Here is a 70,165-nt window from a genome sequence, read left to right as displayed (position 1 = left end):
GTCTGTGTTACTTGGTGTAGGTGTGTGTCTGTGTTGCTGGGTATCATTGTATGTCTTTGTTACATGGTGTCAGTGTATGTCTGTGTTACTTGGTGTAAGTGTATGTCTTTGTTACTTGGTGTAAGTGTGTGTCAGTGTTACTGGGTATCAGTGTATGTCTTTGTTACTTGGTGTCAGTGTATGTCTGTGTTACTTGGTGTAAGTGTGTGTCTGTGTTACTGGGTATCAGTGTATGTCTTTGTTACTTGGTGTCAGTGTATGTCTGTGTTACTTGGTGTAAGTGTGTGTCTGTGTTACTGGGTATCAGTGTATGTCTTTGTTACTGGGTGTAAGTGTGTGTCTGTGTTACTGGGTATCAGTGTATGTCTTTTTTACTTGGGTATCAGTGTATGTCTTTTTTACTTGGTGTAAGTGTATGTCTTTGTTACTTGTTGTCAGGGTATGTCTTTGTTACTTGGTGTAAGTGTGTGTCTGTGTTACTGGGGATCAGTGTCTGTCCTTGTTACTTGGTGTAAGTGTGTGTCTGTGTTACTGGGTATCAGTGTATGTCTTTGTTGCTTGGTGTCAGTGTATGTCTGTGTTACTTGGTGTAAGTGTGTGTCTGTGTTACTGGGTATCAGTGAATGACTTTGTTACTTGGTGTCAGTGTATGTCTTTGTTACTTGGTGTAAGTGTATGTCTTTGTTACTTGGTGTCAGTGTATGTCTTTGTGAATAGGTGTCAGTGTATGTCTTTGTTACTGGGTGTCATTGTATATCTTTGTGACTTCGTGTCAGTGTATGTCTGTGTTACTTGGTGTAAGTGTGTGTCTTTGTTACATGGTGTAATTGTATGTCTTTGTTACTTGGTGTCAGTGTATGTCTGTGTTACTTGGTGTAAGTGTATGTCTTTGTTACTTGGTGTAAGTGTTTGTCTGTGTTACTTGGTGTAAGTGTGTGTCTGTGTTCCTGGGTATCATTGTATGTCTTTGTTACTTGGTGTCAGTGTATGTCGGTGTTACTTGGTGTAAGTGTGTGTCTGTGTTACTGGGTATCAGTGTATGTCTTTGTTACTTGGTGTCCGTGTGAGTCTGTGTTACTGGGTGTCAGTGCATGTCTTTGTTACTTGGTGTCAGTGTATATCTGTGTTACTTGGTGTAAGTGTATGTCGGTGTTACTTGGTGTAAGTGTGTGTCTGTGTTACTGGGTATCAGTGTATGTCTTTGTTACTTGGTGTCCGTGTGAGTCTGTGTTACTTGGTGTCAGTGTATGTCTGTGTTACTTGGTGTAAGTGTAAGTCTTTGTTACTTTGTGTAAGTGTGTGTCTGTGTTACTTGGTGAAAGTGTGTTTCTGTTTTCCTGGGCATCAGTGTCTGTCTTTGTAACTTGATGTCAGTGTATGTCTGTGTTACTTGGTGTAAGTGTGTGTCTGTGTTACTGGGTATCAGTGTATGTCTTTGTTACATGGTGTCAGTGTATGTCTGTGTTACTTGGTGTAAGTGTGTGTCTGTGTTACTGGGTGTCAGTGTGTGTCTGTGTTACTTGGTGTAAGTGTGTGTCTTTGTTACTTGGTGTCCGTGTGTGTCTGTGTTACTGGGTGTCAGTGTATGTCTTTGTTACTGGGTGTCAGTGCATGTCTTTGTTACTTGGTGTAAGTGTGTGTCTGTGTTACTGGGTATCAGTGTCTGTCTTTGTTACTTGGTGTCAGTATGTGTCTGTGTTACTGGGTATCAGTGTATGTCTTTGTTACTTGGTGTCAGTGTATGTCTGTGTTACTTGGTGTAACTGTGTGTCTGTTTTACTGGGTATCAGTGTATGTCTTTGTGACTTGGTGTCAGTGTATGTCTTTGTTACTGGGTGTCAGTGTGTGTCTTTGTGACTTGGTAACAGTGTATGTCTTTGTTACTTGGTGTAAGTGTGTGTCTGTGTTACTGGGTATCAGTGTATGTCTTTGTTACTTGGTGTCAGTGTATGTCAAAATACTTGGTGAAAGTGTATGGTTTTGTTACTTGGTGTAATTGTCTGGCTTTGTTACTTGGTGTAAGTGTATGTCTTTGTTACTTGGTGTCAGTGCATGTCTTTCTTACTTGGTGTCAGTGTATGTCTGTGTTACTTGGTGTAAGTGTGTGTCTTTGTTACTTGGTGTAAGTGTATGTCTTTGTTACTTGGTGTCAGTGCATGTCTTTGTTACTTGGTGTCAGTGTATGTCTATGTTACTGGGTATAAGTGAATGCCTTTGTGATTGGTATCAGTGTATGTCTTTGTTACTGGGTGTCAGTGTGTGCCTGTGTTACTGGGTATCAGTGTATGTCTTTCTGACTTGGTATCAGTGTATGTCTTAGTTACTGGGTGTCAGTTTGTGTCTGTGTTACTGGGTATCAGTGTATGTCTTTGTGACTTGGTATCAGTGTATGTCTTTGTTACTGGGTCTCAGTGTGTGTCTGTGTTCCTGGGTATCAGTGTCTGTCTTTGTGATTTGATGTCAGTGTATGTCTTTGTTACTGGGTGTCAGTGTGTGTCTTTGTGACTTGGTGTCAGTGTATGTCTTTGTTTACCAGGTGTAAGTGTGTGTCTGTGATACTGGGTATCAGTGTATGTCTTTGTTACTTGGTGTCAGTGTATGTCTGTGTTACTTGGTGTAAGTGTGTGTCTGTGTATCAGTGTATGTCTTTGTGACTAGGTGTCAGTGTATGTCTTTGTTACTGGGTGTCACTGTGTGTCTTTGTGACTTGGTGTCAGTGTATGTCTGTGTTACTTGTTGTAAGTGTATGTCTTTGTTACTTGGTGTAAGTGTGTGTCTGTGTTACTTGGTGTAAGTGTGTGTCTGTGTTCCTGAGTATCAGTGTATGTCTTTGTTACTTGGTGTCAGTGTATGTCTGTGTTACTTGGTGTAAGTGTGTGTCTGTGTTACTTGGTATCAGTGTATGTCTTTGTTACTTGGTGTAAGTGTGTGTCTGTGTTACTGGGTGTTAGTGTATGTCTTTGTTACTGGGTATCAGTGTCTGTCTTTGTTACTTGGTGTCAGTGTATGTCTTTGTTACTGGGTGTCAGTGTCTGTGTTTATGACTTGGTGACAGTGTATGTCTCTGTTACTTGGTGTAAGTGTGTGTCTGTGTTACTGGGTGTCAGTGTATGTCTTTGTTACTTGGTGTAAGTGTGTGTCATTGTTACTTGGTGTAAGAGTATGTCTTTGTTACTTGGTGACAGTGTATGTCTTTGTTACTTGGTGTAAGTGTGTGTCTGTGTTACTTGGTGTAAGTATGTCTCTCTGTTCCTGTGTATCAGTGTATGTCTTTGTTACTTGGTGTCAGTGTATGTCTGTGTTACTTGGTGTAAGTGTGTGTCTGTGTTACTGGGTATCAGAGTATGTCTGTGTTACTTTCTGTAAGAGTGTGTCTTTGTTACTTGGTGTCCGTGTGTGTCTGTGTTACTGGGTGTCAGTGCATGTCTTTGTTACTTGGTGTCACTGTATATCTGTGTTATTTGGTGTAAGTGTGTGTCTTTGTTACTTTGTGTAATTGTATGTCTTTATTACTTGGTGTCATTGTATGTCTGTGTTATTTGGTGTAAGTCTATGTCTTTGTTACTTGGTGTAAGTGTGTGTCTGTGTTACCTGGTGTAAGTGTGTGTCTGTGTTCCTGGGTATCAGTGTATGTCTTTGTTACTTGGTGTCAGTGTGTGTCTGTGTTGCTTGCTGTAAGTGTGTGTCGGTGTTACTGGGTGACAGTGTGTGTCTGTGTTACTTGGTGTAAGGGTGTGTCTTTGTTACTTGGTGTAAGTGTGTGTCTGTGTTACCTGGTGTAAGTGTGTGTCTGTGTTCCTGGGTATCAGTGTATGTCTTTGTTACTTGGTGTCAGTGTATGTCTGTGTTGCTAGCTGTAAGTGTGTGTCTGTGTTACTGGGTGTCAGTGTATGTATTTGTTACTGGGTGTCAATGTATGTCTTTGTTTCTTGGTGTAAGTGTGTGAGTGTGTTACTGGGTATCAGTGTCTATCTTTGTTACTTGGTGTAAGTGTGTGTCTGTGTTACTGGGTATCAGTGTATCTCTTTGTTACTTGGTGTCAGTGTATGTCTGTGTTACTTGGTGTAAGTGTGTGTCTGTGTTACTGGGTATCAGTGTATGTCTTTGTGACTTGGTATCAGTGTATGTCTTTGTTACTTGGTGTCAGTGTATGTCTGTGTTACTTGGTGTAAGTGTGTGTCTGTGTTACTGGGTGTCAGTGTGTGTCTGTGTTACTTGGTGTAAGTGTGTGTCTTTGTTACGTGGTGTAAGTGTATGTCTTTGTTACTTGATGTCAGTGTATGTCTTTGTCACTTGGTGACAGTGTGTGTCTGTGTTACTGGGTATCAGTGTATGTCTTTGTGACTTGGTATCAGTGTATGTCTTTGTTACTGGGTGTCAGTGTGTGTCTGTTTTCCTGGGTATCAGTGTATGTCTTTGTTACTTGGTGTCAGTGTATGTCTGTGTTACTTGGTGTAGGTATATGTCTTTGTTACTTGGTGTAAGTGTGTGTCTGTGTTACTTGGTGTAAGTGTGTGTCTGTGTTCCTGAGTATCAGTGTATGTCTTTGTTACTTGGTGTCAGTGTATGTCTGCGTTACTTGGTGCATGTGTGTGTCTGTGTTACTGGGTATCAGTGTCTGTCTTTGTTACTTCGTGTAAGTGTGTGTCTGTGTTACTGGGTATCAGTGTATGTCTTTGTTACTTGGTGTCAGTGTATGTCTGTGTTACTTGGTGTAAGTGTGTGTCTGTGTTACTGGGTATCAGAGTATGTCTTTGTTACTTGGTGCCGGTGTATGTCTGTGTTACTTGGTGTAAGTGTGTGTCTGTGTTACTGGGTGTCAGTGTGTGTCTGTGTTACTTGGTGTAAGTGTGTGTCTTTGTTACTTGGTGTCCGTGTGTTTCTGTGTTACTGGGTGTCAGTGCATGTCTTTGTTACTTGGTGTCAGTGTATATCTGTGTTACTTGGTGTAAGTGTGTGTCTGTGTTACTTGGTGTAAGTGTATGTCTTTGTTACTTGGTGTAAGTGTGTGTCTGTGTTACTGGGTGTCAGTGTATGTCTTTGTTACTTGGTGTAAGTGTGTGTCATTGTTACTTGGTGTAAGTGTATGTCTTTGTTACTTGGTGTCAGTGTATGTCTTTGTTACTTGGTGTAAGTGTGTGTCTGTGTTACTTGGTGTAAGTATGTCTCTCTGTTCCTGTGTATCAGTGTATGTCTTTGTTACTTGGTGTCAGTGTATGTCTGTGTTACTTGGTGTAAGTGTGTGTCTGTGTTACTGGGTGTCAGTGTGTGTCTGTGTTACTTGGTTTAAGTGTGTGTCTTTGTTACTTGGTGTCCGTGTGTGTCTGTGTTACTGGGTGTCAGTGCATGTCTTTGTTACTTGGTGTCACTGTATATCTGTGTTACTTGGTGTAAGTGTGTGTCTTTGTTACTTGGTGTAATTGTATGTCTTTATTACTTGGTGTCAGTGTATGTCTGTGTTATTTGGTGTAAGTCTATGTCTTTGTTACTTGGTGTAAGTGTGTGTCTGTGTTACCTGGTGTAAGTGTGTGTCTGTGTTCCTGGGTATCAGTGTATGTCTTTGTTACTTGGTGTCAGTGTATTTCTGTGTTGCTTGCTGTAAGTGTGTGTTGGTGTTACTGGGTGTCAGTGTGTGTCTGTGTTACTTGGTGTAAGGGTGTGTCTTTGTTACTTGGTGTAAGTGTGTGTCTGTGTTACCTGGTGTAAGTGTGTGTCTGTGTTCCTGGGTATCAGTGTATGTCTTTGTTACTTGGTGTCAGTGTATGTCTGTGTTGCTTGCGAGAAGTGCGTGTCTGTGTTACTGGGTGTCAGTGTATGTATTTGTTACTGGGTGCCAATGTATGTCTTTGTTTCTTGGTGTAAGTGTGTGAGTGTGTTACTGGGTATCAGTGTCTATCTTTGTTACTTGGTGTAAGTGTGTGTCTGTGTTACTGGGTATCAGTGTATCTCTTTGTTACTTGGTGTCAGTGTATGTCTGTGTTACTTGGTGTAAGTGTGTGTCTGTGTTACTGGGTATCAGTGTATGTCTTTGTGACTTGGTATCAGTGTATGTCTTTGTTACTTGGTGTCAGTGTATGTCTGTGTTACTTGGTGTAAGTGTGTGTCTGTGTTACTGGGTGTCAGTGTGTGTCTGTGTTACTTGGTCTAAGTGTGTGTCTTTGTTACGTGGTGTAAGTGTATGTCTTTGTTACATGATGTCAGTGTATGTCTTTGTCACTTGGTGTCAGTGCGTGTCTGTGTTACTGGGTATCAGTGTATGCCTTTGTGACTTGGTGTTAATGTATGTCTTTGTTACTTGGTGTAAGTGTGTGTCTGTGTTCCTGGGTATCAGTGTATGTCTTTGTTACTTGTTGTCAGTGTATGTCTGTGTTTCTTGGTGTAAGTGTGTGGCTTTGTTACTGGGTGTGTGTGTGTGTCTGTGTTACTTGGTGTAAATGTGTGCCTTTGTTACTTGGTGTCCGTGTGTCTGTGTTACTGGGTGTCAGTGCATGTCTTTGTTACTTGGTGTCAGTGTATGTCTGTGTTTCTTGGTGTAAGTGTGTGTCTGTGTTACTGTGTGTGAGTGTGTGTCTGTGTTACTTGGTGTAAATGTGTGTCTTTGTTACTTGGTGTCCGTGTGTGTCTGTGTTACTGGGTGTCAGTGCATGTCTTTGTTACTTGGTGTCAGTGTATGTCTGTGTTAGTTGGTGTAAGTGTGTGTCTTTGTTACTTGGTGTAATTGTATGTCTTTGTTACTTGGTGTAAGTGTATGTCTTTGTTACTTTGTGTCAGTGTATATCTCTGTTACTTGGTGTAAGTGTGTGTCTTTGTTACTTTGTGTAATTGTATGTCTTTGTTACTGGGTGTCAATGTATGTCTGTGTTACTTGGTGTAAGTGTGTGTCTGTGTTACTTGGTGTAAGTGTGTGTCTGTGTTCCTGTGTATCAGTGTATGTCTTTGTTACTTGGTGTCAGTGTATGTCTGTGTTACTTGGTGTAAGTGTGTGTCTGTGTTACTGGGTATCAGAGTATGTCTTTGTTACTTGGTGTCAGTGTATGTCTGTGTTACTTGGTGTAAGTGTGTGTCTGTGTTACTGGGTGTCAGTGTGAGTCTGTGTTACTTGGTGTAAGTGTGTGTCTTTGTTACTTGGTGTCCGTGTGTGTCTGCGTTACTGGGTGTCAGTGTGTGTCTGTGTTACTTGGTGTAATTGTATGTCTTTGTTATTTGGTGTCAGTGTATGTCTTTGTTACTTTGTGTCAGTGTATATCTGTGTTACTTGGTGTAAGTGTGTGTCTTTGTTACTTTGTGTAATTGTATGTCATTGTTACTTGGTGTAAGTGTACGTCTTTGTTACTTGGTGTCAGTGTATGTCTTTGTTACTTGGTGTAAGTGTGTGTCTGTGTTCCTGTGTATCAGAGTATGTCTTTGTTACTTGGTGTCAGTGTATGTCTGTGTTACTTGGTGTAAGTGTGTGTCTGTGTTACTGGGTGTCAGTGTGTGTCTGTGTTACTTGGTTTAAGTGTGTGTATTTGTTACTTGGTGTCCGTGTGTGTCTGTGTTACTGGGTGTCTGTGCATGTCTTTGTTACTGGGTGTCACTGTGTATCTGTGTTACTTGGTGTAAGTGTGTGTCTTTTTAATTGGTGTAATTGAATGTCTTTGTTACTTGGTGTCAGTGTATTTCTGTGTTACTTGGTGTAAGTGTATGTCTTTGTTACTTGGTGCAAGTGTGTGTCTGTGTTACTTGGTGTAAGTGTGTGTCTGTTTTCCTGGGTATCAGTGTCTGTCTTTGTTACTTGGTGTAAGTATGTGTCTGTGTTACTGTGTATCAGTGTATGTCTTTGTTACTTGGTGTCAGTGTATGTCTGTGTTATTTGGTGTAAGTGTGTGTCTGTGTTACTGGGTATCAGTGAATGTCTTTGTGACTTGGTGTCAGTGTATGTCTATGTTACTGGGTGTCAGTGTGTGTCTTTGTGACTTGGTGTCAGTGTATGTCTTTGTAACTTGGTATAAGTGTGTGTCTGTGTTACTGGGTATCAGTGTATGTCTTTGTTACTTGGTGTCAGTGTAGTCAAAATTCTTGGTGAAAGTGTATGGTTTTGTTACTTGGTGTAATTGTCTGTCTTTGTTACTTGGTGTAAGTGTATGTCTTTGTTACTTGGTGTCAGTGTATGTCTTTCTTACTTGGTGTCAGTGTATGTCTGTGTTACTTGGTGTAAGTGTGTGTCTTTGTTACTTGGTGTAAGTGTATGTCTTTGTTACTTGGTGTCAGTGCATGTCTTTGTTACTTGTTGTCAGTGTATGTCTGTGTAACTGGGTATCAGTGAATGCCTTTGTGATTGGTATCAGTGTATGTCTTTGTTACTGGGTGTCAGTGTGTGTCTGTGTTACTGGGTATCAGTGTATGTCTTTCTGACTTGGTATCAGTGTATGTCTTTGTTACTGGGTGTCAATGTGTGTCTGTGTTACTGGGTATCAGTGTATGTCTTTGTGACTTGGTATCAGTGTATGTCTTTTTTACTGGGTGTCAGTGTGTGTCTGTGTTCCTGGGTATCAGTGTATGTCTTTGTGACTTGGTGTCAGTGTATGTCTGTGTTACTTGGTGTAAGTGTGTGTCTGTGTATCGGTGTATGTCTTTGTGACTAGGTGTCAGTGTATGTCTTTGTTACTGGGTGTCATTGTGTGTCTTTGTGACTTGGTGTCAGTGTATGTCTGTGTTACTTGGTGTAAGTGTATGTCTTTGTTACTTGGTGTAAGTGTGTGCCTGTGTTATTTGGTGTAAGTGTGTGTCTGTGTTCCTGAGTATCAGTGTATGTCTTTGTTACTTGGTGTCAGTCTGTGTATTTGTTACTTGGTGTCCGTGTGTGTCTGTGTTACTGGGTGTCAGTGTATGTCTTTGTTACTGGGTATCAGTGTATGTCTTTGTTACTTGGTGTCAGTGTATGTCTTTGTTACTGGGTGTCAGTGTGTGTGTTTGTGACTTGGTGACAGTGTATGTCTTTGTTACTTGGTGTAAGTGTGTGTATGTGTTACTGGGTGTCAGTGTATGTCTTTGTTACTTGGTGCAAGTATGTGTCATTGTTACTTGGTGTAAGTGTATGTCTTTGTTACTTGGTGTAAGTGTGTGACTGTGTTACTTGGTGTAAGTGTGTGTCTGTGTTCCTGTGTATCAGTGTATGTCTTTGTTACTTGGTGTCAGTGTATGTCTGTGTTACTTGGTGTAAGCGTGTGTCTGTGTTACTGGGTATCAGAGTATGTCTTTGTTACTTGGTGTCAGTTTATGTCTGTGTTACTTGGTGTAAGTGTGTGTCTGTGTTACTGGGTGTCAGTGTGTGTCTGTGTTACTTGGTGTAAGTGTGTGTCTTTGTTACTTGGTGTCCGTGTGTGTCTGTGTTACTGGGTGTAAGTGTATGTCTTTGTTACTTGGTGTCAGTGTATGTCTTTGTTACTTGGTGTAAGTGTGTGTCTGTGTTACTTGGTGTAAGTGTGTGTCTGTGTTCCTGTGTATCAGTGTATGTCTTTGTTACTTGGTGTCAGTGTATGTCTGTGTTATTTGGTGTCAGTGTATGTCTTTGTTACTTGGTGTAAGTGTGTGTCTGTGTTACTTGGTGTAAGTATTTGTCTTTGTTACTTGGTGTCCGTGTGTGTCTGTGTTACTGGGTGTCAGTGTATGTCTTTGTTACTTGGTGTCAGTGTATGACTTTGTTACTTGGTGTAAGTGTGTGTCTGTGTTACTGGGTATCAGTGTCTGTCTTTGTTACTTGGTGTAAGTGTGTGTCTGTGTTACTGGGTATCAGTGTATGTCTTTGTGACTTGGTGTCAGTGTCTGTCTTTGTTACTGGGTGTCAGTGTGTGTCTTTGTGACTTGGTGTCAGTGTATGTCTTTGTTACTTGGTGTAATTGTGTGTCTGTGTTACTGGGTATCGGTGTATGTCTTTGTTACTTGGTGTCAGTGTATGTCAACATACTTGGTGTAAGTGTATGTCTTTGTTACTTGTTGTAATTGTCTGTCTTTGTTACTTGGTGTAAGTGTATGTCTTTGTGACTTGGTGTCAGTGTATGTCTTTGTTACTTGGTGTAATTGTGTGTCTGTGTTACTGGGTATCGGTGTATGTCTTTGTTACTTGGTGTCAGTGTATGTCAACATACTTGGTGTAAGTGTTTGTCTTTGTTACTTGGTGTCAGTGTGTGTCTTTGTTACTTCGTGTAAGTGTATGTCTTTGTTACTTGATGTCAGTGCATGTCTTTGTTACTTGGTGTCAGCGTGTGTCTGTGTTACTGGGTATCAGTGTATGTCTCTGTGACTTGGTATCAGAATATGTCTTTGTTACTGGGTGTCAGTTTGTGTCTGTGTTACTGCGTATCAGTGTATGTCTTTGTGACTTGGTATCAGTGTATGTCTTTGTTACTGGGTGTCAGTGTGTTTCTGTGTTACTGGGTATCAGTGTATGTCTTTGTGACTTGGTATCAGTGTATGTCTTTGTTACTGGGTGTCAGTGTGTGTCTGTGTTCCTGTGTATCAGAGTTTGTCTTTGTTACTTGGTGTCAGTGTATGTCTGTGTTACTTGGTGTAGGTATATGTCTTTGTTACTTGGTGTAAGTGTGTGTCTGTGTTACTTGGTGTAAGTGTGTGTCTGTGTTACTTGGTGTAAGTGTGTGTCTGTGTTCCTGAGTATCAGTGTATGTCTTTGTTCCTTGGTGTCAGTGTATGTCTGCGTTACTTGGTGCATGTGTGTGTCTGTGTAACTGGGTATCAGTGTATGTCTTTGTTACTTGGTGTCAGTGTATGTCTGTGTTACTTGGTGTAAGTGTGTGTCTGTGTTACTGGGTATCAGAGTATGTCTTTGTTACTTGGTGTCAGTTGATGATCTGTGTTACTTGGTGTAAGTGTGTGTCTGTGTTACTGGGTGTCAGTGTGTGTCTGTGTTACTTGGTGTAAGTGTGTGTCTTTGTTACTTAGTGTCCGTGTGTGTCTGTGTTACTGGGTGTCAGTGCATGTCTTTGTTACTTGGTGTCAGTCTGTGTATTTGTTACTTGGTGTAAGTGTGTGTCTGTGTTACTTGGTGTAAGTGTGTGTCTGTGTTCCTGTGTATCAGTGTATGTCTTTGTTACTTGGTGTCAGTGTATGTCTGTGTTACTTGGTGTAAGCGTGTGTCTGTGTTACTGGGTATCAGAGTATGTCTTTGTTACTTGGTGTCAGTGTATGTCTGTGTTACTTGGTGTAAGTGTGTGTCTGTGTTACTGGGTGTCAGTGTGTGTCTGTGTTACTTGGTGTAAGTGTGTGTCTTTGTTACTTGGTGTCCGTGTGTGTCTGTGTTACTGGGTGTAAGTGTATGTCTTTGTTACTTGGTGTCAGTGTATGTCTTTGTTACTTGGTGTAAGTGTGTGTCTGTGTTACTTGGTGTAAGTGTGTGTCTGTGTTCCTGTGTATCAGTGTATGTCTTTGTTACTTGGTGTCAGTGTATGTCTGTGTTATTTGGTGTCAGTGTATGTCTTTGTTACTTGGTGTAAGTGTGTGTCTGTGTTACTTGGTGTAAGTATTTGTCTTTGTTACTTGGTGTCCGTGTGTGTGTTTGTGTTACTGGGTGTCAGTGTATGTCTTTGTTACTTGGTGTCAGTGTATGACTTTGTTACTTGGTGTCAGTGTGTGTCTGTGTTACTGGGTATCAGTGTCTGTCTTTGTTACTTGGTGTAAGTGTGTGTCTGTGTTACTGGGTATCAGTGTATGTCTTTGTGACTTGGTGTCAGTGTCTGTCTTTGTTACTGGGTGTCAGTGTGTGTCTTTGTTACTTGGTGTCAGTGTGTGTCTTTGTTACTTGGTGTAAGTGTGTGTCTGTGTTACTGGGTATCGGTGTATGTCTTTGTTACTTGGTGTCAGTGTATGTCAACATACTTGGTGTAAGTGTATGTCTTTGTTACTTGGTGTAATTGTCTGTCTTTGTTACTTGGTGTAAGTGTATGTCTTTGTGACTTGGTGTCAGTGTTTGTCTTTGTTACTTGGTGCCAGTGTGTGTCTTTGTTACTTCGTGTAAGTGTATGTCTTTGTTACTTGATGTCAGTGCATGTCATTGTTACTTGGTGTCAGCGTGTGTCTGTGTTACTGGGTATCAGTGTATGTCTCTGTGACTTGGTATCAGAATATGTCTTTGTTACTGGGTGTCAGTTTGTGTCTGTGTTACTGGGTATCAGTGTATGTCTTTGTGACTTGGTATCAGTGTATGTCTTTGTTACTGGGTGTCAGTGTGTTTCTGTGTTACTGGGTATCAGTGTATGTCTTTGTGACTTGGTATCAGTGTATGTCTTTGTTACTGGGTGTCAGTGTGTGTCTGTGTTCCTGGGTATCAGAGTATGTCTTTGTTACGTGGTGTCAGTGTATGTCTGTGTTACTTGGTGTAGGTATATGTCTTTGTTACTTGGTGTAAGTGTGTGTCTGTGTTACTTGGTGTAAGTGTGTGTCTGTGTTACTTGGTGTAAGTGTGTGTCTGTGTTCCTGAGTATCAGTGTATGTCTTTGTTACTTGGTGTCAGTGTATGTCTGCGTTACTTGGTGCATGTGTGTGTCTGTGTTACTGGGTATCAGAGTCTGTCTTTGTTACTTCGTGTAAGTGTGTGTCTGTGTAAATGGGTATCAGTGTATGTCTTTGTTACTTGGTGTCAGTGTATGTCTGTGTTACTTGGTGTAAGTGTGTGTCTGTGTTACTGGGTATCAGAGTATGTCTTTGTTACTTGGTGTCAGTGTATGTCTGTGTTACTTGGTGTAAGTGTGTGTCTGTGTTCCTGGGTGTCATTGTGTGTCTGTGTTACTTGGTGTAAGTGTGTGTCTTTGTTACTTGGTGTCCGTGTGTGTCTGTGTTACTGGGTGTCAGTGCATGTCTTTGTTACTTGGTGTCAGTGTATATCTGTGTTACTTGGTGTAAGTGTGTGTCTTTGTTAATGGTGTAATTGTATGTCTTTATTACTTGGTGTCAGTGTATGTCTGTGTTACTTGGTGTAAGTGTGTGTCATTGTTACTTGGTGTAAGTGTATGTCTTTGTTACTTGGTGTCAGTGTATGTCTTTGTTACTTGGTGTAAGTGTGTGTCTGTGTTACTTGGTGTAAGTGTGTGTCTGTGTTCCTGTGTATCAGTGTATGTCTTTGTTACTTGGTGTCAGTGTATGTCTGTGTTACTTGGTGTCAGTGTATGTCTTTGTTACTTGGTGTAAGTGTGTGTCTGTGTTACTTGGTGTAAGTATTTGTCTTTGTTACTTGGTGTCCGTGTGTGTCTGTGTTACTGGGTGTCAGTGTATGTCTTTGTTACTTGGTGTCAGTGTATGTCTTTGTTACTTGGTGTTAGTGTGTGTCTGTGTTACTGGGTATCAGTGTCTGTCTTTGTTACTTGGTGTAAGTGTGTGTCTGTGTTACTGGGTATCAGTGTATGTCTTTGTGACTTGGTGTCAGTGTATGTCTTTGTTACTTGGTGTCAGTGTGTGTCTTTGTGACTTGGTGTCAGTGTATGTCTTTGTGACTTGGTGTCAGTGTATGTCTTTGTTACTTGGTGTAAGTGTGTGTCTGTGTTACTGGGTATCAGTGTATGTCTTTGTTACTTGGTGTCAGTGTATGTCAACATACTTGGTGTAAGTGTATGTCTTTGTTACTTGGTGCAATTGTCTGTCTTTGTTACTTGGTGTAAGTGTATGTCTTTGTGACTTGGTGTCAGTGTATGTGTTTGTTACTTGGTGTCAGTGTATGTCTTTGTTACTTGGTGTCAGTGTGTGTCTTTGTTACTTCGTGTAAGTGTATGTCTTTGTTACTTGATGTCAGTGCATGTCTTTGTTACTTGGTGTCAGCGTGTGTCTGTGTTACTGGGTATCAGTGTATGTCTCTGTGACTTGGTATCAGAATATGTCTTTGTTACTGGGTGTCAGTTTGTGTCTGTGTTACTGGGTATCAGTGTATGTCTTTGTGACTTGGTATCAGTGTATGTCTTTGTTACTGGGTGTCAGTGTGTTTCTGTGTTACTGGGTATCAGTGTATGTCTTTGTTACTGGGTGTCAGTGTATGTCTGTGTTACTTGGTGTAGGTATATGTCTTTGTTACTTGGTGTAAGTGTGTGTCTGTGTTACTTGGTGTAAGTGTGTGTCTGTGTTACTTGGTGTAAGTGTGTGTCTGTGTTCCTGAGTATCAGTGTATGTCTTTGTTACTTGGTGTCAGTGTATGTCTGCGTTACTTGGTGCATGTGTGTGTCTGTGTTACTGGGTATCAGTGTCTGTCTTTGTTACTTCGTGTAAGTGTGTGTCTGTGTTACTGGGTATCAGTGTATGTCTTTGTTACTTGATGTCAATGTATGTCTGTGTTACTTGGTGTAAGTGTGTGTCTGTGTTACTGGGTATCAGTGCATGTGTTTGTGACTTGGTGTCAGTGTATGTCTTTGCTACTGGGTGTCAGTGTGTGTCTTTGTGACTTGGTGCCAGTGTATGTCTTTGTTAGTTGGTGTAAGTGTATGTCTGAGTTACTGGGTATCAGTGTATGTCTTTGTTACTTGGTGTCAGTGTATGTCAAAATACTTGGTGTAAGTGTATGTCTTTGTTACTTGGTGTAAGTGTGTGTCTGTGTTACTGGGTATCAGTGTATGTCTTTGTGACTTGGTATCAATGTATTTCTGTGTTACTTGTTGTAAGTGTGAGTCTGTGTTACTGGGTATCAGTGTATGTCTTTGTTACTTGGTGTGAGTGTTTGTCTGTGTTACTGGGTATCAGTGCATGTCTTTGTTACTTGGTGTCAGTGTATGTCAAAATACTTGGTGTAAGTGTATGTTTTTGTGACTTGGTGTAATTGTCTGTCTTTGTTACTTGGTGTCAGTGTATGTCTTTGTTACTTGCTGTAAGTGTATGTCTCTGTTACTTGGTGTAAGTGTGTGTCTGTGTTACTTGGTGTAAGTGTGTGTCTGTGTTCCTGGGTATCATTGTATGTCTTTGTTACAAGGTGTCAGTGTATGTCTGTGTTACTTGGTGTAAGTGTGTGTCTGTGGTACTGGATATCAGTGTATGTCTTTGTTACTTGGTGTCAGTGTATGTCTGTGTTACTTGGTGTAAGTGTGTGTCTGTGTTACTGTGTGTCAGTGTGTGTCTGTGTTACTTGGTGTAAGTGTGTGTCTTTGTTACTTGGTGTCCGTGTGTGTCTGTGTTACTGGGAGTCAGTGCATGTCTTTGTTACTTGGTGCCAGTGTATATCTGTGTTACTTGGTGTAATTGTGTGTGTTTGTTACTTGGTGTCAGTGCATGTCTGTGTTACTTGGTTTAAGTGTATGTCTTTGTTACTGGGTGTAAGTGTGTGTCTGTGTTACTTGGTGTAAGTGTGTCTCTGTGTTCCTGGGTATCAGTGTATGCCTTTGTTACTTGGTGTCAGTGTATGTCTGTGTTACTTGGTGTAAGTGTGTGTCTGTGTTACTGGGTATCAGTGTATGTCTTTGTTACTTTGTGTCAATGTATGTCTGTGTTACTTTGTGTAATTGTGTGTCTGTGTTACTGGGTGTCAGTGTGTGTCTGTTTTACTTGATGTAAGTGTGTGTCTTTGTTACTTGGTGTCCGTGTGTGTCTGTGTTACTGGGTGTCAGTGTATGTCTTTGTTACTTGGTGTCAGTGTATGTCTTTGTTACTTGGTGTAAGTGTGTGTCTGTGTTACTTGGTGTAAGTGTGTGTCTGTGTTCCTGAGTATCAGTGTATGTCTTTGTTACTTGGTGTCAGTGTATGTCTGTGTTACTTGGTGTAGGTATATGTCTTTGTTACTTGGTGTAAGTGTGTGTCTGTGTTACTTGGTGTAAGTGTGTTTCTGTGTTCCTGAGTATCAGTGTATGTCTTTGTTACTTGGTGTCAGTGTATGTCTGCGTTACTTGGTGCATGTGTGTGTCTGTGTTACAGGGTGTCCGTGTGTGTCTGTGTTACTGGGTGTCAGTGTATGTCTTTGTTTCTGGGTCTTTTTGTATGTCTTAGTTAATTGGTGTAAATGTGTGTCTGTGTTACTGGGTATCAGTGTCTGTTTTTGTTACTTCGTGCAAGTGTGTGTCTGTGTTACTGGGTATCAGTGCATGTGTTTGTGACTTGGTGTCAGTGTATGTCTTTGCTACTGGTTGTCAGTGTGTGTCTTTGTGACTTGGTGCCAGTGTATGTCTTTGTTAGTTGGTGTAAGTGTATGTCTGAGTTACTGGGTATCAGTGTATGTCTTTGTTACTTGGTGTCAGTGTATGTCAAAATACTTGGTGTAAGTGCATGTCTTTGTTACTTGGCGTAAGTGTGTGTCTGTGTTACTGGGTATCAGAGTATGTCTTTGTTACTTGGTGTGAGTGTTTGTCTGTGTTACTGGGTATCAGTGCATGTGTTTGTTACTTGGTGTCAGTGTATGTCAAAATACTTGGTGTAAGTTTATGTTTTTGTTACTTGGTGTAATTGTCTGTCTTTGTTACTTGGTGTCAGTGTATGTCTTTGTTACTTGGTGTAAGTGTATGTCTTTGTTACTTGGTGTCAGTGTATGTCTGTGTTACTTGGTGTAAGTGTGTGTCTGTGTTACTGTGTGTCAGTGTGTGTCTGTGTTACTTGGTGTAAGTGTGTGCCTTTGTTACTTGGTGTCCGTGTTTGTCTGTGTTACTGGGTGTCAGTGCATGTCTTTGTTACTTGGTGCCAGTGTATATCTGTGTTACTTGGTGTCATTGTGTGTCTTTGTTACTTGGTGTCAGTGCATGTCTGTGTTACTTGGTTTAAGTGTATGTCTTTGTTACTTGGTGTAAGTGTGTGTCTGTGTTACTTGGTGTAAGTGTGTCTCTGTGTTCCTGGGTATCAGTGTATGCCTTTGTTACTTGGTGTCAGTGTATGTCTGTGTTTCTTGGTGTAAGTGTGTGTCTGTGTTACTGGGTATCAGTGTTTGTCTTTGTTATTTGGTGTAAGTGTGCGTCTGTGTTTCTGGGTATCAGTGTATGTCTTTGTGACTTGTTGTCAGTGTATGTCTTTGTTACTGGGTGTCAGTGTATGTCTTTGTTACTTGGTGTCAGTGTATGTCTTTGTTACTTGGTGTAAGTGTGTGTCTTTGTTACTTGGTGTCCGTGTGTGTCTGTGTTACTGGGTGTCAGTGTATGTCTTTGTTACTTGGTGTCAGTGTATGTCAAAATACTTGGTGTAAGTGCATGTCTTTGTTACTTGGCGTAAGTGTGTGTCTGTGTACTGGGTATCAGAGTATGTCTCTGTGACTTGGTATCAATGTATGTCTGTGTTACTTGTTGTAAGTGTGTGTCTGTGTTAATGGGTATCAGTGTATGTCTTTGTTACTTGGTGTGAGTGTTTGTCTGTGTTACTGGGTATCAGTGCATGTGTTTGTTACTTGGTGTCAGTGTATGTCAAAATACTTGGTGTAAGTTTATGTTTTTGTTACTTGGTGTAATTGTCTGTCTTTGTTACTTGGTGTCAGTGTATGTCTTTGTTACTGGGTGTAAGTGTATGTCTTTGTTACTTGGTGTCAGTGTGTGTCTGTGTTACTTGGTGTAAGTGTGTGTCTGTGTTCCTGGGTATCATTGTATGTCTTTGTTACAAGGTGTCAGTGTATGTCTGTGTTACTTTGTGTAAGTGTGTGTCTGTGTTACTGGGTATCAGTGTATGTCTTTGTTACTTGGTGTCAGTGTATGTCTGTGTTACTTGGTGTAAGTGTGTGTCTGTGTTACTGTGTGTCAGTGTGTGTCTGTGTTACTTGGTGTAAGTGTGTGCCTTTGTTACTTGGTGTCCGTGTTTGTCTGTGTTACTGGGTGTCAGTGCATGTCTTTGTTACTTGGTGCCAGTGTATATCTGTGTTACTTGGTGTAATTGTGTGTCTTTGTTACTTGGTGTCAGTGCATGTCTGTGTTACTTGGTTTAAGTGTATGTCTTTGTTACTTGGTGTAAGTGTGTGTCTGTGTTACTTGGTGTAAGTGTGTCTCTGTGTTCCTGGGTATCAGTGTATGCCTTTGTTACTTGGTGTCAGTGTATGTCTGTGTTTCTTGGTGTAAGTGTGTGTCTGTGTTTCTGGGTATCAGTGTATGTCTTTGTGACTTGGTGTCAGTGTATGTCTTTGTTACTGGGTGTCAGTGTATGTCTTTGTTACTTGGTGTCAGTGTATGTCTGTGTTACTTTGTGTAAGTGTGTGACTGTGTTACTAGGTGTCAGTGTGTGTCTGTGTTACTTGGTGTAAGTGTGTGTCTTTGTTACTTGGTGTCCGTGTGTGTCTGTGTTACTGGGTGTCAGTGTATGTCTTTGTTACTTGGTGTCAGTGTATGTCAAAATACTTGGTGTAAGTGCATGTCTTTGTTACTTGGCGTAAGTGTGTGTCTGTGTTACTGGGTATCAGATTATGTCTTTGTGACTTGGTATCAATGTATGTCTGTGTTACTTGTTGTAAGTGTGTGTCTGTGTTAATGGGTATCAGTGTATGTCTTTGTTACTTGGTGTGAGTGTTTGTCTGTGTTACTGGGTATCAGTGCATGTGTTTGTAACTTGGTGTCAGTGTATGTCAAAATACTTGGTGTAAGTTTATGTTTTTGTTACTTGGTGTAATTGTCTGTCTTTGTTACTTGGTTTCAGTGTATGTCTTTGTTACTTGGTGTAAGTGTATGTCTCTGTTACTTGGTGTCAGTGTGTGTCTGTGTTACTTGGTGTAAGTGTGTGTCTGTGTTACTGGGTGTCAATGTGTGTATGTGTTACTTGGTGTAAGTCTGTGCCTTTGTTACTTGGTGTCCGTGTTTGTCTGTGTTACTGGGTGTCAGTGTATGTCTGTGTTACTTGGTGTAAGTGTGTGTCTGTGTTACTGGGTATCAATGTATGTCTTTGTGACTTGGTGTCAGTGTATGTCTTTGTTACTGGGTGTCAGTGTATGTCTTTGTTACTTGGTGTCAGTGTATGTCAAAATACTTGGTGTAAGTGTATGTCTTTGTTACTTGGTGTAATTGTCTGTCTTTGTTACTTGGTGTAAGTGTATGTCTTTGTTACTGGGTATCAGTGTATGTCTTTGTGAGTTGTTATCAGTGCATGTCTGTGTTACTTGGTGTAAGTGTGTGTCTGTGTTACTGGGTGTCAATGTGTGTCTGTGTTACTTGGTGTAAGTCTGTGTCTTTGTTACTTGGTGTCCGTGTTTGTCTTTGTTACTTGCTGTCCGTGTATGTCTTTGTTACTTGGTGTAAGTGTGTGTCTGTGTTACTGGGTATCAGTGTATGTCTTTGTGACTTGGTGTCAGTGTATGTCTTTGTTACTGGGTGTCAGTGTGTGTCTTTGTGACTTGGTGTCAGTGTATGTCTGTGTTACTTGGTGTATGTGTGTGTCTGTATTACTGGGTATCAGTGTATTTCTTTGTGACTTGGTGTCAGTGTATGTCTTTTTTACTTGGTGTAAGTGTGTGTCTGTGTTACTGGGTATCAGTGTCTGTCTTCGTTACTTGGTGTCTGTGTATGTCAAAATACTTGGTGTAAGTGTATGTCTTTGTTACTTGGTGTAATTGTCTGTCTTTTTTACTTGGTGTAAGTGTATGTCTTTGCTTCTTGGTGTAAGTGTCTGTCTTTGTTACTTGGTGTCAGTATGTGTCTGTGTTACTGGGCATCAGTGTATGTCTTTGTGACTTGCTATCAGTGTATGTCTTTGTTACTTGGTGTAAGTGTGTGTCTGTGTTACTGGGTATCAGTGTATGTCTTTGTTACTTGGTGTCAGTGTATGTCAAAATACTTGGTGTAAGTGTATGTCTTTGTTACTTGGTGTAATTGTCTGTCTTTGTTACTTGGTGTAAGTGTATGTCTTTGTTACTGGGTATCAGTGTATGTCTTTGTGACTTGTTATCAGTGTATGTCTGTGTTACTTGGTGTAAGTGTGTGTCTGTGTTACTGGGTGTCAATGTGTGTCTGTGTTACTTGGTGTAAGTCTGTGTCTTTGTTACATGGTGTCCGTGTTTGTCTGTGTTACTTGGTCTAAGTGTGTCTGTTTTACTGGGTATCAGTGTATGTCAAAATACTTGGTGTAAGTGTATGTCTTTGTTACTTGGTGTAATTGTCTGTCTTTGTTACTTGGTGTAAGTGTATTTCTTTGTTACTTGGCGTCAGTGTATGTCTGTGTTACTTGGTGTAAGTGTATGTCTTTGTGACTTGGTATCAGTGTATGTCTTTGTGACTTGGTGACAGTGTGTGTCTTTGTTACTGGGTGTCATTGTGTGTCTGTGATACTGGGTATCAGTGTATGTCTTTGTGACTTGGTATCAGTGTATGTCTTTGTTACTTGGTGTCAGTGTATGTCTGTGTTACTTGGTGTAAGTGTGTGTCTTTGTTACTGGGTATCAGTGTATGTCTTTGATACTTGGTGTCAGTGTATGTCTGTGTTAATTGGTGTAAGCGTGTGTCCATGTTACTGGGTATCAGTGTATGTCTTTGTTACTTGGTGTCAGTGTATGTCTATTTTACTTGGTGTAAGTGTATGTCTTTGTTACTTGGTGTCAGTGTATGTCAAAATACTTGGTGTAAATGTATGTCTTTGTTACTTGGTGTAATTGTCTGTCTTTGTTACTTGGTGTAAGTGTATGTCTTTGTTACTGGGTATCAGTGTAAGTCTTTGTGACTTGTTAACAGTGTATGTCTGTGTTACTTGGTGTAAGTGTATGTCTTTGTTACTGGGTATCAGTGTATGTCTTTGTTACTTGGTGTAAGTGTGTGTCTGTGTTACTTGGTATCAGTGTATGTCTATTTTACTTGGTGTAAGTGTATGTCTTTGTTACTTGGTGTCAGTGTATGTCTGTGTTATTAGGTGTAAGTGTGTGTCTATGTTCCTTGGTGTCAGTGTATGTCTTTGTTACTTGGTGTAAGTGTGTGTCTTTGTTACTGGGTATCAGTGTATGTCTTTGTTACTTGGTGTAAGTGTGTGTCTGTGTTACTGGGTATCAGTGTATGTCTTTGTTACTTGGTGTCAGTGTATGTCTATTTTACTTGGTGTAAGTGTATGTCTTTGTTACTTGGTGTCAGTGTATGTCTGTGTTATTAGGTGTAAGTGTGTGTCTATGTTCCTGGGTGTCAGTGTGTGTCTGTGTTCCTTGGTGTAAGTCTGTGTCTTTGTTACTTGGTGTCCGTGTGTGTCTGTGTTACTGGTTGTCAGTGTATGTCTTTTTTACTGGTTGTAAGCGTATGTCTTTGTTACTTGGTGTAAGTGTGTGTCTGTGTTACTGGGTGTCAGTGTGTGTCTGTGTTACTTGGTGTAAGTCAGTGTCTTTGTTACATTGTGTCCGTGTGTGTCTGTGTTACTGGGTGTCAGTGTATGTCTATGTTACTGGGTGTCAGTGTATGTCTTTGTTACTTGGTGTAAGTGTGTGTCTGTGTTACTGGGTGTCAGTGTATGTCTGTGATACTTGGTGTAAGTGTGTGTCTGTGTTACTGGGTATCAGTGTATGTCCTTGTGACTTGGCGTCAGTGTATGTCTTTGTTACTGGGTGTCAGTGTGTGTCTTTGTGACTTGGTGTCAGTGTATGTCTTTGTTACTTGGTGTAAGTGTGTCTGTGTTACTGGGTATCAGTGCATGTCTTTGTTACTTGGTGTCAGTGTATGTCAAAATACTTGGTGTCTGTGTTTGTCTGTGTTACTGGGTGTCAGTGTATGTCTGTGTTACTTGGTGTAAGTGTGTGTCTGTGTTACTGGGTATCAATGTATGTCTTTGTGACTTGGTGTCAGTGTATGTCTTTGTTACTGGGTGTCAGTGTGCGTCTTTGTGACTTGGTGTCAGTGTATGTCTTTGTTACTTGGTGTAAGTGTGTGTCTGCGTTACTGGGTATCAGTGTATGTCTTTGCTACTTGGTGTCAGTGTATGTCAAAATACTTGGTGTAAGTATATGTCTTTGTTACTTGGTGTAATTGTCTGTCTTTGTTACTTGGTGTAAGTGTATGTCTTTGTTACTGGGTATCAGTGTATGTCTTTGTGACTTGTTATCAGTGTATGTCTGTGTTACTTGGAGTAAGTGTGTGTCTGTGTTACTGGGTGTCAATGTGTGTCTGTGTTACTTGGTGTAAGTCTGTGTCTTTGTTACTTGGTGTCCGTGTTTGTCTTTGTTACTTGCTGTCCGAGTTTGTCTGTGTTACTGGGTGTAAGTGTATGTCTTTGTTACTTGGTGTAAGTGTGTGTCTGTGTTACTGGGTATCAGTGTATGTCTTTGTGACTTGGTGTCAGTGTATGTCTTTGTTACTGGGTGTCAGTGTGTGTCTTTGTGACTTGGTGTCAGTGTATGTCTGTGTTACTTGGTGTATGTGTGTGTCTGTGTTACTGGGTATCAGTGTATTTCTTTGTGACTTGGTGTCAGTGTATGTCTTTGTTACTTGGTGTAAGTGTGTGTCTGTGTTACTGGGTATCAGTGTCTGTCTTCGTTACTTGGTGTCTGTGTATGTCAAAATACTTGGTGTAAGTGTATGTCTTTGTTACTTGGTGTAATTGTCTGTCTCTTTTACTTGGTGTAAGTGTATGTCTTTGCTTCTTGGTGTAAGTGTCTGTCTTTGTTACTTGGTTTAAGTGTATGTCTTTGTTACTTGGAGTCAGTTTGTGTCTGTGTTACTGGGCATCAGTGTATGTCTTTGTGACTTGCTATCAGTGTATGTCTTTGTGACTTGGTGTCAGTGTCTGTCTTTTTTACTGCGTATCAGTGTATGTCTTTGTTACTTGGTGTAAGTGTGTGTCAGTGTTACTGGGTATCAGTGTATGTCTTTGTTACTTGGTGTCAGTGTATGTCAAAATACTTGGTGTAAGTGTATGTCTTTGTTACTTGGTGTAATTGTCTGTCTTTGTTACTTGGTGTAAGTGTATGTCTTTGTTACTGGGTATCAGTGTAAGTCTTTGTGACTTGTTATCAGTGTATGTCTGTGTTACTTGGTGTAAGTGTGTGTCTGTGTTACTGGGTATCAATGTATGTCTTTGTGACTTGGTGTCAGTGTATGTCTTTGTTACTGGGTGTCAGTGTGCGTCTTTGTGACTTGGTGTCAGTGTATGTCTTTGTTACTTGGTGTAAGTGTGTGTCTGCGTTACTGGGTATCAGTGTATGTCTTTGCTACTTGGTGTCAGTGTATGTCAAAATACTTGGTGTAAGTGTATGTCTTTGTTACTTGGTGTAATTGTCTGTCTTTGTTACTTGGTGTAAGTGTATGTCTTTGTTACTGGGTATCAGTGTATGTCTTTGTGACTTGTTATCAGTGTATGTCTGTGTTACTTGGAGTAAGTGTGTGTCTGTGTTACTGGGTGTCAATGTGTGTCTGTGTTACTTGGTGTAAGTCTGTGTCTTTGTTACTTGGTGTCCGTGTTTGTCTTTGTTACTTGCTGTCCGAGTTTGTCTGTGTTACTGGGTGTAAGTGTATGTCTTTGTTACTTGGTGTAAGTGTGTGTCTGTGTTACTGGGTATCAGTGTATGTCTTTGTGACTTGGTGTCAGTTTATGTCTTTGTTACTGGGTGTCAGTGTGTGTCTTTGTGACTTGGTGTCAGTGTATGTCTGTGTTACTTGGTGTATGTGTGTGTCTGTGTTACTGGGTATCAGTGTATTTCTTTGTGACTTGGTGTCAGTGTATGTCTTTGTTACTTGGTGTAAGTGTGTGTCTGTGTTACTGGGTATCAGTGTCTGTCTTCGTTACTTGGTGTCTGTGTATGTCAAAATACTTGGTGTAAGTGTATGTCTTTGTTACTTGGTGTAATTGTCTGTCTCTTTTACTTGGTGTAAGTGTATGTCTTTGCTTCTTGGTGTAAGTGTCTGTCTTTGTTACTTGGTGTAAGTGTATGTCTTTGTTACTTGGAGTCAGTATGTGTCTGTGTTACTGGGCATCAGTGTATGTCTTTGTGACTTGCTATCAGTGTATGTCTTTGTGACTTGGTGTCAGTGTCTGTCTTTTTTACTGCGTATCAGTGTATGTCTTTGTTACTTGGTGTAAGTGTGTGTCTGTGTTACTGGGTATCAGTGTATGTCTTTGTTACTTGGTGTCAGTGTATGTCAAAATACTTGGTGTAAGTGTATGTCTTTGTTACTTGGTGTAATTGTCTGTCTTTGTTACTTGGTGTAAGTGTATGTCTTTGTTACTGGGTATCAGTGTAAGTCTTTGTGACTTGTTATCAGTGTATGTCTGTGTTACTTGGTGTAAGTGTGTGTCTGTGTTACTGGGTGTCAATGTGTGTCTGTGTTACTTGGTGTAAGTCTGTGTCTTTGTTACATGGTGTCCGTGTTTGTCTGTGTTACTGGGTGTCAGTGTATGTCTTTGTTACTTGGTGTAAGGGTATGTCTGTGTTACAGGGTGTCAGTGTATGTCTGTGTTACTTGGTCTAAGTGTGTCTGTTTTACTGGGTATCAGTGTATGTCAAAATACTTGGTGTAAGTGTATGTCTTTGTTACTTGGTGTAATTGTCTGTCTTTGTTACTTGGTGTAAGTGTATGCCTTAGTTAATTGGCGTCAGTGTATGTCTGTGTTACTTGGTGTAAGTGTGTGTCTTTGTTACTTGGTGTAAGTGTATGTCTTTGTTACTTGGTGTAATTGTCTGTCTTTGTTACTTGGTGTAAGTGTATTTCTTTGTTACTTGGCGTCAGTGTATGTCTGTGTTACTTGGTGTAAGTGTCTGTCTTTGTGACTTGGTATCAGTGTATGTCTTTGTGACTTGGTGACAGTGTATGTCTTTGTTACTGGGTGTTATTGTGTGTCTGTGATACTGGGTATCAGTGTAAGTCTTTGTGACTTGGTATCAGTGTATGTCTTTGTTACTTGGTGTCAGTGTATGTCTGTGTTACTTGGTGTAAGTGTGTGTCTATGTTACTAGGTATCAGTGTATGTCTTTGTTACTTGGTGTCAGTGTATGTCTGTGTTAATTGGTGTAAGTGTGTGTCCATGTTACTGGGTATCAGTGTATGTCTTTGTTACTGGGTGTCAGTGTATGTCTGTGTTACTTGGTGTCAGTGTATGTCTTTGTTACTGGGTGTCAGTGTGTGTCTGTGTTACTGGGTATCAGTGTTTGTCTTTGTTACTTGGTGTCAGTGTATGTCAAAATACTTGGTGCAAGTGTATGACTTTGTTACTTGATATTAATTGTCTGTCTTTGTTATCTGGTGTCAGTGTATGTCTTTGTGACTTGGTGTCAGTGTATGTCTTTGTTACTGGGTGTCAGTGTGTGTCTTTGTGACTTGGTGTCAGTGTATGTATTTGTTACTTTCTGTAAGTGTGTCTGTGTTCCCGGGTATCAGTGCATGTCTTTGTTACTTGGTGTCAGTGTATGTCAAAATACTTGGTGTAAGTGTATGTCTTTGTTACTTGGTGTAATTGTCTGTCTTTGTTACTTGGTGTAAGTGTATGTCTTTGTTACTGGGTATCAGTGTATGTCTTTGTGACTTGTTATCAGTGTATGTATTTGTTACTTTCTGTAAGTGTGTCTGTGTTCCCGGGTATCAGTGCATGTCTTTGTTACTTGGTGTCAGTGTATGTCAAAATACTTGGTGTAAGTGTATGTCTTTGTTACTTGGTGTAATTGTCTGTCTTTGTTACTTGGTATCAGTGTATGTCTTTGTTACTTGGTGTCAGTATATGTCTGTGTTACTTGGTGTAAGTGTGTGTCTGTGTTACTGGGTGTCAATGTGTGTCTGTGTTACTTGGTGTAAGTCTGTGCCTTTGTTACTTGGTGTCCGTGTTTGTCTGTGTTACTGGGTGTCAGTGTATGTCTGTGTTACTTGGTGTAAATGTGTGTCTGTGTTACTGGGTATCAATGTATGTCTTTGTGACTTGGTGTCAGTGTATGTCTTTGTTACTGGGTGTCAGTGTGTGTCTTTGTGACTTGGTATCAGTGTATGTCTTTGTTACTTGGTGTAAGCGTGTGTCTGCGTTACTGGGTATCAGTGTATGTCTTTGTTACTTGGTGTCAGTGTATGTCAAAATACTTGGTGTAAGTGTATGTCTTTGTTACTTGGTGTAATTGTCTGTCATTGTTACTTGGTGTAAGTGTATGTCTTTGTTACTGGGTATCAGTGTATGTCTTTGTGACTTGTTATCAGTGTATGTCTGTGTTACTTGGTGTAAGTGTGTGTCTGTGTTACTGGGTGTCAATGTGTGTCTGTGTTACTTGGTGTACGTCTGTGTCGTTGTTACTTGGTGTCCGTGTTTGTCTTTGTTACTTGCTGTCCGTGTTTGTCTGTGTTACTGGGTGGAAGTGTATGTCTTTGTTACTTGGTGTAAGTGTGTGTCTGTGTTACTGGGTATCAGTGTATGTCTTTGTGACTTAGTGTCAGTGTATGTCTTTGTTACTGGGTGTCAGTGTGTGTCTTTGTGACTTGGTGTCAGTGTATGTCTGTGTTACTTGGTGTATGTGTGTGTCTGTGTTACTGGGTATCAGTGTATTTCTTTGTGACTTGGTGTCAGTGTATGTCTTAGTTACTTGGTGTAGGTGTGTGTCTGTGTTACTGGGTATCAGTGTATGTCTTTGTTACTTGGTGTCTGTGTATGTCAAAATACTTGGTGTAAGTGTATGTCTTTGTTACTTGGTGTAATTGTCTGTCTTTGTTACTTGGTGTAAGTGTCAGTCTTTGTTACTGGGTATCAGTGTATGTCTTTGTGACTTGTTATCAGTGTATGTCTGTGTTACTTGGTGTAAGTGTGTGTCTGTGTTACTGGGTGTCAATGTGTGTCTGTGTTACTTGGTGTAAGTCTGTGCCTTTGTTACTTGGTGTCCGTGTTTGTCTGTGTTACTGGGTGTCAGTGTATGTCTGTGTTACTTGGTGTAAGTGTGTGTCTGTGTTACTGGGTATCAATGTATGTCTTTGTGACTTGGTGTCAGTGTATGTCTTTGTTACTGGGTGTCAGTGTGTGTCTTTGTGACTTGGTGTCAGTGTATGTCTTTGTTACTTGGCTTAAGTGTGTGTCTGCGTTACTGGGTATCAGTGTATGTCGTTGTTACTTGGTGTCAGTGTATGTCAAAATAATTGGTGTAAGTGTATGTCTTTGTTACTTGGTGTAATTGTCTGTCTTTGTTACTTGGTTTAAGTGTATGTCTTTGTTACTGGGTATCAGTGTATGTCTTTGTGACTTGTTATCAGTGTATGTCTGTGTTACTTGGTGTAAGTATGTGTCTGTGTTACTGGGTGTCAATGTGTGTCTGTGTTACTTGGTGTAAGTCTGTGTCGTTGTTACTTGGTGTCCGTGTTTGTCTTTGTTACTTGCTGTCCGTGTTTGTCTGTGTTACTGGGTGTAAGTGTATGTCTTTGTTACTTGGTGTAAGTGTGTGTCTGTGTTACTGGGTATCAGTGTATGTCTTTGTGACTTGGTGTCAGTGTATGTCTTTGTTACTGGGTGTCAGTGTGTGTCTTTGTGCCTTGGTGTCAGTGTATGTCTGTGTTACTTGGTGTATGTGTGTGTCTTTGTTACTGGGTATCAGTGTATTTCTTTGTGACTTGGTGTCAGTGTATGTCTTTGTTACTTGGTGTAAGTGTGTGTCTGCGTTACTGGGTATCAGTGTATGTCTTTGCTACTTGGTGTCAGTGTATGTCAAATTACTTGGTGTAAGTGTATATCTTTGTTACTTGGTGTAATTGTCTGTCTTTGTTACTTGGTGTAAGTGTATGTCTTTGTTACTGGGTATCAGTGTATGTCTTTGTGACTTGTTATCAGTGTATGTCTGTGTTACTTGGAGTAAGTGTGGGTCTGTGTTACTGGGTGTCAATGTGTGTCTGTGTTACTTGGTGTAAGTCTGTGTCTTTGTTACTTGGTGTCCGTGTTTGTCTTTGTTACTTGCTGTCCGAGTTTGTCTGTGTTACTGGGTGTAAGTGTATGTCTTTGTTACTTGGTGTAAGTGTGTGTCTGTGTTACTGGGTATCAGTGTATGTCTTTGGGACTTGGTGTCAGTGTATGTCTTTGTTACTGGGTGTCAGTGTGTGTCTTTGTGACTTGGTGTCAGTGTATGTCTGTGTTACTTGGTGTATGTGTGTGTCTGTGTTACTGGGTATCAGTGTATTTCTTTGTGACTTGGTGTCAGTGTATGTCTTTGTTACTTGGTGTAAGTGTGTGTCTGTGTTACTGGGTATCAGTGTCTGTCTTCGTTACTTGGTGTCTGTGTATGTCAAAATACTTGGTGTAAGTGTATGTCTTTGTTACTTGGTGTAATTGTCTGTCTCTTTTACTTGGTGTAAGTGTATGTCTTTGCTTCTTGGTGTAAGTGTCTGTCTTTGTTACTTGGTGTAAGTGTATGTCTTTGTTACTTGGAGTCAGTATGTGTCTGTGTTACTGGGCATCAGTGTATGTCTTTGTGACTTGCTATCAGTGTATGTCTTTGTGACTTGGTGTCAGTGTCTGTCTTTTTTACTGCGTATCAGTGTATGTCTTTGTTACTTGGTGTAAGTGTGTGTCAGTGTTACTGGGTATCAGTGTATGTCTTTGTTACTTGGTGTCAGTGTATGTCAAAATACTGACACACACTTACACCAAGTAACACAGACATACACTGACGCCAATTAACTAAGGCATACACTTACACCAAGTAACAAAGACAGACAATTACACCAAGTAACAAAGACATACACTTACACCAAGTATTTTGACATACACTGATACCCAGTAAAACAGACACACTTAGACCAAGTAACACAGACATACACTGACACCCAGTAACACAGACATACCCTTACACCAAGTAACAAAGACATACACTGAAACCCAGTAACACAGACAAACACGGACACCATGTAACAAAGACACAGACTTACACCAAGTAACACAGACACACATTGACACGCAGTAACACAGACACACACTTACACCAAGTAACACAGACATACACTGATAACAACTCACAAAGACTTACACTGATACCCAGTAACAAGGACATACACTTACACCAAGTAACAAAGACAGACAATTACACCAAGTAACAAAGACATACACTTACACCAAGTATTTTGACATACACGGTGTAAGTGTATGTCTTTGTTACTTGGTGTAATTGTATTTCTTTGTTACTTGGCGTCAGTGTATGTCTGTGTTACTTGGTGTAAGTGTATGTCTTTGTGACTTGGTATCAGTGTATGTCTTTGTGACTTGGTGACAGTGTATGTCTTTGTTACTGGGTGTTATTGTGTGTCTGTGATACTGGGTATCAGTGTAAGTCTCTGTGACTTGGTATCAGTGTATGTCTTTGTTACTTGGTGTCAGTGTATGTCTGTGTTACTTGGTGTAAGTGTGTGTCTATGTTACTAGGTATCAGTGTATGTCTTTGTTACTTGGTGTCAGTGTATGTCTGTGTTAATTGGTGCAAGTGTGTGTCTGTGTTACTTGGTGTAAGTGTGTGTCTATGTTACTAGGTATCAGTGTATGTCTTTGTTACTGGGTATCAGTGTATGTCTTTGTTACTGGGTGTCAGTGTATGTCTGTGTTACTTGGTGTCAGTGTATGTCTTTGTTACTGGGTGTCAGTGTGTGTCTGTGTTACTGGGTATCAGTGTTTGTCTTTGTTACTTGGTGTCAGTGTATGTCAAAATACTTGGTGCAAGTGTATGACTTTGTTACTTGATATTAATTGTCTGTCTTTGTTATCTGGTGTCAGTGTATGTCTGTGTTGCTTGGTGTAAGTGTGTGTCTGTGTTTTTGGTGTAAGCGTATGTCTGTGTTACATGGTTTAACTGTGTGTCTTTGTCACTGGGTATCAGTGTATGTCTTTGTGACTTGTTATCAGTGTATGTCTGTGTTACTTGGTGTAAGTATGTGTCTGTGTTACTGGGTGTCAATGTGTGTCTGTGTTACTTGGTGTAAGTCTGTGTCGTTGTTACTTGGTGTCCGTGTTTGTCTTTGTTACTTGCTGTCCGTGTTTGTCTGTGTTACTGGGTGTAAGTGTATGTCTTTGTTACTTGGTGTAAGTGTGTGTCTGTGTTACTGGGTATCAGTGTATGTCTTTGTGACTTGGTGTCAGTGTATGTCTTTGTTACTGGGTGTCAGTGTGTGTCTTTGTGCCTTGGTGTCAGTGTATGTCTGTGTTACTTGGTGTAAGTGTGTGTCTGCGTTACTGGGTATCAGTGTATGTCTTTGCTACTTGGTGTCAGTGTATGTCAAATTACTTGGTGTAAGTGTATATCTTTGTTACTTGGTGTAATTGTCTGTCTTTGTTACTTGGTGTAAGTGTATGTCTTTGTTACTGGGTATCAGTGTATGTCTTTGTGACTTGTTATCAGTGTATGTCTGTGTTACTTGGAGTAAGTGTGGGTCTGTGTTACTGGGTGTCAATGTGTGTCTGTGTTACTTGGTGTAAGTCTGTGTCTTTGTTACTTGGTGTCCGTGTTTGTCTTTGTTACTTGCTGTCCGAGTTTGTCTGTGTTACTGGGTGTAAGTGTATGTCTTTGTTACTTGGTGTAAGTGTGTGTCTGTGTTACTGGGTATCAGTGTATGTCTTTGTGACTTGCTGTCAGTGTATGTCTTTGTTACTGGGTGTCAGTGTGTGTCTTTGTGACTTGGTGTCAGTGTATGTCTGTGTTACTTGGTGTATGTGTGTGTCTGTGTTACTGGGTATCAGTGTATTTCTTTGTGACTTGGTGTCAGTGTATGTCTTTGTAACTTGGTGTAAGTGTGTGTCTGTGTTACTGGGTATCAGTGTCTGTCTTCGTTACTTGGTGTCTGTGTATGTCAAAATACTTGGTGTAAGTGTATGTCTTTGTTACTTGGTGTAATTGTCTGTCTCTTTTACTTGGTGTAAGTGTATGTCTTTGCTTCTTGGTGTAAGTGTCTGTCTTTGTTACTTGGTGTAAGTGTATGTCTTTGTTACTTGGAGTCAGTATGTGTCTGTGTTACTGGGCATCAGTGTATGTCTTTGTGACTTGCTATCAGTGTATGTCTTTGTGACTTGGTGTCAGTGTCTGTCTTTTTTACTGCGTATCAGTGTATGTCTTTGTTACTTGGTGTAAGTGTGTGTCAGTGTTACTGGGTATCAGTGTATGTCTTTGTTACTTGGTGTCAGTGTATGTCAAAATACTGACACACACTTACACCAAGTAACACAGACATACACTGACGCCAATTAACTAAGGCATACACTTACACCAAGTAACAAAGACAGACAATTACACCAAGTAACAAAGACATACACTTACACCAAGTATTTTGACATACACTGATACCCAGTAAAACAGACACACTTAGACCAAGTAACACAGACATACACTGACACCCAGTAACACAGACATACCCTTACACCAAGTAACAAAGACATACACTGAAACCCAGTAACACAGACAAACACGGACACCATGTAACAAAGACACAGACTTACACCAAGTAACACAGACACACATTGACACGCAGTAACACAGACACACACTTACACCAAGTAACACAGACATACACTGATAACAACTCACAAAGACTTACACTGATACCCAGTAACAAAGACATACACTTACACCAAGTAACAAAGACAGACAATTACACCAAGTAACAAAGACATACACTTACACCAAGTATTTTGACATACACGGTGTAAGTGTATGTCTTTGTTACTTGGTGTAATTGTATTTCTTTGTTACTTGGCGTCAGTGTATGTCTGTGTTACTTGGTGTAAGTGTATGTCTTTGTGACTTGGTATCAGTGTATGTCTTTGTGACTTGGTGACAGTGTATGTCTTTGTTACTGGGTGTTATTGTGTGTCTGTGATACTGGGTATCAGTGTAAGTCTTTGTGACTTGGTATCAGTGTATGTCTTTGTTACTTGGTGTCAGTGTATGTCTGTGTTACTTGGTGTAAGTGTGTGTCTATGTTACTAGGTATCAGTGTATGTCTTTGTTACTTGGTGTCAGTGTATGTCTGTGTTAATTGGTGCAAGTGTGTGTCTGTGTTACTTGGTGTAAGTGTGTGTCTATGTTACTAGGTATCAGTGTATGTCTTTGTTACTGGGTATCAGTGTATGTCTTTGTTACTGGGTGTCAGTGTATGTCTGTGTTACTTGGTGTCAGTGTATGTCTTTGTTACTGGGTGTCAGTGTGTGTCTGTGTTACTGGGTATCAGTGTTTGTCTTTGTTATTTGGTGTCAGTGTATGTCAAAATACTTGGTGCAAGTGTATGACTTTGTTACTTGATATTAATTGTCTGTCTTTGTTATCTGGTGTCAGTGTATGTCTGTGTTGCTTGGTGTAAGTGTGTGTCTGTGTTTTTGGTGTAAGCGTATGTCTGTGTTACATGGTTTAACTGTGTGTCTTTGTCACTGGGTATCAGTGTATGTCTTTGTTACTTGGTGTAAGTGTGTGTCTGTGTTACTGGGTATCAGTGTATGTCTTTGTTACTTGGTGTCAGTGTATGTCTATTTTACTTGGTGTAAGTGTATGTCTTTGTTACTTGGTGTCAGTGTATGTCTGTGTTACTTGGTGTAAGTGTGTGTCTGTGTTACTGGGTGTCAGTGTGTGTCTGTGTTCCTTGGTGTAAGTCTGTGTCTTTGTTACTTGGTGTCCGTGTGTGTCTGTGTTGCTGGTTGTCAGTGTATGTCTTTGTTACTGGGTGTCAGCGTTTGTCTTTGTTACTTGGTGTAAGTGTGTGTCTGTGTTACTGGGTGTCAGTGTGTGTCTGTGTTACTTGGTGTAAGTCAGTGTCTTTGTTACTTTGTGTCCGTGTGTGTCTGTGTTACTGGGTGTCAGTGTATGTCTATGTTACTGGGTGTCAGTGTATGTCTTTGTTACTTGGTGTAAGTGTGTGTCTGTGTTACTGGGTGTCAGTGTATGTCTGTGTTACTTGGTGTAAGTGTGTGTCTGTGTTACTGGGAATCAGTGTATGTCTTTGTGACTTGGTGTCAGTGTATGTCTTTGTTACTGGGTGTCAGTGTGTGTCTTTGTGACTTGGTGTCAGTGTATGTATTTGTTACTTTCTGTAAGTGTGTCTGTGTTCCCGGGTATCAGTGCATGTCTTTGATACTTGGTGTCAGTGTATGTCAAAATACTTGGTGTAAGTGTATGTCTTTGTTACTTGGTGTAATTGTCTGTCTTTGTTACTTGGTGTAAGTGTATGTCTTTGTTGCTGGGTATCAGTGTATGTCTTTGTGACTTGGTGTAAGTGTGTGTCTGTGTTACTGGGTATCAGTGTATGTCTTTGTGACTTGCTGTCAGTGTATGTCTTTGTTACTGGGTGTCAGTGTGTGTCTTTGTGACTTGGTGTCAGTGTATGTCTGTGTTACTTGGTGTATGTGTGTGTCTGTGTTACTGGGTATCAGTGTATTTCTTTGTGACTTGGTGTCAGTGTATGTCTTTGTTACTTGGTGTAAGTGTGTGTCTGTGTTACTGGGTATCAGTGTCTGTCTTCGTTACTTGGTGTCTGTGTATGTCAAAATACTTGGTGTAAGTGTATGTCTTTGTTACTTGGTGTAATTGTCTGTCTCTTTTACTTGGTGTAAGTGTATGTCTTTGCTTCTTGGTGTAAGTGTCTGTCTTTGTTACTTGGTGTAAGTGTATGTCTTTGTTACTTGGAGTCAGTATGTGTCTGTGTTACTGGGCATCAGTGTATGTCTTTGTGACTTGCTATCAGTGTATGTCTTTGTGACTTGGTGTCAGTGTCTGTCTTTTTTACTGCGTATCAGTGTATGTCTTTGTTACTTGGTGTAAGTGTGTGTCAGTGTTACTGGGTATCAGTGTATGTCTTTGTTACTTGGTGTCAGTGTATGTCAAAATACTGACACACACTTACACCAAGTAACACAGACATACACTGACGCCAATTAACTAAGGCATACACTTACACCAAGTAACAAAGACAGACAATTACACCAAGTAACAAAGACATACACTTACACCAAGTATTTTGACATACACTGATACCCAGTAAAACAGACACACTTAGACCAAGTAACACAGACATACACTGACACCCAGTAACACAGACATACCCTTACACCAAGTAACAAAGACATACACTGAAACCCAGTAACACAGACAAACACGGACACCATGTAACAAAGACACAGACTTACACCAAGTAACACAGACACACATTGACACGCAGTAACACAGACACACACTTACACCAAGTAACACAGACATACACTGATAACAACTCACAAAGACTTACACTGACACCCAGTAACAAAGACATACACTTACACCAAGTAACAAAGACAGACAATTACACCAAGTAACAAAGACATACACTTACACCAAGTATTTTGACATACACGGTGTAAGTGTATGTCTTTGTTACTTGGTGTAATTGTATTTCTTTGTTACTTGGCGTCAGTGTATGTCTGTGTTACTTGGTGTAAGTGTATGTCTTTGTGACTTGGTATCAGTGTATGTCTTTGTGACTTGGTGACAGTGTATGTCTTTGTTACTGGGTGTTATTGTGTGTCTGTGATACTGGGTATCAGTGTAAGTCTTTGTGACTTGGTATCAGTGTATGTCTTTGTTACTTGGTGTCAGTGTATGTCTGTGTTACTTGGTGTAAGTGTGTGTCTATGTTACTAGGTATCAGTGTATGTCTTTGTTACTTGGTGTCAGTGTATGTCTGTGTTAATTGGTGCAAGTGTGTGTCTGTGTTACTTGGTGTAAGTGTGTGTCTATGTTACTAGGTATCAGTGTATGTCTTTGTTACTGGGTATCAGTGTATGTCTTTGTTACTGGGTGTCAGTGTATGTCTGTGTTACTTGGTGTCAGTGTATGTCTTTGTTACTGGGTGTCAGTGTGTGTCTGTGTTACTGGGTATCAGTGTTTGTCTTTGTTACTTGGTGTCAGTGTATGTCAAAATACTTGGTGCAAGTGTATGACTTTGTTACTTGATATTAATTGTCTGTCTTTGTTATCTGGTGTCAGTGTATGTCTGTGTTGCTTGGTGTAAGTGTGTGTCTGTGTTTTTGGTGTAAGCGTATGTCTGTGTTACATGGTTTAACTGTGTGTCTTTGTCACTGGGTATCAGTGTATGTCTTTGTTACTTGGTGTAAGTGTGTGTCTGTGTTACTGGGTATCAGTGTATGTCTTTGTTACTTGGTGTCAGTGTATGTCTATTTTACTTGGTGTAAGTGTATGTCTTTGTTACTTGGTGTCAGTGTATGTCTGTGTTATTAGGTGTAAGTGTGTGTCTGTGTTACTGGGTGTCAGTGTGTGTCTGTGTTCCTTGGTGTAAGTCTGTGTCTTTGTTACTTGGTATCCGTGTGTGTCTGTGTTACTGGTTGTCAGTGTATGTCTTTGTTACTGGGTGTCAGCGTTTGCCTTTGTTACTTGGTGTAAGTGTGTGTCTGTGTTACTGGGTGTCAGTGTGTGTCTGTGTTACTTGGTGTAAGTCAGTGTCTTTGTTACTTTGTGTCCGTGTGTGTCTGTGTTACTGGGTGTCAGTGTATGTCTATGTTACTGGGTGTCAGTGTATGTCTTTGTTACTTGGTGTAAGTGTGTGTCTGTGTTACTGGGTGTCAGTGTATGTCTGTGTTACTTGGTGTAAGTGTGTGTCTGTGTTACTGGGAATCAGTGTATGTCTTTGTGACTTGGTGTCAGTGTATGTCTTTGTTACTGGGTGTCAGTGTGTGTCTTTGTGACTTGGTGTCAGTGTATGTATTTGTTACTTTCTGTAAGTGTGTCTGTGTTCCCGGGTATCAGTGCATGTCTTTGATACTTGGTGTCAGTGTATGTCAAAATACTTGGTGTAAGTGTATGTCTTTGTTACTTGGTGTAATTGTCTGTCTTTGTTACTTGGTGTAAGTGTATGTCTTTGTTGCTGGGTATCAGTGTATGTCTTTGTGACTTGTTATCAGTGTATGTCTGTGTTACTTGGTGTAAGTGTGTGTCTGTGTTACTGGGTGTCAATGTGTGTCTGTGTTACTTGGTGTAAGTCTGTGCCTTTGTTACTTGGTGTCCGTGTTTGTCTGTGTTACTGGGTGTCAGTGTATGTCTGTGTTACTTGGTGTAAATGTGTGTCTGTGTTACTGGGTATCAATGTATGTCTTTGTGACTTGGTGTCAGTGTATGTCTTTGTTACTGGGTGTCAGTGTGTGTCTTTGTGACTTGGTATCAGTGTATGTCTTTGTTACTTGGTGTAAGCGTGTGTCTGCGTTACTGGGTATCAGTGTATGTCTTTGTTACTTGGTGTCAGTGTATGTCAAAATACTTGGTGTAAGTGTATGTCTTTGTTACTTGGTGTAATTGTCTGTCATTGTTACTTGGTGTAAGTGTATGTCTTTGTTACTGGGTATCAGTGTATGTCTTTGTGACTTGTTTTCAGTGTATGTCTGTGTTACTTGGTGTAAGTGTGTGTCTGTGTTACTGGGTGTCAATGTGTGTCTGTGTTACTTGGTGTACGTCTGTGTCGTTGTTACTTGGTGTCCGTGTTTGTCTTTGTTACTTGCTGTCCGTGTTTGTCTGTGTTACTGGGTGGAAGTGTATGTCTTTGTTACTTGGTGTAAGTGTGTGTCTGTGTTACTGGGTATCAGTGTATGTCTTTGTGACTTGGTGTCAGTGTATGTCTTTGTTACTGGGTGTCAGTGTGTGTCTTTGTGACTTGGTGTCAGTGTATGTCTGTGTTACTTGGTGTATGTGTGTGTCTGTGTTACTGGGTATCAGTGTATTTCTTTGTGACTTGGTGTCAGTGTATGTCTTTGTTACTTGGTGTAAGTGTGTGTCTGTGTTACTGGGTATCAGTGTATGTCTTTGTTACTTGGTGTCTGTGTATGTCAAAATACTTGGTGTAAGTGTATGTCTTTGTTACTTGGTGTAATTGTCTGTCTTTGTTACTTGGTGTAAGTGTCTGTCTTTGTTACTGGGTATCAGTGTATGTCTTTGTGACTTGTTATCAGTGTATGTCTGTGTTACTTGGTGTAAGTGTGTGTCTGTGTTACTGGGTGTCAATGTGTGTCTGTGTTACTTGGTGTAAGTCTGTGCCTTTGTTACTTGGTGTCCGTGTTTGTCTGTGTTACTGGGTGTCAGTGTATGTCTGTGTTACTTGGTGTAAGTGTGTGTCTGTGTTACTGGGTATCAATGTATGTCTTTGTGACTTGGTGTCAGTGTATGTCTTTGTTACTGGGTGTCAGTGTGTGTCTTTGTGACTTGGTGTCAGTGTATGTCTTTGTTACTTGGTGTAAGTGTGTGTCTGCGTTACTGGGTATCAGTGTATGTCGTTGTTACTTGGTGTCAGTGTATGTCAAAATACTTGGTTTAAGTGTATGTCTTTGTTACTTGGTGTAATTGTCTGTCTTTGTTACTTGGTTTAAGTGTATGTCTGTGTTACTGGGTGTCAGTGTATGTCTGTGTTACTTGGTGTCAGTATGTGTCTGTGTTACTGGGCATCAGTGTATGTCTTTGTGACTTGCTATCAGTGTATGTCTTTGTGACTTGGTGTCAGTGTATGTCTTTTTTACTGAGTATCAGTGTATGTCTTTGTTACTTGGTATGAGTGTATGTCTGTGTTACTAGGTGTAAGTGTGTGTCTGTGTTACTGGGTGTCAGTGTGTGTCTGTGTTCCTTGGCGTAAGTCTGTGTCTTTGTTACTTGGTGTCCGTGTGTGTCTGTGTTACTGGTTGTCAGTGTATGTCTTTGTTACTGGGTGTCAGTGTATGTCTTTGTTACTAGGTGTAAGTATGTGTCTTTGTTACTGGGTGTCAGTGTGTGTCTGTGTTACTTGGTGTAAGTCAGTGTCTTTGTTACTTGGTGTCCATGTGTGTCTGTGTTACTGGGTGTCAGTGTATGTCTTTGTTACTGGGTGTTAGTTTATGTCTTTGTTACTTGGTGTAAGTGTATGTCTGTGTTACTGGGTGTCAGTGTATGTCTGTGTTACTTGGTGTAAGTGTGTGTCTGTGTTACTGGGTATCAGTGTATGTCTTTGTGACTTGGTGCCATTGTATGTCTTTGTTACTGGGTGTCAGTGTGTGTCTTTGTGACTTGGTGTCAGTGTATGTCTTTGTTACTTGGTGTAAGTGTGTGTCTGTGTTACTGGGTATCAGTGTATTTCTTTGTGACTTGGTGTCAGTGTATGTCTTTGTTACTGGGTGTCATTGTGTGTCTGTGATACTGGGTATCAGTGTATGTCTTTGTGACTTGGTATCGGTGTATGTCTTTGTTACTTGGTGTCAGTGTATGTCTGTGTTACTTGGTGTAAGTGTGTGTCTATGTTACTGGTTATCAGTGTATGTCTTTGATACTTGGTGTCAGTGTATGTCTGTGTTACTTGGCGTAAGTGTGTGTCCATGTTACTGGGTATCAGTGTATGTCTTTGTTACTTGGTGTCAGTGTATGTCTGTGTTACTTGGTGTCAGTGTATGTCTTTGTTACTGGGTGTCAGTGTGTGTCTGTGTTACTGGGTATCAGTGTATGTCTTTGTTACTTGGTGTCAGTGTATGTCTGTGTTACTTGGTGTCAGTGTATGTCTTTGTTACTGGGTGTCAGTGTGTGTCTGTGTTACTGGGTATCAGTGTATGTCTTTGATACTTGGTGTCAGTGTATGTCTGTGTTACTTGGTGTAAGTGTGTGTCCATGTTACTGGGTATCAGTGTATGTCTTTGTTACTTGGTGTCAGTGTATGTCTGTGTTACTTGGTGTCAGTGTATGTCTTTGTTACTGGGTGTCAGTGTGTGTCTGTGTTACTGGGTATCAGTGTATGTATTTGATACTTGGTGTCAGTGTATGTCTGTGTTACTTGGTGTAAGTGTGTGTCCATGTTACTGGGTATCAGTGTATGTCTTTGTTACTTGGTGTCAGTGTATGTCTGTGTTACTTGGTGTCAGTGTATGTCTTTGTTACTGGGTGTCAGTGTGTGTCTGTGTTACTGGGTATCAGTGTATGTCTTTGATACTTGGTGTCAGTGTATGTCTGTGTTACTTGGTGTAAGTGTGTGACAATGTTACTGGGTATCAGTGTATGTCTTTGTTACTTGGTGTAAGTGTCTGTCTGTGTTACTGGGTATCAGTGTATGTCTTTGTTACTTGGTGTCAGTGTATGTCTATTTTACTTGGTGTAAGTGTATGTCTTTGTTACTTGGTGTCAGTGTATGTCTGTGTTATTAGGTGTAAGTGTGTTTCTGTGTTACTGGGTGTCAGTGTGTGTCTGTGTTCCTTGGTGTAAGTCTGTGTCTTTGTTACTCGGTGTCCGTGTGTGTCTGAGTTACTGGTTGTCAGTGTATGTCTTTGTTACTGGGTGTCAGTGTATGTCTTTGTTACTTGGTGTAAGTGTGTGTCTGTGTTACTGGGTGTCAGTGTGTGTCTGTGTTACTTGGTGTAAGTCAGTGTCTTTGTTACTTGGCGTAAGTGTGTGTCTGTGTTACTGGGTGTCAGTGTATGTCTATGTTACTGGGTGTCAGTGTATGTCTTTGTTACTTGGTGTAAGTGTGTGTCTGTGTTACTGGGTGTCAGTGTATGTCTGTGTTACTTGGTGTAAGTGTGTGGCTGTGTTACTGGGTATCAGTGTATGTCTTTGTTACTTGGTGTCAGTGTATGTCTTTGTTACTTGGTGTAAGTGTGTGTCTTTGTTACTGGGTATCAGTGTATGTCTTTGTGACTTGTTATCAGTGTATGTCTGTGTTACTTGGTGTAAGTGTGTGTCTGTGTTACTGGGTGTCAATGTGTGTCTGTGTTACTTGGTGTAAGTCGTTGTCTTTGTTACTTGGTGTCCGTGTTTGTCTGTGTTACTGGGTGCAAGTGTATGTCTGTGTTACTTGGTGTAAGTGTGTGTCTGTGTTACTGGGTATCAGTGTATGTCTTTGTGACTTGGTGTCTGTGTATGTCTTTGTTACGGGGTGTCAGTGTGTGTCTTTGTGACTTGGTGTCAGTGTATGTCTTTGTTACTTGGTGTAAGTGTGTGTCTGTGTTACTGGGTATCAGTGTATGTCTTTGTTACTTGGTGTCAGTGTATGTCAAAATACTTGATGTAAGTGTATGTCTTTGTTACTTGGTGTAATTGTCTGTCTTTGTTACTTGGTGTAAGTGTATGTCTTTGTTACTGGGTATCAGTGTATGTCTTTGTGACTTGTTATCAGTGTATGTCTGTGTTACTGGGTGTCAATGTGTGTCTGTGTTACTTGGTGTAAGTCTGAGTCTTTGTTACTTGGTGTCCGTGTTTGTTTTTGTTACTTGGTGTCCGTGTTTGTCTGTGTTACTTGGTGTAATTGTCTGTCTTTGTTACTTGGTGTAAGTGTCTGTCTTTGTTACTTGGCGTCAGTGTATGTCTGTGTTACTTGGTGTAAGTGAGTGTCTTTGTTACTTGGTGTAAGTGTATGTCTTTGTTACTTGGTGTAATTGTCTGTCTTTGTTACTTGGTGTAAGTGTATGTCTTTGTTACTTGGCGTCAGTGTATGTCTGTGTTACTTGGGGTAAGTGTATGTCTTTGTGACTTGGTATCAGTGTATGTCTTTGTGACTTGGTGACAGTGTATGTCTTTGTTACTGGGCTTCAGTGTGTGTCTGTGTTACTTGGTGTCAGTGTATGTCTTTGTTACTTGGTGTCAGTGTGTGTCTGTGATACTGGGTATCAGTGTATGTCTTTGCGACTTGGTATCAGTGTATGTCTTTGTTACTTGGTGTCAGTGTATGTCTGTGTTACTTGGTGTAAGTGGGTGGCTATGTTCCTGGGTATCAGTGTCTGTCTTTGTTACTTGGTGTCAGTGTATGTCTGTGTTACTTGGTGTCAGTGTATGTCTTTGTTTTTGGGTGTCAGTGTGTGTCTGTGTTTCTGGGTATCAGTGTGTGTCTTTGTTACTTGGTGTCAGTGTATGTCAAAATACTTGGTGTAAGTGTATGTCTTTGTTACTTGGTGTTAATTGTCTGTCTTTGTTATCTGGTGTCAGTGTATGTCTGTGTTACTTGGTGTTAGTGTGTGTCTGTGTTACTTGATGTCAGCGTATGTCTGTGTTACATGGTTTAACTGTGTGTCTTTGTTACTGGGTATCAGTGTATGTCTTTGTTACTTGGTGTAAGTGTGTGTCTGTGTTACTGGGTATCAGTGTATGTCTTTGTTACTTGGTGTCAGTGTATGTCTATTTTACTTGGTGTAAGTGTATGTCTTTGTTACTTGGTGTCAGTGTATGTCTTTGTTACTTGGTGTCAGTGTATGTCTGTGTTACATGGTGTAAGTGTGTGTCTGTGTTACTGGGTATCAGTGTATGTCTTTGTTACTTGGTGTCAGTGTATGTCTGTGTTACTTGGTGTCAGTGTGTGTCTGTGACACTAGGTGTCAGTATTTAGTTTAGTTTAGAGATACAGCACTTAAACAGGCCCTTCGGCCCAAGGAGTCTGTGCCGACCATCATCCACCCATTTATGCTAATCCTACAATAATTCCGTATTCCGATCACATCCCCACCTGTCCCTATATATTTCCCTACCACCTACCTATACTAGGGGCAATTTATGATGGCCAATTAACCTATCAACCTGCAAGTCTTTGGCATGTGGGAGGAAACCGGAGCACCCGGAGGAAACTCACGCAGACACAGGGAGAACTTGCAAACTCCGCACAGGCAGTACCCAGAATCGAAACCGTGTCCCTGGAGCTGTGAGGCTGCAGTGCTAAACACTGCGCCAATGTGTCCCCCAGTGTGTGCCTGTGTTACTGGGTATCAGTGTTTGTCTTTGTTACTTGGTGTCAGTGTATGTCTGTGTTACTTGGTGTCAGTGTGTGTGTCTGTGTTACTTGGTGTAAGTGTGTGTCTTTGTTACTGGGTGTCAGTGTATGTCTTTGTTACTGGTTGTCAGTGTATGTCTTTGTTACTTGGTGTAAGTGTGTGTCTGTGTTACTGGGTATCAGTGTCTATCTTTGTTACTTGGTGTAAGTGTGTGTCTGTGTTACTGGTTATCAGTGTATGTCTTTGTTACTTGGTGTAAGTGTGTGTCTGTGTTACTGGGTATCAGTGTATGTCTTTGTGACTTGGTGTCAGTGTATGTCTTTGTTACTTGGTTGAAGTGTGTGTCTGTGTTACTGGGTATCAGTGTATGTCTTTGCTACTTGATGTCAGTGTATTTCAAAATACTTGGTGTAAGTGTATCTCTTTGTTACTTGGTGTAATTGTCTGTCTTTGTTACTTGGGGTCAGTGTATTTCTGTGTTACTTGGTGTAAGTGTTTGTCTTTGTTACTTGGTGTAAGTGTATGTCTTTGTTACTTGGTGTCACTGTATGTCTTTGTTACTTGGTGTCAGTGTATGTCTGTGTTACTTGGTGTAAGTGTGTGACTGTTTTACTTGGTATCAGTGTATGTCTTTGTTACTTGGTGTCAGTGTATGTCTGTGTTACTTGGTGTCAGTGTGTTTGTTTGTGTCGCTGGGTGTCAGTGTGTGTCTGTGTTACTTGGTGTAAGTTTGTGTCTTTGTTACTTGGTGTCCGTGAGTGTCTGTGTTACTGGGTGTCAGTGTATGTCTTTGTTACTGGGTGTCAGTGTATGTATTTGTTACTTGGTGTAAGTGTGTGTCTGTGTTACTGGGTATCAGTGTCTGTCTTTGTTACTTGGTGTAAGTGTGTGTCTGTGTCACTGATTATCTGTGTATGTCTTTGTTACTTGCTGTCAGTGTATGTCTGTGTTACTTGGTGTAAGTGTGTGTCTGTGTTACTGGGTATCAGTGTATGTCTTTGTGACATGGTGTCAGTGTTTGTCTTCGTTACTGGGTGTCAGTGTATGTATTTGTTACTTGGTGTAAGTGTGTGTCTGTGTTACTGGGTATCAGTGTCCGTCTTTGTTACTTGGTGTAAGTGTGTGTCTGTGTTACTGATTATCAGTGTGTGTCTTTGTTACTTGGTGACCAGTGTATGTCTTTGTTACTTGGTGTAAGTGTGTCTCTGTGTTACTGGGTATCAATGTATGTCTTTGTTACTTGGTGTCTGTGTATGTCATAATACTTGGTGTAAGTGTACGTCTTTGTTACTTGGTGTATTTGTCTGTCTTTGTTACTTGGTGTCGGTGTTTGTCTGTGTTACTTGGTGTAAGTGTGTGTCTTTGTTACTTGGTGTAAGTGTATGCCTTTGTTACTTGGTGTAAGTGTGTGTCTGTGTTACTGGGTGTCAGTGTGTGTCTGTGTTACTTGGTGTAAGTGTGTGTCTTTGTTACTTGGTGTCCGCGTGTGTCTGTGTTACTGGGTGTCAGTGTATATCTTTGTTACTGGGTGTCAGTGTATGTATTTGTTACATGGTGTAAGTGTGTCTCTGTGTTACTGGGTATCAGTATCTGTCTTTGTTACTTGGTGTAACTGTGTGTCTGTGTTACTGAGTATCAGTGTATGTCTTTGTTACTTGGTGTTGGTGTATGTCTGTGTTAATTGGTGTAAGTGTGTGTCTGTGTTACTGGGTATCAGTGTATGTCTTTGTTACTTGGTGTCAGTGTGTGTCTGTGATACTGGGTATCAGTGTATGTCTTTGCGACTTGGTATCAGTGTCTGTCTTTGTTACTTGGTGTCAGTGTATGTCTGTGTTACTTGGTGTAAGTGGGTGGCTATGTTCCTGGGTATCAGTGTATGTCTTTGTTACTTGGTGTCAGTGTATGTCTGTGTTACTTGGTGTCAGTGTATGTCTTTGTTACTGGGTGTCAGTGTGTGTCTGTGTTACTGGGTATCAGTGTATGTCTTTGTTACTTGGTGTCAGTGTATGTCAAAATACTTGGTGTAAGTGTATGTCTTTGTTACTTGGTGTTAATTGTCTGTCTTTGTTATCTGGTGTCAGTGTATGTCTGTGTTACTTGGTGTAAGTGTGTGTCTGTGTTACTTGGTGTAAGCGTATGTCTGTGTTACATGGTTTAACTGTGTGTCTTTGTTACTGGGTATCAGTGTATGTCTTTGTTACTTGGTGTAAGTGTGTGTCTGTGTTACTGGGTATCAGTGTATGTCTTTGTTACTTGGTGTCAGTGTATGTCTATTTTACTTGGTGTAAGTGTATGTCTTTGTTACTTGGTGTCAGTGTATGTCTGTGTTACTTGGTGTCAGTGTGTGTCTGTGACACTAGGTGTTAGTATTTAGTTTAGTTTAGAGATACAGCACTGAAACAGGCCCTTCGGCCCAAGGAGTCTGTGCAGACCATCAACCACCCATTTATGCTAATCCTACAATAATTCCGTATTCCGATCACATCCCCACCTGTCCCTATATATTTCCCTACCACCTACCTATACTAGGGGCAATTTATGATGGCCAATTAACCTATCAACCTGCAAGTCTTTGGCATGTGGGAGGAAACCGGAGCACCCGGAGGAAACTCACGCAGACACAAGGAGAACTTGCAAACTCCGCACAGGCAGTACCCAGAATCGAAACCGGGTCCCTGGAGCTGTGAGGCTGCGGTGCTGACCACTGCGCCAATGTGTCCCCCAGTGTGTGCCGGTGTTACTGGGTATCAGTGTTTGTCTTTGTTACTTGGTGTCAGTGTATGTCTGTGTTACTTGGTGTCAGTGTGTGTGTCTGTGTTCCTTGGTGTAAGTGTGTGTCTTTGTTACTGGGTGTCAGTGTATGTCTTTGTTACTGGTTGTGAGTGTATGTCTTTGTTACTTGGTGTAAGTGTGTGTCTGTGTTTATGGGTATCAGTGTCTATCTATGTTACTTGGTGTAAGTGTGTGTCTGTGTTACTGGTTATCAGTGTATGTCTTTGTTACTTGGTGTAAGTGTATGTCTGTGTTACTTGGTGTAAGTGTAAGTCTGTGTTACTGGATATCAGTGTATGTCTTTGTGACTTGGTGTCAGTGTATGTCTTTGTTACTGGGTGTCAATGTGTGTCTTTGTGACTTGCTGTCAGAGTATGTCTTTGTTACTTGGTTGAAGTGTGTGTCTGTGTTACTGGGTATCAGTGTATGTCTTTGCTACTTGATATCAGTGTATTTCAAAATACTTGGTGTAAGTGTATGTCTTTGTTACTTGGTGTAATTGTCTGTCTTTGTTACTTGGGGTCAGTGTATTTCTGTGTTACTTGGTGTAAGTGTGTGTCTTTGTTACTTGGTGTAAGTGTATGTCTTTGTTACTTGGTTTCAGTGTATGTCTGTGTTACTTGGTGAAAGTGTGTGTCTGTGTTACTGGGTGTCAGTGCGCGTCTGTGTTACTTGGTGTAAGTGTGTGTCTTTGTTACTTGCTGTCCGTGTGTGTCTGTGTTACTGGGTGTCAGTGTATGTCTTTGTTACTGGGTGTCAGTGTATGTCTTTGTTACTTGGTGTAAGTGTGTGTCTGTGTTACTGGGTATCAGTGTATGTCTTTGTTACTTGGTGTCTGTGTATGCCTTTGTTACTTGGTGTAAGTGTGTGACTGTGTTACTGTGTATCAGTGTATGTCTTTGTGACTTGGTGTCAGTGTATATCTTTGTTACTGGGTGTCAGTGTGTGTCTTTGTGACTTAGTGTCAGTGTATGTCTTTGTTACTTGGTGTAAGTGTGTGTCTGTGTTACTGGGTATCAGTGTATGTCTTTGTTACTTGGTGTCAGTGTATGTCAAAATACTTGGTGTAAGTGTATGTCTTTGTTACTTGGTGTAATTGTCCGTCTTTGTTACTTGGTGTCAGTGTTTGTCTGTGTTACTTGGTGTAAGTGTGTGTCTTTGTTACTTGGTGTCCGTGTGTGTCTGTGATACTGGGTGTCAGTGTGTGTCTTTGTTACTTGGTGTCAGTGCATGTCTTTGTTACTTGGTGTAAGTGTGTGCCTGTGTTACTGGGTATCAGTGTCTGTCTTTGTAACTTGGTGTAAGTGTGTGTCTGTGTTACTGGGTATCAGTGTATGTCTTTGTTACTTGGTGTCAGTGTATGTCTGTGTTACTTGGTGTAAGTGTGTGTCTGTGTTACTGGGTATCAGTGTATGTCTTTGTGACTTGGTGTCAGTGTATGTCTTTGTTACTGGGTGTCAGTGTGTGTCTGTGTTACTGGGTATCAGTGTATGTCTTTGTGACTTGGTGTCAGTGTATGTCTTTGTTACTGGGTGTAAGTGTGTGTCTGTGTTACTTGATGTCAGTGGATGTCTTTGTTCCTTGGTGTCAGTGTGTGTCTGTGTTACCTGGTATCAGTGTATGTCTTTGTGACTTGGTATCAGTGTATGTCTTTGTTACTGGGTCTCAGTATGTGTCTTTGTTACTTGGTGTCAGTGTATGTCTGTGTTACTTGGTGTAAGTGTGTGTCTGTGTTACTGGGTATCAGTGTATGTCATTGTGACTTGGTGTCAGTGTATGTCTTTGTTACTGGGTGTCAGTGTGTGTCTGTGTTACTGGGTATCAGTGTATGTCTTTGTTACTTGGTGTCAGTGTATGTCTTTGTTACCTGGTGCCAGTGTATGTCTGTGTTACTTGGTGTAAGTGTGTGTCTGTGTTACTGGGTATCAGTGCATGTCTTTGTGACTTGGTGTCAGTGCATGTCTTTGTTACTTGGTGTCAGTGTGTGTCTTTGTGACTTGGTGTCAGTGTATGTCTTTGTTACTGGGTGTAAGTGTGTGTCTGTGTTACTTGATGTCAGTGGATGTCTTTGTTCCTTGGTGTCCGTGTGTGTCTGTGATACTGGGTGTCAGTGTGTGTCTTTGTTACTTGGTGTCAGTGCATGTCTTTGTTACTTGGTGTAAGTGTTTGCCTGTGTTACTGGGTATCAGTGTCTGTCTTTGTTACTTGGTGTAAGTGTGTGTCTGTGTTACTGGGTATCAGTGTATGTCTTTGTTACTTGGTGTCAGTGTATGTCTGTGTTACTTGGTGTAAGTGTGTGTCTGTGTTACTGGGTATCAGTGTATGTCTTTGTGACTTGGTGTCAGTGTATGTCTTTGTTACTGGGTATCAGTGTATGTCTTTGTGACTTGGTATCAGTGTATGTCTTTGTTACTGGGTCTCAGTATGTGTCTTTGTTACTTGGTGTCAGTGTATGTCTGTGTTACTTGGTGTAAGTGTGTGTCTTTGTTACTGGGTATCAGTGTATGTCTTTGTGACTTGGTGTCAGTGTATGTCTTTGTTACTGGGTGTCAGTGTGTGTCTGTGTTACTGGGTATCATTGTATGTCTTTGTGTCTTGGTGTCAGTGTATGTCTTTGTTACTGGGTGTAAGTGTGTGTCTGTGTTAATTGATGTCAGTGGATGTCTTTGTTCCTTGGTGTCAGTGTGTGGTCTGTGTTACTGGGTATCAGTGTATGTCTTTGTGACTTGGTATCAGTGTATGTCTTTGTTACTGGGTCTCAGTATGTGTCTTTGTTACTTGGTGTCAGTGTATGTCTGTGTTACTTGGTGTAAGTGTGTGTCTGTGTTACTGGGTATCAGTGTATGTCTTTGTGACTTGGTGTCAGTGTATGTCTTTGTTACTGGGTGTCAGTGTGTGTCTGTGTTACTGGTATCAGTGTATGTCTTTGTGACTTGGTATCAGTGTATGTCTTTGTTACTTGGTGTAAGTGTGTGTCTGTGTAACTGGGTATCAGTGTATGTCTTTGTTACTTGGTGTCAGTGTATGTCTTTGTTCCTTTGTGTAATTGTATGTCTTTGTTACTTGGTGTCAGTATATGTATTTGTTACTTGGTGTAAGTGTGTGTCTTTGTTACCTGGTGTCCGTGTGTGTCTGTGTTACTGGGTGTCAGTAAATGCTTTGTTACTGAGTGTCAGTGTGTGTCTTTGTTACATGTTGTAAGTGTGTGTCTGTGTTACTGGGTATCAGTATCTGTCTTTGTTACTTGGTGTACGTGTGTGTCTGTGTTACTGGGTATCAGTGTATGTCTTTGTTACCTGGTGCCAGTGTATGTCTGTGTTACTTGGTGTAAGTGTGTGTCTGTGTTACTGGGTATCAGTGCATGTCTTTGTGACTTGGTGTCAGTGCATGTCTTTGTTACTTGGTGTCAGTGTGTGTCTTTGTGACTTGGTGTCAGTGCATGTCTTTGTTACTGGGTTTCAGTGTGTGTCTGTGTTACTTGGTGTCAGTGTATGTCTTTGTTACCTGGTGCCAGTGTATGTCTGTGTTACTTGGTGTAAGTGTGTGTCTGTGTTACTGGGTATCAGTGCATGTCTTTGTGACTTGGTGTCAGTGCATGTCTTTGTTACTTGGTGTCAGTGTGTGTCTTTGTGACTTGGTGTCAGTGTATGTCTTTGTTACTGGGTGTAAGTGTGTGTCTGTGTTACTTGATGTCAGTGGATGTCTTTGTTCCTTGGTGTCAGTGTGTGTCTGTGTTACTGGGTATCAGTGTATGTCTTTGTGACTTGGTATCAGTGTATGTCTTTGTTACTTGGTGTAAGCGTGTGTCTGTGTTACTGGGTATCAGTGTATGTCTTTGTTACTTGGTGTCAGTGTATGTCTTTGTTACTTGGTGTAATTGTATGTCTTTGTTACTTGGTGTCAGTATTTGTCTTTGTTACTTGGTGTAAGTGTGTGTCTGCGTTACTGGGTGTCAGTGTGTGTCTGTGTTACTTGGTGTAAGTGTGTGTCTTTATTACCTGGTGTCCGTGTGTGTCTGTGTTACTGGGTGTCAGTATATGTCTTTGTTACTGGGTGTCAGTGTATGTCTTTGTTACATGTTGTAAGTGTGTGTCTGTGTTACTGGGTATCAGTATCTGTCTTTGTTACTTGGTGTACGTGTGTGTCTGTGTTACTGGGTATCAGTGTATCTCTTTGTTACCTGGTGCCAGTGTATGTCTGTGTTACTTGGTGTAAGTGTGTGTCTGTGTTACTGGGTATCAGTGTATGTCTTTGTGACTTGGTGTCAGTGCATGTCTTTGTTACTTGTTGTCAGTGTGTGTCTTTGTGACTTGGTGTCAGTGTATGTCTTTGTTACTTGGTGTAAGTGTGTGTCTGTGTTACTGGGTATCAATGTATGTCTTTGTTACTTGGTGTCAGTGTATGTCAAAATAATTGGTGTAAGTGTATGTCTTAGTTACTTGGTGTATTTGTCTGTCTTTGTTACTTTGTGTCAGTGTTTGTCTGTGTTACTTGGTGTAAGTATGTGTCTTTGTTACTTGGTGTAAGTGTATGCCTTTGTTACTGTGTGTCAGTGCATGTCTTTGTTACTTGGTGTAAGTGTGTGTCTGTGTTACTGGGTATCAGTGTCTGTCTTTGTTACTTGGTGTAAGTGTGTGACTGTGTTACTGTGCATCAGTGTATGTCTTTGTGACTTGGTGTCAGTGTATGTCTTTGTTACTTGGTGTAAGTGTGTGTCTTTGTTACTGGGTATCAGTGTATGTCATTGTTACTTGGTGCCAGTGTATGTCTGTGTTACTTGGTGTAAGTGTGTGTCTGTGTTACTGGGTATCAGTGTATGTCTTTGTGACTTGGTGTCAGTGTATGTCTTTGTTACTGGGTCTCAGTATGTGTCTTTGTGACTTGGTGTCATTGTATGTCTTTGTTACTTGGTGTCAGTGTATGTCTTTGCTACTTGGTGACAGTGTGTGTCTGTGTGTCAGTGTATGTCTTTGTTACTGTGTATCAGTGTTTCTCTATGTTACTTGGTGTCAGTGTGTGTTTGTTTGTGTTACTGGGTGTCAGTATTTAGTTTAGTGATACAGCACAGAAACAGGCCCTTCGGCCAACCGAGTCTGTGCCGACCATCAACCAGCCATTTGTACTAATCCTACACTAATCCCGTATTCCTATCACATCCCCACCTGTCCCTATCTATTTCCCTACCACCTACTTATACTAGGGTCAATTTATAATGGCCAATTATCCTATCAACCTGCAAGTCTTTGGCATGTGGGAGGAAACCGGAGCACCCGGAGGAATCTCACGCAGACAAAGGGAGAACTTGCAAGCTCCGCACAGGCAGTACCCAGAATCGAGCCCGGGTCCTAGGAGCTGTGAGGCTGCTAACCACTGTGCCAATGTGCCGCCCAGTGCGTGTCTGTGTTACTGGGTATCAGTGTATGTCTTTGTTTCTGGTGTATGTGTGTGTCTGTGTTACTGGGTAACAGTGTATGTCTTTGTTACTTGGTGTAAGTGTGTGTCTTTGTTACTTGGTGTAATTGGATATCTTTGTTTCTTGGTGTCAGTGTGTGTCTCTGTTACTTAGTGTAAGTGTATGTCTTTGTTACTTGGTGTCAGTGTATGTCTTTGTGACGTGGTGTAAGTGTGTGTCTGTGTTACTGGGTATCAGTGTATGACTGTGTTACTTGGTGTAAGTGTATGTCTTTGTTACTTGGTGTCATTGTATGTCTGTGTTACTTGGTGTAAGTGTGTGTCTGTGTTACTTTGTATCAATGTTTGTCTTTGTGACTTGGTGTCAGTGTATGTCTTTGTTACTGGGTGTCAGTGTGTGTCTTTGTTACTTGGTGTCAGTGTTTGTCTGTGTTACTTGGTGTAAGTGTGTGTCTTTGTTACTTGGTGTTAGTGTATGCCTTTGTTACTTGGTGTCAGTGTATGTCTTTGTTACATGGTGTCAGTGTGTGTCTCTGTTACTGGGTATCAGTGTATGTCTTTGTGACTTGGTATCAATGTATGTCTGTGTTACTTGGTGTCAGTGTATGTCTTTGTTACTGGGTGTCAATGTGTGTCTGTGTTAATTGGTGTCAGTGTATGTCTTTGTTACTGTGTATCAGTGGTTCTCTGTGTTACTGGGTGTCAGTGTATGTCTTTGTTACTGGGTGTCAGTGTATGTCTTTGTTACTTGGTGTAAGTGTGTGTCTGTGTTACTGGGTATCAGTGTATGTCTTTGTTACTTGGTGTCTGTGTATGCCTTTGATACTTGGTGTAAGTGTGTGACTGTGTAACTGTGTTTCAGTGTATGTCTTTGTGACTTGGTGTCAGTGTATGTCTTTGTTACTGGGTGTCAGTGTGTGTCTTTGTGACTTAGTGTCAGTGGATGTCTTTGTTACTAGGTGTAAATGTGTGTCTTTGTTACTGGGTATCAGTGTATGTCTTTGTTACTTGGTGTCAGTGTATGTCAAAATCCTTGTTGTAAGTGTATGTCTTTGTTACTTGGTGTAATTGTCCGTCTTTGTTACTTGGTGTCAGTGTTTGTCTGTGTTACTTGGTGTAAGTGTGTGTCTGTGTTACTGGGTATCAGTGTATGTCTTTGTTACTTGGTGTCTGTGTATGCCTTTGATACTTGGTGTAAGTGTGTGACTGTGTAACTGTGTTTCAGTGTATGTCTTTGTGACTTGGTGTCAGTGTATGTCTTTGTTACTGGGTGTCAGTGTGTGTCTTTGTGACTTAGTGTCAGTGGATGTCTTTGTTACTAGGTGTAAATGTGTGTCTTTGTTACTGGGTATCAGTGTATGTCTTTGTTACTTGGTGTCAGTGTCTGTCAAAATCCTTGTTGTAAGTGTATGTCTTTGTTACTTGGTGTAATTGTCCGTCTTTGTTACTTGGTGTCAGTGTTTGTCTTTGTTACTTGGTGTCAGTGTATGTCAAAATACATGGTGTAAGTGTATGTCTTTGTTACTTGGTGCAATTGTCTGTCTTTGTTACTTGGTGTCAGTGTATGTCTGTGTTACTTGGTGTAAGTGTGTGTCTTTGTTATTTGGAGTAAGCGTATGTCTTTGTTACTTGGTGTAAGGGTGTGCCTGTGTTACTGGGTATCAGTGTATGTCTTTGTTACTTGGTGTCAGTGTATTTCTGTGTTACTTGGTGTCAGTGTGTTTGTTTGTATTACTGGGTGTCAGTGTGTGTCTGTGTTACTAGGTGTAAGTGTTTGTCTTTGTTACTTGGAGTAATTGTCCGTCTTTGTTACTTGGTGTCAGTGTTTGTCTGTGTTACTTGGTGTAAGTGTGTGTCTTTGTTACTTGGTGTCCGTGTGTGTCTGTGATACTGGGTGTCAGTGTATGTCTTTGTTACTTGGTGTCAGTGCATGTCTTTGTTACTTGGTGTAAGTGTGTGCCTGTGTTACTGGGTATCAGTGTCTGTCTTTGTTACTTGGTGTAAATGTGTGTCTGTGTTACTGGGTATCAGTGTCTGTCTTTGTTACTTGGTGTCAGTGTATGTCTGTGTTACTTGGTGTAAGTGTGTGTCTGTGTTACTGGGTATCAGTGTATGTCTTTGTGACTTGGTGTCAGTGTATGTCTTTGTTACTGGGTGTAAGTGTGTGTCTGTGTTACTTGATGTCAGTGGATGTCTTTGTTCCTTGGTGTCAGTGTGTGTCTGTGTTACTGGGTATCAGTGTATGTCTTTGTGACTTGGTATCAGTGTATGTCTTTGTTACTGGGTCTCAGTATGTGTCTTTGTTACTTGGTGTCAGTGTATGTCTGTGTTACTTGAAGTAAGTGTGTGTCTGTGTTACTGGGTATCAGTGTATGTCATTGTGACTTGGTGTCAGTGTTTGTCTTTGTTACTGGGTGTCAGTGTGTGTCTGTGTTACTGGGTATCAGTGTATGTCTTTGTTACTTGGTGTCAGTGTATGTCTTTGTTACTGGGTGTAAGTGTGTGTCTGTGTTACTTGATTTCAGTGGATGTCTTTGTTCCTTGGTGTTAGTGTGTGTCTGTGTTACTGGTATCAGTGTATGTCTTTGTGACTTGGTATCAGTGTATGTCTTTGTTACTTGGTGTAAGTGTGTGTCTCTGTAACTGGGTATCAGTGTATGTCTTTGTTACTTGGTGTCAGTGTATGTCTTCGTTACTTGGTGTAATTGTATGTCATTGTTACTTGGTGTCAGTATATGTCTTTGTTACTTGGTGTAAGCGTGTGTCTGTGTTACTGGGTGTCAGTGTGTGTCTGTGTTACTTGGTGTAAGTGTGTGTCTTTGTTACCTGGTGTCCGTGTGTGTCTGTGTTACTGGGTGTCAGTAAATGCTTTGTTACTGGGTGTCAGTGTGTGTCTTTGTTACATGTTGTAAGTGTGTGTCTGTGTTACTGGGTATCAGTATCTGTCTTTGTTACTTGGTGTACGTGTGTGTCTGTGTTACTGGGTATCAGTGTATGTCTTTGTTTCCTAATGCCAGTGTATGTCTGTGTTACTTGGTGTAAGTGTGTATCTGTGTTACTGGGTATCAGTGCATGTCTTTGTGACTTGGTGTCAGTGCATGTTTTTGTTACTTGGTGTCAGTGTGTGTCTTTGTGACTTGGTGTCAGTGTATGTCTTTGTTACTGGGTGTAAGTGTGTGTCTGTGTTACTTGATGTCAGTGGATGTCTTTGTTCCTTGGTGTCAGTGTGTGTCTGTGTTACTGGGTATCAGTGTTTGCCTTTGTGACTTGGTATCAGTGTATGTCTTTGTTACTTGGTGTAAGTTTATGTCTTTGTTACTTGGTGTAATTGTATGTCTTTGTTACTTGGTGTCAGTATTTGTCTTTGTTACTTGCTGTAAGTGTGTGTCTGTGTTACTTGGTGTTGGTGTGTGTCTGTGTTACTGGGTGTCAGTGTATGTCTTTGTTACTGGGTATCAGTGTATGTCTTTGTGACTTGGTATCTATGTATGTCTTTGTTACTTGGTGTCAGTGTATGTCTTTGTTACTGGGTGTCAATGTTTGTCTGTGTTACTTGGTGTCAGTGAATGTCTTTGTTACTGTGTATCAGTGGTTCTCTGTGTTACTGGGTGTCAGTGTGTGTTTGTTTGTGTTACTGGCTGTCAGTGTGTGTCTGTGACACTAGGTGTCATTATTTAGTTTAGTTCAGAGATACAGCACTTAAACAGGGCCTTCGGCCCACCGTGTCTGTGCCGACCATCAACCACCCATTTATGATAATCCTCACTAATTCCGTATTCCGATCACATCCCCACCTGTCCCTATATATTTCCCTACCACCTACCTATACTAGGGGCAATTTATGATGGCCAATTAACCTATCAACCTGCAAGTCTTTGGCATGTGGGAGGAAACCGGAGCACCCGGAGGAAACTCACGCAGACACAGGGAGAACTTGCAAACTCCGCACAGGCAGTACCCAGAATCGAAACCGGGTCCCTGGAGCTGTGAGGCTGCGGTGCTAACCACTGCGCCAATGTCTCCCACCACCCCCACCCGCCTTCCAGTGTGTGCCTGTGTTACTGGGTATCAGTGTATGTCTGTGTTACTTGGTGTCAGTGTGTTTGTTTGTGTTGCTGGGTGTCAGTGTGTGTCTGTGTTACTTGGTGTCAGTGTATTTCAAAATACTTGGTGTAAGTGTATGTTTTTGTTACTTGGTGTAATTGTCTGTCATTGTTACTTGGTGTCAGTGTATTCCTGTGTTACTTGGTGTAGGTGTGTGTCTTTTTTACTTGGTGTAAGTGTATGTCTTTGTTACTTGGTGTAAGTTTGTGCCTGTGTTACTGGGTATCATTGTATGTCTTTGTTACTTGGTGTCATTGTATGTCTGTGCTACTTGGTGTAAGTGTGTGTCTGTGTTACTGGGTGTCAGTGCGCGTCTGTGTTACTTGGTGTAAGTGTGTGTCTTTGTTTCTTGGTGTCCGTGTGTGTCTGTGTTTCTGGGTGTCAGTGCATGTCTTTGTTACTGGGTGTCAGTGTATGTCTTTGTTACTTGGTGTAAGTGTGTGTCTGAATTACTGGGTATATATGTCTGTCTTTGTTACTTGGTGTCTGTGTATGTCTGTGTTACTTGGTGTAAGTGTGTTCCTGTGTTACTGTGTATCAGTGTATGTCTTTGTGACTTGGTGTCAGTGTATGTCTTTGTTACTGTGTGTCAGTGTGTGTCTTTGTGACTTGGTGTCAGTGTATGTCTTTGTTACTTGCTGTAAGTGTGTGTCTGTGTTACTGGGTATCAGTGTATGTCTTTGTTACTTGGTGTCAGTGTATGTCAAAATACATGGTGTAAGTGTATGTCTTTGTTACTTGGTGCAATTGTCTGTCTTTGTTACTTGGTGTCAGTGTATGTCTGTGTTACTTGGTGTAAGTGTGTGTCTTTGTTATTTGGAGTAAGCGTTTGTCTTTGTTACTTGGTGTCAGTGTATGTCTTTGTGACTTGGTGTCAGTGTATGTCTTTGTTACTTGGTGTAAGGGTGTGCCTGTGTTACTGGGTATCAGTGTATGTCTTTGTTACTTGGTGTCAGTGTATTTCTGTGTTACTTGGTGTCAGTGTGTTTGTTTGTATTACTGGGTGTCAGTGTGTGTCTGTGTGACTAGGTGTAAGTGTGTGTCTTTGTTACTTGGTGTAAGTGTGTGTCTGTGTTACTGGGTGTCAGTGTGTGTCTGTGTTACTTGGTGTAAGTGTTTGTTTTTGTTACCTGGTGTCCGTGTGTGTCTGTGTTACTGGGTGTCAGTATATTTCTTTGTTACTGGGTGTCAGTGTATGTCTTTGTTACTTGGTGTAAGTGTGTGTTTGTGTTACTTGGTGTAAGTGTGTGTCTGTGTTACTTGGTATCAATGTATGTCTTTGTGACTTGGTGTCAGTGTATGTCTTTTTTACTGGATGGCAGTGTGTTTTTTGTGTTACTGGGTGTCAGTGTGTGTCTGTGTTACTTGGAGTAAGTGTGTGTCTGTGTTACTGGGTATCAGTGTATGTCTTTGTGACTTGGTGTCAGGGTATGTCTTTGTTACTGGGTGTCAGTGTGTGTCTTTGTGACTTGGTGTCAGTGTATGTCTTTGTTACTTGGTGTAAGTGTGTGTCTGTGTTACTGGGTATCAGTGTATGTCTTTGTTACTTGGTGTCAGTGTATGTCAAAATATTTGGTGTAAGTGTATGTCTTTGTTACTTGGTGTAATTGTCTGTCTTTGTTACTTTGTGTAAGTGCATGTCTTTGTTACTTGGTGTCAGTGTATGTCTTTGTTGCTTGGTGTCAGTGTATGTCTGTGTTACTTGGCGTAAGTATGTGTCTTTGTTACTTGGTGTAAGTGTATGTCTTTGTTACTTGGTGTCAGTATATCTGTGTTACTGGGTATCAGTGTATGTCTTTGCTACTGTGTATCAGTGTGTGTTACTGGGTGTCAGTGTGTGTCTGTGACATTAGGTGTCAGTATTTGGTTTAGTTTAGAGATACAGCACTGAAACATGCCCTTCGGCCCACCGAGTCCTAGCCGACCATCAACCAACCATTTATACAAATCCTACACTAATCCCGTATTCCTATCACATCCCCACCTGTCCCTATATATTTCCCTACCACCTACCTATACTAGGGGCAAGTTATGATGGCCAATTAACCTATCAACCTTTGGCATGTGGGAGGAAACCGGAGCACCCGGAGGAAACCCACGCAGACACAGGGAGAACGTGCAAACTCCGCACAGGCAGTACCCAGAATCGAACCAGGGTCCCTGGAGCTGTGAGGCTGCAGTGCTAACCACTGCGCCACTGTGCCGCCCAGTGTGTGTCCGTGTTACTGGGTGTCAGTGTATGTCTTTGTTACTTGGTGTCAGTTTGTATCTGTGTTACTGGGTGTCAGTGTGTTTGTTTGTGTTACTGGGTGTCAGTGTATGTCTTTGTTACTTGGTGTCAATATGTGTCTGTGTTACTGGGTATCAGTGTATGTCTGTGTTACTGGGGGTCAGTGTGTGTCTGTGTTACTGGGGGTCAGTGTGTGTTTGTAACTGGGTGTCAGTGTGTGTCTGTGTTACTGGGTATCAGTGTATGTCTTTGTTACTTGGTGTAAGTGTATGTCAAATTACTTGGTGTCAGTGTATGTCTGTGTTACTTGTTGTAAGTGTATGTCTTTATTACTTGGTGTAAGTGTGTGTCTGTGTTACTGGGTATCAGTGTCTGTCTTTGTTACTTGGTGTAAGTGTGCGTCTGTGTTACTGGGTATCAGTGTATGTCTTTGTTACTTGGTGTCAGTGTATGTCTTTGTTACTTGGTGTAAGTGTGTGTCTGTGTTACTGGGTATCAGTGTATGTCTTTGTTACTGGGTGTCAGTGTATGTCTGTGTTACTTGGTGTAAGTGTGTGTCTTAGTTAATTGGTGTCAGTGTATGTCTTTGTTACTTGGTGTAAGTGTGTGTCAGTGTGACTGGGTATCAGTGTATGTCTTTGTTACTGGGTGTCAGTGTGTGTCTTTGTGACTTGGTGTCAGTGTGTGTCTGTGTTACTGGCTGTCAGTGTGTTTGTTTGTGTTACTGGGTGTCAGTGTGTGTCTGTGTTACTTGGTGTAATTGTCTGTCTTTGTTACTTGGTGTTAGTGTATGTCTCTGTTACTTGGTGTAAGTGTATGTCTTTGTGACTTGGTGTCAGGGTTTGTCTTTGTTACTGGGTGTCAGTGTGTGTCTTTGTGACTTGGTGTCAGTTTATGTCTTTGTTACTTGGTGTAAGTGTATGTCTTTGTTACTTGGTGTATTTGTCTGTCTTTGTTACTTGGTGTCAATGTATGTCTTTGTTACTTGGTGTAAGTGTGTTTCTGTGTTACTGGGTATCAGTGTATGTCTTTGTGACTTGGTGTCAGTGTATGTCTTTGTTACTGGGTGTCAGTGTGTGTCTGTGTTACTGGGTATCAGTGTATGTCTTTGTTACTTGGTGTCAGTGTATGTCAAAAAACTTGGTGTAAGTGTATGTCTTTGTTACTTGGTGTAATTGTCTGTCTTTGTTCCATGGTGTAAGTGTATGTCTTTGTTACTGGGTGTCAGTGTATGTCTTTTTTACTTGGTGTAAGTGTATGTCTTTGTTTCTGGGTGTCAGTGTATGTCTGTGTTACTTGGTGTAAGTGTGTGACTTTGTTACTTGGTGTCCGTGTGTGTCTGTGTTACTGGGTATCAGTGTATGTCTTTGTTACTGGGTGTCAGTGTATGTCTGTTTTACTTGGTGTAAGTGTGTGCCTTTGTTACTTGGTGTCAGTGTATGTCTTTGTTACTTGGTGTAAGTGTGTGTCTGTGTCACTGGGTATCAGTGTATGTCTTTGTTACTGGGTGTCACTGTGTGTCTGTGTTACTTGGTGTCAGTGTATGTCTTTGTTACTGTGTATCAGTGTTTCTCTGTGTTACTGGGTGTCAGTGTGTGTTTGTTTGTGTTGCTGGGTGTCAGTGACACTAGGTGTCAGTATTTGGTTCAGTTTAGAGATACAGCACTGAAACAGGACCTTCGGCCCACCGAGTCTGTGCCGACCATCAACCACCCATTTATACTATTCCTACACGAATCCCATATTCCAATAACATCCCCACCTGTCCCTATATATTTCCCTACCACCTACCTACACTAGGGTCAATTTATAATGGCCAATTAACCTATCAACCTGCAAGTCGGATGCGGGAGGAAACCAGAGCAGCCGGAGGAAACCCACGCAGACACAGGGAGAACTTGCAAACTCCGCACAGGCAGTACCCAGAATCGATCCCGGGTCCCTGGAGCTGTGAGGCTGCAGTGCTAACCAATGCACCACTGTGCCGCCCAGTGTGTGTCTGTGTTACTGGGTGTCAGTGTATGTCTTTGTTACTTGGTGTCAGTATGTGTCTGTGTTACTGGGTATCAGTGTATGTCTGTGTTACTGGGGGTCAGTGTGTGTCTGTGTTACTGGGGGTCAGTGTGTGTTTCTAACTGGGTGTCAGTGTGTGTCTGTGTTACTGGGTATCAGTGTATGTCTTTGTTACTTGGTGTAAGTGTATGTCAAATTACTTGGTGTCAGTGGATGTCTGTGTTACTTGGTGTAAGTGTATGTCTTTGTTACTGGGTGTAAGTGTGTGTCTGTGTTACTGGGTATCAGTGTCTGTCTTTGTTACTTGGTGTAAGTGTGCGTCTGTGTTACTGGGTATCAGTGTATGTCTTTGTTACTTGGTGTCAGTGTATGTCTTTGTTACTTGGTGTAAGTGTGTGTCTGTGTTACTGGGTATCAGTGTATGTCTTTGTTACTGGGTGTCAGTGTATGTCTGTGTTACTTGGTGTAAGTGTGTGTCTTTGTTAATAGGTGTCAGTGTATGTCTTTGTTACTTGGTGTAAGTGTGTGTCAGTGTGACTGGGTATCAGTGTATGTCTTTGTTACTGGGTGTCAGTGTGTGTCTTTGTGACTTGGTGTCAGTGTGTGTCTGTGTTACTGGCTGTCAGTGTGTTTGTTTGTGTTACTGGGTGTCAGTGTGTGTCTGTGTTACTTGGTGTAATTGTCTGTCTTTGTTACTTCGTGATAGTGTATGTCTGTGTTACTTGGTGTAAGCGTATGTCTTTGTGACTTGGTGTCAGGGTTTGTCTTTGTTACTGGGTGTCAGTGTGTGTCTTTGTGACTTGGTGTCAGTTTATGTCTTTGTTACTTGGTGTAAGTGTATGTCTTTGTTACTTGGTGTATTTGTCTGTCTTTGTTACTTGGTGTCAATGTATGTCTTTGTTACTTGGTGTAAGTGTGTGTCTGTGTTACTGGGTATCAGTGTATGTCTTTGTGACTTGGTGTCAGAGTATGTCTTTGTTACTGGGTGTCAGTGTGTGTCTGTGTTACTGGGTATCAGTGTATGTCTTTGTTACTTGGTGTCAGTGTATGTCAAAAAACTTGGTGTAAGTGTATGTCTTTGTTACTTGGTGTAATTGTCTGTATTTGTTCCATGGTGTAAGTGTATGTCTTTGTTACTGGGTGTCAGTGCATGTATTTGTTACTTGGTGTAAGTATATGTCTTTGTTTCTGGGTGTCAGTGTATGTCTGTGTTACTTGGTGTAAGTGTGTGTCTTTGTTAATTGGTGTCAGTGTATGTCTTTGTTACTTGGTGTCAGTGTGTGTCTGTGTCACTGGGTATCAGTGTATGTCTTTGTGACTTGGTATCAGTGTATGTCTTTGTTACTGGGTGTCAGTGTGTGTCTTTGTGACTTGGTGTCAGTGTATGTCTTTGTTACTTGGTGTAATTGTCTGTCTTTGTTACTTGGTGTCAGTGTCTGTCTTTCTTACTTGGTGTAAGTGTGTGTCTGTGATACTGGGTATCAGTGTATGTCTTTGTGACTTGGTGTCAGAGTATGTCTTTTTTACTGGATGTCAGTGTGTGTCTGTGTATCAGTGTATGTCTTTGTTACTTGGTGTCAGTGTATGTCAAAATACTTGGTGTAAGTGTATGTCTTTGTTACTTGGTGCAATTGTCTGTCTTTGTTACTTAGTGTAAGTGTATGTCTTTGTTACTTGGTGTAAGTGTGTGTCTGTGTTACTTGGTGTAAGTGTGTGTCTGTGTTACTGGGTGTCAGTGTATGTCTTTGTTACTGCTTGTCAGTGTATGTCTTTGTTACTTGGTGTAAGTGTGTGTCCGTGTTACTTGGTGTAAGTGTGTGTCTGTGTTACTGGGTATCAGTGTATGCCTTTGTGACTTGGTGTCAGTGTCTGTCTTTGTGACTTGGTATCAGTGTATGTCGTTGTTACTGGGTGTCAGTGTGTGTCTGTGTTACTTGGTGTAAGTGTGTGTCTGTGTTACTGGGTATCATTGTATGTCTTTGTTACTTGGTGTAAGTGTGTGTCTGTGTTACTTGGTGTAAGTGTATGTCTTTGTTACTTGGTGTCAGTGTATGTCTGTGTTACTTGGTGTAAGTGTATGTCTTTGTTACTTGGTGTCAGTCTATGTCTGTGTTACTTGGTATAAGTGTGTGTCTTTGTTACTTGGCGTCAGTGTATGTCTTTGTTACTTGGTGTAAGTGTGTGTTTGAGTTACTTGGTGTAAGTGTGTGTCTGTGTTCCTTGGTGTCAGTGTATGTCTTTGTTACTTGGTGTCAGTGTATGTCTGTGTGACTTGGTGTCAGTGTGTTTGTTTATGTTACTGGGTGTCAGTGTGTGTCTTTGTTACTTGGCGTAAGTGTGTGTCTTTGTTACTTGGTGTAAGTGTGTGTCTGTGTTACTGGGTATCAGTGTATGTCTCTGTTACTTGGTGTAAGTGTGTGTCTGTGTTACTGGGTATCAGTGTATGTCTTTGTTACTTGGTGTCAGTGTATGTCTGTGTTACTTGGTGTAAGTGTATGTCTTTGTTACTTGGTGTCAGTCTATGTCTGTGTTACTTGGTGTAAGTGTGTGTCTTTGATACTTGGTGTCAGTGTATGGCTCTGTTACTTGGTGTAAGTGTGTGTTTGTGTTACTTGGTGTAAGTGTGTGTCTGTGTTACTTGGTGTCAGTGTATGTCTTTGTTACTTGGTGTCAGTGTATGTCTGTGTCACTTGGTGTCAGTGTGTTTGTCTATGTTACTTGGTGTAAGTGTGTGTCTGTGTCACTGGGTATCAGTGTATGTCTTTGTTACTTGGTGTAAGTGTGTGTCTGTGTTACTGGGTATCAGTGTATGTCTTTGTTACTTGGTGTCAGTGTGTGTCTTTGTTACTGGGTGTCAGTGTATGTCTGTGTTACTTGGTGTAAGCGTGTGTTTTTGTTAATTGGTGTCAGTGTATGTCTTTGTTACTTGGTGTAAGTGTGTGTCTGTGTTACTGGGTATCAGTGTATGTCTTTGTTATTTGGTGTAAGTGTGTCTCTGTGTTACTGGGTATCAGTGTATGTCTTTGTTACTTGGTGTCAGTGTATGTCTTTGTTACTTGGTGTAAGTGTATGTCTTTGTTACTTGGTGTCAGTGTATGTTTGTGTGATACTTGGTGTAAGTGTGTGTTTGCGTTACTTGGTGTAAGTGTGTGTCTGTGTTACTGGGTGTCAGTTTATGTCTTTGTTACTTGGTGTAAGTGTGTGTTTGTGTTACTTGGTGTAAGTGTGTGTCTGTGTTACTTGGTGTCTGTGTATGTCTTTGTTACTGGGTATCAGTGTATGTCTTTGTTACTTGGTGTCAGTGTATGTCTGTGTTACTTGGTGCAAGTGTATGTCTTTGTTACTTGGTGTCAGTCTATGTCTGTGTTACTTGGTGTAAGTGTGTGACTTTGTTACTTGGTGACAGTGTATGTCTTTGTTACTTGGTGTAAGTGTGTGTTTGTGTTACTTGGTGTAAGTGTGTGTCTGTGTTACTTGGTGTAAGTGTGTGTCTTTGTGACTTGGTGTCAGTGTGTGTCTGTGTTACTGGGTGTCATTGTATGTCTATGTCACTTGGTGTAAGTGTGTGTCTGTGTTACTGGGTATCAGTGTATGTCTTTGTTACTTGGTGTCAGTGTGTGTCTGTGTTACTGGGTATCATTGTAAGTCTCTGTTACTTGGTGTATGTGTGTGTCTGTGTTGCTGGGTATCAGTGTATGTCTTTGTTACTTGGTGTCAGTGTATGTCAAAATACTTGGTGTAAGTGTGTGTCTGTGTTACTGGGTATCAGTGTGTGTCTTTGTTACTTGGTGTCAGTGTATGTCTCTGTTACTTGGTGTAAGTGTGTGTTTGTGTTACTTGGTGTAAGTGTGTGTCTGTGTTACTTGGTGTCAGTGTATGTCTTTGTTACTTGGTGTCAGTGTATGTCTTTGTGACTTGGTGTCAGTGTGTTTGTTTATGTTACTGGGTGTCAGTGTGTGTCTGTGTTACTTGGCGTAAGTGTGTGTCTTTGTTACTTGGTGTAAGTGTGTGTCTGTGTTACTGGGTATCAGTGTATGTCTTTGTTACTTGGTGTAAGTGTGTGTCTGTGTTACTGGGTATCAGTGTATGTCTTTGTTACTTGGTGTCAGTGTATGTCTGTGTTACTTGGTGTAAGTGTATGTCTTTGTTACTTGGTGTCAGTCTATGTCTGTGTTACTTGGTGTAAGTGTGTGTCTTTGATACTTGGTGTCAGTGTATGGCTCTGTTACTTGGTGTAAGTGTGTGTTTGTGTTACTTGGTGTAAGTGTGTGTCTGTGTTACTTGGTGTCAGTGTATGTCTTTGTTACTTGGTGTCAGTGTATGTCTGTGTCACTTGGTGTCAGTGTGTTTGTCTATGTTACTTGGTGTAAGTGTGTGTCTGTGTCACTGGGTATCAGTGTATGTCTTTGTTACTTGGTGTCAGTGTATGTCTTTGTTACTGGGTGTCAGTGTATGTCTGTGTTACTTGGTGTAAGCGTGTGTTTTTGTTAATTGGTGTCAGTGTATGTCTTTGTTACTTGGTGTAAGTGTGTGTCTGTGTTACTGGGTATCAGTGTATGTCTTTGTTATTTGGTGTAAGTGTGTGTCTGTGTTACTGGGTATCAGTGTATGTCTTTGTTACTTGGTGTCAGTGTATGTCTTTGTTACTTGGTGTAAGTGTATGTCTTTGTTACTTGGTGTCAGTGTATGTCTGTGTGATACTTGGTGTAAGTGTGTGTTTGCGTTACTTGGTGTAAGTGTGTGTCTGTGTTACTGGGTGTCAGTTTATGTCTTTGTTACTTGGTGTAAGTGTGTGTTTGTGTTACTTGGTGTAAGTGTGTGTCTGTGTTACTTGGTGTCTGTGTATGTCTTTGTTACTGGGTATCAGTGTATGTCTTTGTTACTTGGTGTCAGTGTATGTCTGTGTTACTTGGTGTAAGTGTATGTCTTTGTTACTTGGTGTCAGTCTATGTCTGTGTTACTTGGTGTAAGTGTGTGACTTTGTTACTTGGTGTCAGTGTATGTCTTTGTTACTTGGTGTAAGTGTGTGTTTGTGTTCCTTGGTGTAAGTGTGTGTCTGTGTTACTTGGTGTAAGTGTGTGTCTTTGTGACTTGGTGTCCGTGTGTGTCTGTGTTACTGGGTGTCATTGTATGTCTATGTCACTTGGTGTAAGTGTGTGTCTGTGTTACTGGGTATCAGTGTATGTCTTTGTTACTTGGTGTCAGTGTATGTCTGTGTTACTTGGTGTAAGTGTGTGTCTGTGTTACTGGGTATCATTGTAAGTCTTTGTTACTTGGTGTATGTGTGTGTCTGTGTTGCTGGGTATCAGTGTATGTCTTTGTTACTTGGTGTCAGTGTATGTCAAAATACTTGGTGTAAGTGTGTGTCTGTGTTACTGGGTATCAGTGTGTGTCTTTGTTACTTGGTGTCAGTGTATGTCTCTGTTACTTGGTGTAAGTGTGTGTTTGTGTTACTTGGTGTAAGTGTGTGTCTGTGTTACTTGGTGTCAGTGTATGTCTTTGTTACTTGGTGTCAGTGTATGTCTGCGTCACTTGGTGTCAGTGTGTTTGTTTATGTTACTGGGTGTCAGTGTGTGTCTGTGTTACTTGGTGTAAGTGTGTGTCTATGTTACTTGGTGTAAGTGTGTGTCTATGTCACTGGGTATCAGTGTATGTCTTTGTTACTTGGTGTAAGTGTGTGTCTGTGTTACTGGGTATCAGTGTATGTCTTTGTTACTTGGTGTCAGTGTATGTCTTTGTTACTTGGTGTCAGTGTATGACTTTGTTACTGGGTGTCAGTGTATGTCTGTGGTACTTGGTGCAACCGTGTGTTTCTGTTAATTGGTGTCAGTGTATGTCTTCGTTACTTGGTGTAAGTGTGTGTCTGTGTTACTGGGTATCAGTGTATGTCTTTGTTATTTGGTGTAAGTGTGTGTCTGTGTTACTGGGTATCAGTGTATGTCTTTGTTACTTGGTGTCAGTGTATGTCTTTGTTACTTGGTGTAAGTGTATGTCTTTGTTACTTGGTGTCAGTGTATGTCTGTGTTACCTGGTGTAAGTGTGTGTTTGTGTTACTTGGTGTAAGTGTGTGTCTGTGTTACTGGGTGTCAGTTTATGTCTTTGTTACTTGGTGTAAGTGTGTGTTTGTGTTACTTGGTGTAAGTGTGTGTCTGTGTTACTTGGTGTCAGTGTATGTCTTTGTTACTGGGTATCAGTGTATGTCTTTGTTACTTGGTGACAGTGTATGTCTGTGTTACTTGGTGTAAGTGTATGTCTTTGTTACTTGGTGTCAGTCTATGTCTGTGTTACTTGGTGTAAGTGTGTGTCTTTGTTACTTGGTGTCAGTGTATGTCTTTGTTACTTGGAGTAAGTGTGTGTCTGTGTTACTGGGTAACAGTGTATGTCTTTGTTACTTGGTGTCAGTGTATGTCTGTGTTACTTGGTGTAAGTGTGTGTCTTTGTTACTTGGTGTAATTGTATTTATTTGTTAATTGGTGTCAGTGTATGTCTTTGTTACTTGGTGTCAGTGTATGTCTGAGTCACTTGGTGTCAGTGTGTTTGTTTCTGTTACTGGGTGTCAGTGTGTGTCTGTGTTACTTGGTGTAAGTCTGTGTCTTTGTTACTTGGTGTAAGTGTGTGCCTGTGTTACTGGGTAACAGTGTATATCTTTGTTACTTGGTGTCAGTGTATGTCTGTGTTACTTGGTGCAAGTGTGTGTCTTTGTTACTTGGTGTAATTGTATGTCTTTGTTACTTGATGTCATTGTATTTCTGTGTTACTTGGTGTAAGTGTATGTCTTTGTTACTTGATGTCAGTGTATGTCTTTGTGACTTGGTGTCAGTGTTTGTCTTTGTTACTGTGTGTCAGTGTCTGTCTTTGTGACTTGGTGTAAGTGTGTGTCTGTGTTACTGGGTATCAATGTATATCTTTGTTACTTGGTGTAAGTGTGTGTCTGTGTTACTGGGTATCAGTGAATGTCTTTGCTACATGGTGACAGTGTATGTCTGTGTTACTTGGTGTAAGTGTGTGTCTTTGTTACTTGGTGTAATTGTATGTCTTTGTTACTTGGTGTCAATTAATGTCTGTATTACTTGGTGTATGTCTTTGTTACTTGGTGTCAGTGTATGTCTTTGTTACTTGGTGTAAGTGTGGGTCTGTGTTACTTGGTGTAAGCGTGTTTCTGTGTTACTTGGTATCATTGTAAGTCTTTGTTACTTGGTGTAAGGGTGTGTCTGAGTTACTGGGTTTAAGTGTGTGTCTGTGTTACTGGGTAACAGTGTATGTCTTTGTTACTTGGTGTCAGTGTCTGTCTTCGTTACTTGGTGTCAGTGTTTGTCTTTGTTACTGTGTGTCAGTGTCTGTCTTTGTGACTTGGTGTCTGTGTATGTCTTTGTTACTTGGTGTATGTGTGTGTCTGTGTTGCTGGGTATCAGTGTACGTCTTTGTTACTTGGTGTCAGTGCATGTCTTTGTTACTTGGTGTATATGTATGTCTTTGTTACTTGGTGTCAGTGTATGTCTTTGTTACTTGGTGTAAATGTGTGTCTGTGTTACTGGGTGTCAGTGTGTGTCTGTGTTACTTGGTGTCAGTGCATGTCTTTGTTACTTGGTGTAAGTGTATGTCTTTGTTACTTTGTGTCAGTGTATGTCTTTGTTACTTGGTGTAAATGTGTGTCTGTGGTACTGGGTGTCAGTGTGTGTCTGTGTTACTTGGTGTAAGTGTGTGTCTTTTTTACTTGGTGTCCGTGTGTGTCTGTGTTACTGGGTGTCAGTTTATGTCTTTGTTACTTGATGTCAGTGTATGTCTTTGTTACCTGGTGTAAGTGTGTGTGTGTTACTGGGTATCAGTGTCTGTCTTTGTTACTTGGTATAAGTGTGTGTCTGTGTTACTGGGTATCAGTGTATGTCTTTGTTACTTGGTGTCAGTGTATGTCTGTGTTACTTGGTGTAATTGTGTGTCTGTGTTACTGGGTATCAGTGTATGTCTTTGTGACTTGGTGTCAGTGTATGTCTTTGTTACTGGGTGTCAGTGTGTGTCTGTGTGACTTGGTGTCAGTGTATGTCTTTGTTACTTGGTCTAAGTGTGTGTCTGTGTTACTGGGTATCAGTGCATGTCATTGTTGCTTGGTGTCAGTGTGTTTCAAAATACTTGGTGTCAGTGTAAGTCTTTGTTACTGGGTGTCAGAGTGTGTCTTTGTGACTTGGTGTCAGTGTATGTCTTTGTTATTTGGTGTAAGTGTGTTTCTGTGTTTCTGGGTATCAGTGCATGTCATTGTTACTTGGTGTCAGTTTATGTCTCTGTTACTTGGTGTAAGTGTGTGTCTGTGTTACTGGATATCAGTGTATGTCTTTGTTACTTGGTGTAAGTGTGTGTCTGTGTTACTGGGTAACAGTGTATGTCGTTGTTACTTGGTGTAAGTGTATGTCTTTGTTACTTGGTGTCAGTGTATGTCTTTGTTACTTGGTGTCAGTGTATGTCTTTGTTACTTGGTGTAAGTGTGTGCCTGTGTTAATTGGTGTAAGTGTGTGTATGTGTTACTTGCTTTCATTGTATGTCTTTGTTACTTGGAGTAAGTGTGTGTCTGTGTTACTGGGTAACAGTGTATGTCTTTGTTACTTGGTGTCAGTGTATGTCTGTGTTACTTGGTGTAAGTGTGTGTCTTTGTTACTTGGTGTAATTGTATTTCTTTGTTACTTGGTGTCAGTGTATGTCTTTGTTACTTGGTGCCAGTGTATGTCTGAGTCACTTGGTGTCAGTGTGTTTGTTTGTGTTTCTGGGTGTCAGTGTGTGTCTGTGTTACTTGGTGTAAGTCTGTGTCTTTGTTACTTGGTGTAAGTGTGTGCCTGTGTTACTGGGTAACAGTGTATGTCTTTGTTACTTGGTGTCAGTGTATGTCTGTGTTACTTGGTGCAAGTGTGTGTCTTTGTTACTTGTTGTAATTGTATGTCTTTGTTACTTGATGTCATTGTATGTCTGTGTTACTTGGTGTAAGTGTATGTCTTTGTTATTTGGTGTCAGTGTATGTCTTTGTGACTTGGTGTCAGTGTCTGTCTTTGTTACTGGGTGTCAGTGTCTGTCTTCGTTACTTGGTGTCAGTGTTTGTCTTTGTTACTGTGTGTCAGTGTCTGTCTTTGTGATTTGGTGTAAGTGTGTGTCTGTGTTACTGGGTATCATTGTATATCTTTGTTACTTGGTGTAAGTGTGTGTCTGTCTTACTGGGTATCAGTGAATGTCTTTGCTACATGGTGACAGTGTATGTCTGTGTTACTTGGTGTAAGTGTGTGTCTTTGTTACTTGGTGTAATTGTATGTCTTTGTTACTTGGTGTCAGTGTATGTCTTTGTTACTTGGTGTAAGTGTGTGTCTGTGTTACTTGGTGTAAGCGTGTTTCTGTGTTACTTGGTATCATTGTAAGTCTTTGTTACTTGGTGTAAGTGTGTGTCTGAGTTACTTGGTTTAAGTGTGTGTCTGTGTTACTGGGTAACAGTGTATGTCTTTGTTACTTGGTGTCAGTGTCTGTCTTCGTTACTTGGTGTCAGTGTTTGTCTTTGTTACTGTGTGTCAGTGTCTGTCTTTGTGACTTGGTGTCTGTGTATGTCTTTGTTACTTGGTGTAAGTGTGTGTCTGTGTTACTGGGTATCAGTGTATGTCTTTGTTACTTGGTGTCAGTGTATGTCTTTGTTACTTGGTGTAAATGTGTGTCTGTGTTACTGGGTGTCAGTGTGTGTCTGTGTTACTTGGTGTAAGTGTGTGTCTTTGTTACTTGGTGTCCGTGTGTGTCTGTGTTACTGGGTGTCAATTTATGTCTTTGTTACTTGATGTCAGTGTATGTCTTTGTTACTTGGTGTCAGTGTATTTCTGTGTTACTTGGTGTAATTGTGTGTCTGTGTTACTGGGTATCAGTGTATGTCTTTGTGACTTGGTGTCATTGTATGTCTTTGTTACTGGGTGTCAGTGTCTGTCTTTGTTACTTTCTGTAAATGTGTGTCTGTGTTACTGGGTGTCAGTGTGTGTCTGTGTTACTTGGTGTAAGTGTGTGTCTTTGTTACTTGGTGTCCGTGTGTGTCTGTGTTACTTGGTGTCAATTTATGTCTTTGTTACTTGATGTCATTGTATGTCTGTGTTACTTGGTGTAAGTGTGTGTGTTACTGGGTATCAGTGTATGTCTTTGTTACTTGGTGTCAGTGTATGTCTGTGTTACTTGGTGTAATTGTGTGTCTGTGTTACTGGGTATCAGTGTATGTCTTTGTGACTTGGTGTCATTGTATGTCTTTGTTACTGGGTGTCAGTGTGTGTCTGTGTGACTTGGTGTCAGTGTATGTCTTTGTTACTTGTTGTAAGTGTGTGTCTGTGTTACTGGGTATCAGTGCATCTCATTGTTACTTGGTGTCAGTGTGTTTCAAAATACTTGGTGTCAGTGTAAGTCTTTCTTACTGGGTGTCAGTGTGTGTCTTTGTGACTTGGTGTCTGTGTATGTCTTTGTTACTTGGTGTAAGTGTGTATCTGTGTTTCTGGGTATCAGTGTATGTCTTTGTTACTTGGTGTCAGTTTATGTCTCTGTTACTTGGTGTAAGTGTGTGTCTGTGTTACTGGGTATCAGTGTATGTCTTTGTTACTTGGTGTATGTGTATGTCTTTGTTACTTGGTGTCAGTGTATGTCTTTGTTACTTGGTGTAAGTGTGTGTCTGTCTTACTGTTTATCAGTGTCTGTCTTTGTTACTGGGTGTCAGTGCATGTCTTTGTTACTGTGTATCAGTGTATGTCTTTGTTACTTGGTGTAAGTGTGTGTCTGTGTTACTGGGTAACAGCGTATGTCTTTGTTACTTGGTGTCAGTGTATGTCTGTGTTACTTGGTGCAAGTGTGTGTCTTTGTTACTTGGTGTAATTGTATGTCTTTGTTACTTGATGTCATTGTATGTCTGTGTTACTTGGTGTAAGTGTCTGTCTTTGTTACTTGGTGTCAGTGTATGTCTTTGTGACTTGGTGTCAGTGTATGTCTTTGTTACTTGGTGTCAGTGTATGTCTTTGTTACTTGGTGTTAGTGTGTGCCTGTGTTACTTGGTGTAAGTGTGTGTCTGTGTTACTTGCTTTCATTGTAATTCTTTGTTACTTGGTCCAAGTGTGTGTCTGTGTTTCTGGGTCAAAGTGTATGTCTTTGTTACTTGGTGTCAGTGTCTGTCTTCGTTACTTGGTGTCAGTGTTTGTCTTTGTTACTGTGTGTCAGTGTCTGTCTTTGTGACTTGGTGTCAGTGTATGTCTTTGTTACTTGGTTTCAGTGTATGTCTTTGTTACTTGGTGTAAGTGTGTGTCTGTGTTACTGGGTATCAGTGTATATCTTTGTTACTTGGTGTAAGTGTGTGTCTGTGTTACTGGGTATCAGTGAATGTCTTTGCTACATGGTGGCAGTGTATGTCTGTGTTACTTGGTGTAAGTGTGTGTCTTTGTTACTTGCTGTAATTGTATGTCTTTGTTACTTGGTGTCAATGTTTGTCTGTATTACTTGGTGTAAGTGTATGTCTTTGTTACTTGGCGTCAGTGTATATCTTTGTTACTTAGTGAAAGTGTGTGTCTGTGTTACTGGGTAACAGTGTATGTCATTGTTACTTGGTGTCAGTGTATGTCTGTGTTACTTGGTGTAAGTGTGTGTCTTTGTTACTTGGTGTAATTGTATCTCTTTGTTACTTGGTGTCAGTGTATGTCTTTGTTACTTGGTGTAAGTGAGTGTTTTTGTTACTTGGTGTAAGTGTGTGTCTGTGTTACATGGTATCAGTGTATGTCTTTGTTACTTGATGTAAGTGTGTATCTGTGTTACTGGGTAACAGTGTATGACTTTGTTACTTGGTGTCAGTGTATGTCTGTGTTAATTGGTGTAAGTGTGTGTCTGTGTTACTGGGTATCAGTGTATGTCTTTGTTACTTGATGTCAGTGTGTGTCAGTGACACTAGGTGTCAGTATTTAGTTTAGTTTAGAGATAGAGCACTTAAACAGGCCCTTCGGCCAACCGAGACTGTGCCGACCATCAACCACCCATTTATCCTAATCCTACACTAATCCCGTATTCATATCACATCCCCATCTGTCCCTATATATTTCCCTACCACCTCCCTATACTAGGGGCAATTTATAATGGCCAATTAACCTATCAACCTGCAAGTCTTTGGCATGTGGGAGGAAACCGGAGCACCCG

Source organism: Heterodontus francisci, unplaced genomic scaffold (assembly GCF_036365525.1).
Source record: "Heterodontus francisci isolate sHetFra1 unplaced genomic scaffold, sHetFra1.hap1 HAP1_SCAFFOLD_52, whole genome shotgun sequence".
Classification (NCBI taxonomy): domain Eukaryota; kingdom Metazoa; phylum Chordata; class Chondrichthyes; order Heterodontiformes; family Heterodontidae; genus Heterodontus; species Heterodontus francisci.
This window is presented reverse-complemented; position numbering follows the sequence as displayed.